Source organism: Triturus cristatus, chromosome 10, assembly GCF_964204655.1.
Source record: "Triturus cristatus chromosome 10, aTriCri1.1, whole genome shotgun sequence".
Lineage (NCBI taxonomy): Eukaryota > Metazoa > Chordata > Amphibia > Caudata > Salamandridae > Triturus > Triturus cristatus.
Window position 1 is genome coordinate 560867738 of NC_140593.1, and position 72089 is coordinate 560939826.

General features: G+C 44.9%; 1 protein-coding gene across 1 annotated transcript; it reads right to left on the minus strand.

The window, feature by feature from the left end:
• Nucleotides 1-16513: 16513 nt before the first annotated feature.
• Nucleotides 16514-38266, minus strand: CSRNP1 (cysteine and serine rich nuclear protein 1). Its single transcript, XM_085632063.1, has 5 exons — nt 37723-38266; nt 27150-27344; nt 23396-23655; nt 22661-22957; nt 16514-21961 (listed from the first exon to the last, which is right to left on the minus strand). Exons 1-5 carry the CDS (start codon nt 37742-37744, stop codon nt 20954-20956), a joined length of 1782 nt encoding a protein of 593 aa, XP_085488189.1. The 5' UTR covers nt 37745-38266; the 3' UTR covers nt 16514-20953.
• Nucleotides 38267-72089: the final 33823 nt, after the last annotated feature.

Genomic DNA, 72089 nt, shown 5'->3' on the forward strand with positions numbered 1-72089 from the left:
AGCAAACATGGCCTGGGTGACACCATGCCACCAAACAATACAGAGGGAAGATGTGGCCTACTGATGGGATGGGAACCAATAGGTGATAGAGGGCACATGCTTCTGAGCTGTTTAAAAAGCCAACTGCAACAGGCAAACATGCAGACACGGCAAGACGGGCAAACCTAAAACTCAGAAATCTCAGGTCCCACTTGCTGAAATAATAGTGCGATCCACCAAACAGCCCCTGAGCCGGACCTCATAGTAGAGTTACTTGTGAAAAATCACTGTGCAATCAATCACAAGACAAAGTGGACATGATCCTGGCTGCTATTAAGCCCACGAGGAAGGTGCTGGAGAACAAAATTAGCACACAGATTACCAGATTAGGCCTGCTGAGTGATGACCAGCAGTAATTTGATGAAATGGTCAAACGAAATGAAGGCATGATGGGGTATCTGCACCCAAAGTTGGAATGGCTACAACAGCAAGTGAAAAATACGGCGGAGCAGGTGTGTTTTCTGGAGGGCAGGGCCGAGGACCCAGAGGGTATATCTAGATGCAACAGGAGAGTTATGGGATTCCCAGAAAGATGGAGGGGCAGGACATGTTTGCTTACCTGAAGATGCTATTACAGTAGATAATGGCCATGGAGGGATTCTCTAGCTTCTTTGCTGTAGAGAAGGTGCATAGACTGCCGACATTGGATGCACCGCCGTGATCTGTGTTGGTTAGGTTACTGAACGATAAAGACATAGATGTGATCCTGCAGAGAGCTAGAAGAGATGGCCATTACATAGTGGGCAATGCCAAGGCCATGATCTCCTCAGATTTTATATTGGCAGTACAGCATCACTGTCCACCCGTTACTTCTGCCATCTAATACCATACACTAATTGGCAGTGCTAAGGAATAACTAATCTGGTGCCCCTTGCTAACAAGGACTTCATGAAATTTGTAACTGGGTCCTGTCTCCATCCACCCCAGAACACTGTCTAGATCTGCACCCTCCAGAAATGGAGGCAATATACTTCCACTTTCTGGGGAAGCTGTTCTCGCCCCATCTTATGCTAAACCAAGGACATTGAAATGGGTCCGACTTAGTTTTTCTAATTAAGACTGTGAGCTGAACTTTTAGGGTGAACATTAGAAGCAATGCTCAGTCTTTGCAGAATTTCCTTTTCAATGTTTGCATTAATTGTCCCGTAAATTCTCTTATGTTGCTATGATCAGAAGGGTACGGTTTCTTGGATAGTCATTACTTTACGCTTCCAAACCGGGACCTGATCAACTGTTCTTGCTGAAGTGGTGGTCTAGAGGTAGCTTACAGCAGACAGACTGTTCGTCTGGTTCTACAGCCAATCAAAAGTACCTTATGTAGCACTATCTCACATGCAAGTAATGGCTTTTGTTTCTACAGTTTTGCATCCTCAGAATGCAAGGTATTTCAAAAAGTCTTCTCTTTAATCCTAAAACCCTGCATGAACTCTGATTTTGAGTTAAAAATTCTAATTATTGCTTCTTTACTTTTTTCTTTAAAATGATCCTCTCCTTAATTCCCATCCTCTGTACGGGTCCTGTTTCTGAGCATCCTACTTCTATCAAACTCATATTTTCCTTAATCTATATTACTGTATTTCTGCAAATTGCCCACCCCTCATTTCAAAGCTCACAACCTATTCTTCGACGTAATTCTCCTGCAAACTAACAATACCCAATCCCCTCTTGCTCATCTGTGAATCCTATCATCTGCATCAACTCACCCCACCCCAAAGATCACACCTAACACCTATGAATCCAATCTCCCACAAAGATACTAGAGCAAATGGATGGTATGGTTTCCTTGGTTTCCTTGGGAGCACAAAACGAATTCCAATAGCCAACTATCACTGGACTAACCACTAACCTTGTTTTCAGAGGTAAGGTGCTCACTGGTGTAAAACGTTTCAATACCTTATCTTGTCAGAGGTAAAAAGCTCAATATAAATGCAACTACAATACAATGCTCAACATTGCTGGAGGGCAAATGAAGAATGCAAGACCTGGGGGTAAAAAAACATGTATTGCTGTTCCCAGCAATTCTTTACTCCCTACGGGCGTTTTATGCATATTATTTTTGCAAAATACACATGATGTCATTATTATTTCCACTTTTGCACTCAGGGAAATGCTATCATGAAATATATACAATGTAGCATCTCAGTCTGGAAAGGTGAACTCTTAAAGATGTGGTAAAATGATGTAAAATGCTGTTGCGATATATACTCAGTTTAGCAATTTGGGTCTGTAATGGCGACCTTTCTAATAAATGATATAGTAAAAATTAGGTGTTGTACATTTTTCTAAGGTGGCAATTATGATTTACTCAAGTACCCTTTACTTCTAGAAATCATTCACACTTGATGCAGTTGAAATAATTCTGTAAAAAGCTATGGAATACGTGCTTTGTAACTATTCGTACATAATGGTGACTTTTCTAAAGCATGGTACAAAAGCCATTTGTTGTGGTTAAGCCATTGTAAGATTTGACTGGGATTTTTTTACCTACATGGGGCGTCGTAATTTCGTGTACTTTTTCTAATACATTGAGAAGACATGCATGTAAGGAGTCAATGAGTTTAGGGGGATACATAAAAAAGATCAACAGAGGAGGCACATGTGGCTAAATATATGAAACAAAAGTGTGTTCATCATAATACATAGCTTTCTCTTTTTTCTGTTAGTTTTTTAGTTTATATATGACACCTAATGTATTAATACACACAATTTGAAAAACTATTACAGTTCTCAGCCGTCTTCAGAAACTCAATTAAGAAACTAAATGTATAAAAAGATTTTGAAAGTATATTTATAAACTAGAAAAATGTTCATCTGCCAATCTTTGGTTTTTTTCTCCTATTGGGTAACAGTTCTTATCTTTAGTCTAGTCAAATTTCAACGACTGGAACTTGTGCAACAATATTTGTTCTCCTCGAGTGTACAGTATTTGAATAATTATTATTGATTGATCGCATGAATGTAAATTACCTGATTCCTATCGTCATGCAGTAAGGATTGAACTTTGACTAATTATGTCAGTATTAAAATGTGTGTATGATGTACACAATGTTTACATATATGCAAACAATGTGTATGTACACTACTGTCTTGTACATGATTGTTTTATAATAACATTACGAAATAGAAAGGAATTGAGTGATACAAACATGACTGTTGCATGTCCCAAGATTTACAGCAGTATACTTTTAGCAACAAAAATTGGTGCCAGTTTGGTTTTTGATTGTTTGACGTTTATTGCAACATTATGCAATTTTTAATACACATGACTTTTTATGGTTTTAGTTATTATCTTTGTGTATTATATTTTGATCACAGCACTGAAGAAGTTTATATTAAAGAGGAACAAAAGGTGTTGGCTTAAAAAATGTGCATGAGAATATGAAAAAAAGATCTGAAGAATTGGTTGTGGGAATCTCGAAGATTATGAGATTTATTGTTATGGACTATCTCTTGTGTATTTTTAAGAGTTGCAATATTTGAATGGTGCACACCTACAGATCCAGTTTTTAATCGTCTACCGGAAACAGATCTCTTTTCTTTGACGTCTGTTGGTGGGTGCAGTGGAGCAGCTAATCCCTGAATAGGTTGCATATTCATTACAGACTGCTATGAAACGGCATTTGAATGTGGTACAAAAGTTTGCCTTATCTGCTATGCTTTAAATCATTGAGGGCACAGGGCGTGTACTAAGAGAGGTCCCACCCCTCTCTGCTTTCATTTGGTACGGTGAGAATGGCGAAGGCGCTATCGGAATGGTGGATCTTGATGAGCAGTCGCTTGGCGAGCAATGAAGTACTCCTTCGCACATGTACAGCATCTGCGAGTCCTACTGGATAGGATTTACTGCATCAAAGGGCTTCCGACATTAATGTCTCATGCTGAATAATTATGCAAGATCTAGTCAGATCACAAAACACTACTATATGTCTGACAATGGTGGTCAATACAGGACAGCTATCCCATCCAGGGGTCTCCAGCCCAAAGCACTGGAAGACCAAGCGCTTAAACAAATAATGGGGGGTGATGTACATCATTATTTCTGTAACAATACTAAAGCTATCATTGGCACTCCGCTCAATTGGGGTGCATTTGGAGTGGTTGTACGAGGGAATTGTATAAGGACTCAGTGTGGTTCTTACTGATTGATTCTCACAACCTTGAAGAATGCACACACGCCCTGGAACAAACTGTTCTGTCCACTGATGGAGACCCAACAGGAACTCGCTCTGCAGAGGGTGGCCAATAGGTGTTGGAGCAGCTACACTGCCTCGACTACCTAACATACATGTCCAAAAAACATTATGGAGGGTAAAAGGCTGGGATACTCTTAGCTTGCCTAATCAGACCCAATCTTCGGAGGAATCTCGTAACATAACTTCAGGATGATTCCGGAAATAAAGTATTTACACCGATAGGGATAAACCAAGCGTTTGGGCAGTACTAAACTGAACTCTTCGCTGAACAGGGAGCGATGGATATCCAATGGATATCTTTAGACAAGGTTTCTATAACACGTATGCAACCAGAACTAAGGGCCCCTAACAATACAAGAGATGAGAAAAGTTATAATTGAGCTGGCTGTGTGGGAAACATGTGGAGCGTGTGGCCTACCATTGGAATTTCTTAAGATGTATGCTGAATGTCTAGCTCCCGCCAAGACTGCTGGCCCTATACAATGCTGCCTCACACAAGGAAACGCTTTTCACCCTACTAGAAAAGCACTGATAATCGAACTCCCCTACCCAGTTGAACAACAGCGTTTCGGCTATTTCCAAGGTTGAACAATTATTATAAGGTCCTCAGGAAAGGGATGATGAATGGACTTCTCAGGCTGGTATATGATCTGATGCACTCAGGCAAAGCGTGGACTTGTACCAGGTAGAAGCGCATCTCCCAATGTAAGAGTTCTGTTTCATGTATTAGAACAGGTGCTTCCAGATTCCCTCAACCTAGTGATGTTGGCCGAAGACTTAAAAAATACGTTCAATACGGTCAACTTGGAGTATATGTTTGAAGTCTTGAGTGGGAATTGGCGGGGGAAAAAAGCTACGTTGGGTCCGACTGCTATACACCTTCCCCTCAGCTAAGGTATGAACAGATAAAATACTCTTAGAATCTTCTGACATACTAAGGAATATCTGAGTTCTCTCTTTCCTGGTTGATCTGTGCCCTGGTAATGGAGCCATGCATAATTCCTTGAAAGCAATGGGGAGGGAAATTAGTCTGGCGGTTTTAAGCATTGTTTATATGCAGAAAATGTACTGAACTGCCCATGAGAGGCTACCACCCGGCTTGAACTAGCAATGGACGCCCTAGAGAAGTTTGGCCACATCCTCCGGCTAAGCGTAAACTGTTCAAGCTCCTCTGTAATCCCGATGATGCCCATTGCCACTGCTCTATTGTACTCTGCCCCAGCAAACCACCCCAAATGGGAGCTACTGATGTTCCAATACATAGGAGTACAAATCTATCACGGGGACGTAGATGTCAGAGTAATGTGGGCAAGGTTCATTAGGGGAAATGTAATTTTCTGGAAAATGCTCCCTAACAGATGATGGTTAGGGTGGCATTATCGAAAATGGTGATTCTTCCCCGCCTCTTGAATCATTTTGCTGGAGGCATTGTTAATCATAATCATTTGTAGAGATGACCGACACAGAGTAGTATTGTGCACACTGGAACTTCCTAGATCGGAGGTTTATTTGGGAGTCCCCAACTAAAAACGTAATTATTGTTCAGCACAATCACAGTGGATCACTAAGTGGTTCGTGGACCCACCACCAAATGAGGTGAGCTCAGTGGTACGGAACCGGAGGCTTTCCAAGATCATGTTTATGATATTGGCCCCCAGACAGACACCATGGAGCTTCCTGCGATTAAGGTAGTCAAACAGTTTTGGATGAGACACCTACGCAAGAAACAGCTTGAGAATGCGTATGGCAAAGGGGTAACGATTAAGGCTTTAACTGCTAAGGGAACCAAAGATTCACCCAGATGGTACACAACTATGACATTTGGACGGTGGGAGACACATACAACACAGACATCCTGAAGATTTTTCCCACCATGACCCAGGACCAATGGATCCAAAAGGCCAGCTCCTGAACTATGGCTGGCTGATGGAGGACCTACATACTGCATGTGCAGTGGGAGTGAATGCATAACCACCCAATATTCCTTCAAGCTATATTCATATTGAGAGCAGGGTGGAGGATGACAATGCATCTTTGCACGGCACTGGTGGACAAATTCAAAACCGACCCCATGCTTTGAGAGGCAAATGGTCGTAAGATCACCTCAAACTTCCAGAAATGTAAGATTCAAAGTACATCAGTTCAACTTAGTGCACAAAACATGCCTGACCCAAAAAATATGAGCTAATATATACCCCTCAGTAATGTATAGTTACATCAAATACAGGCGGGGGAGGCAGATTTCTTCCATATGGTATGGGTATGCCCGGTGATTGCTGGTTACTGGGGTGAAAGTAGTGGGTACAATGGAACCAACAGTAGCCAAGGTAACAGCCTTGGAACTAAAGATTTTCCCCTTGGGTTAATCCTGAGGTCAAAGAAGAAATTGGAAAACAGGTTCCTATTTCAGGCACCCGTGATTGGAAAAAGGGTTATAGCACAGACCTCAAAGTCACCTAAAGACCCTGGCCTCGAGTAGGGAGTCGATAGGGTTACATATCGAGTGGATACTAAATGCAAGGTTCTTCCATCGGTGTACGGGGTGCTTGCATGGGAGGAGTTTTTGTTTAAGAATACAATAACAGATGGCAACCCACAATGGACAAAGTACAAACTTCTGTGAGCTGGAATGGAGCATTCATTGTAGCATAAATTCTGTGACTGGCCCAACCACTGCAAATAGCCCAACCACTTTACTGCAAAACCCAATAGCCCCTCGGGAAACCTCCCACACCCCGGGACCTAGCATGAGACAAAACACGTTCAATATGACGCCAAACAGATATGGGCCCCGAAACACTGATATGGTCCCACCAACTCACCTAGATTGAGATTGCTACAAATGTTAGTTAGAACTTTGATGTCTGAAAAATGGGCACTTGTATATGCAGATGTAGCAACACATAGAAAGTTGTACTCTATTAGTGGGTATACTTTGCCATGTCATTGAAGGGAGAAGCCAGAAATTCTGCATGGCTGTACCAAAACGGGGAAAATGTGGACAAAAAGGTCTGGACACCAGAGACAAACCAAGCCTGAAATTGAGACCTATTTTCTTTATGGTTCAAAGAATACCAGTGTAAGTATGAGGCAAGTTTTTAACAAGGACATTACACTGCTAGCATCACCACTAATCTGTAGGTCTTAACATGTAATGGATCTGCACGTACATGGGCAAGAGTACATTAATATACATCACTGCCAACTGGTGAACTTTTAATAAGTACATTGATGGGCCTAGTGAGTCATTTGCCTCAAGGTAGAGTGAAGGGTGTCTTTTCCTTGAACATGTTTGAAATAAATTAGTAAAAACTACAGTTTTCACTGCCCTTTACGACCATGGTTTTCCAGGTTGTGACAGTCAGTGAAAACAGACCTGTATGTCTGAATACCTAAATTAGGTGGGCGGACATAGAGGTCATTAGCAGATGGCCTTAACTCGGTCAGGACATGGGAAAGGCGCAACCATGCCAGAGATAGAGTAGTCTCCACAAAGTTACACCAATGGTCTGTCCACATATATATTGGGCAGCCAACCCATTATAAGGCTACTCTGCCGCCATTACGACAGAGTATCCTTACCGCTGTAAATCGAAATCTGGCACTAACTTTTTAAAAACAATCCACCACTTACACTGGTTGGCTTTAGCACATCCAGAAATGATAGCTTCAAACCACAAATACTTTTCAATGTATCTGAATGTTGAAACCAAGATTACTGACGGTGAGCCATAAAACCATGTCAAGACACAAACTGCTTTATGGTCTATTTGCACACCACACACAAGACTTCCATACCGCAGGTCACAAGCTGAATCCAACAGATCACTGCGCTCACATCAACATACAGCTGCCATTCAAGGGCCCATCGCATTCATACACCACAGGACGGAATCCTCAATCAAGACAACCTCTTAACCAGGCATCAACCAAATTGCACACAAACTCACCACAAGCAAACCTCTATAAACACAACACGTGTGCTTGTAAGGCGCATGTTTACCCGCAGGTATCTTGGCGCTGAATAACAGATGTTTTATTGTTACCCAACTCAATGGTACTCATTTTATCGACCTCAGGTGGATGAAAGGCTCAGTGGATGTGCCAGGATTTGAACCTGTGACCATGAGGTCGAACACCGGGCCCTGCAGTGGACGCATTAGTCCACTGAGCCACCAGACAATGGCGGACATCTGTCCAGACATATTGATAGTTGGTGCAAAAGCAACCTTCACCAACGACTCAAGTTTGACTACATTTTTACCGCCTGTCAAGTAACTGCCTCCATTCTGAACATTACAAACGCGTGCCTAGTGAATCTTTACTAATATCTCTCATGACTGACACATGAGGCTAAGGAAGATGTCTTACATGGGTCTTTAACACCCTTATTGTGCTAAATCCAACTCCTTTCAGGTTGTGGATGCAAGTCGGGGGTGTTTGAAAATGCCAAGGACTACATTGCTCAAACTGATTAAGAATATCTACCTTTGACACTAAGGCAAACATGCTGGGGAATACTGCAGAAGTTCCCTAAAGAGCATGTCATAAACTGTGAAGAATGTTAGTTTTTGACACATGGGGTAGTGAGAACGTAGCATATGTCGCATACACTTATGTGCAGCGGGGAGAAACAGCGGCTCTGCTCCTTTTCGACCTCTTAGTTGTGTTCAATACCATATCCCACCACACCCTCAGCAAGAGACACCACCACATTGGGATCCAGGGACATGCCGTCAAATGGATCACATCCTTCCTCACAGGACGAACCCAGAGAATCCTCCAAAGACCCTTCACTTCGGAATCCAAGAGCATCATCTGCGGCATCTCTAAAGGATCATACCTCAGCCCCACCCTATTCAACACTTACATGACTCCCCTGGCCAACATCGTCAGAATACATGGTCTCAACATCATACAGACAACACTCCGCTCATCCTCTCGCTATCAGAAGTCCCCTCCATGACTAGGAACAACTTCCACAACTGCATGACGAGTGCCACCAACTGGATGAAGACCAACTGATAAGACAGAAGTGCATATTTTTGGAACCAACATCTGGCAGCCCTCTGAACTCTGACCCACACCGACAGACCATGACGGCAACCTTGACATCATCTTGAACAGCAAACTCACCATGAAACGCCAGATCAATGCAGTCTCTTCCGCCTTCTTCCACGCCCTCTGCATGCTCCAAAAGCTCCTCAGGTGGCTCCCCATCAACACCAGAAAAACCGCCACTCAAGCCCTAGTCACCAGCGGGTTGGACTATGGCAACACGCTTTATGCAGGAATCGCTACTCAACCCCTGAAGAGACTCTAGAAGTTACAGAACTCAGTTGTCAAACTCATTCTCGACCTCCCCAAACGAACCCACATCACACCCCACCTCAGGAACCTTCACTGGCTCCCCATCCTTAAAAGATGCCATTTCAAGATGCTGAAAAACGCCTGTAAGGCACTCCACAACCAAGGACCAGCATACACCAACCATCACCTGAACTTCCACCAACCCTCCAGACACCTTCAACCCGCCTCACTCGTCCTCACAAACACTCCCAGCATCTGCAGACGTTGCAGTGGAGAAAGCTACTTTTCCTACCTTGTCGCCAAATCCTGGTATGGCCTTCACCTACCCTCTTCCCTGAATTTATAAAGGGACTGCAGATCTGGCTTTACGACTGATCATAGCAAGAACCTTGCGCCTGGATACTCTCACGGATGATTAGCCACACTATTAATACGAGTTGATTGATAGAGTGCCGTGAAAGTAATGCACTCGTCATACAGTAAACTATGCATATACTAAGTTTTGATGGAGGATGAACATGGCAAGGACAAAACTTTCATCTGTACGTGTAGCGTTGAGTGCAGAATTCTCTGTAATGTTATGATTTTTTTTGTAAAACATACTATCACCAGAGTCTAGCTTGTCGCAAGAGCAGTCAGAGCTGCTCTATGGATTAACCTAACTGAAGAGCCTAATGTTCAGCTTGGTGCGGGATGCACTAATTTTGGAGACGGCACATATGTGCAGAGGCAGGTTATTGCGCCCTTTTGAAGTAATGTCTCCTTGTTATGCTGCTGCGTATGCAATGAATGTGTACAGGTCTGGATGAGCAAAGGTGTCTGAAAAGTTTCTGACATCTGAAGCAGTATTGACGTATGCTGGACCAGTGCTGTGTAAGGCTTTGAATAGGTGTTCCAGAAGTTTAGTAAGATGTGTGAATCTAGAGTCAGTGAAGTTCAAAACTAAGGTCAATGATAGCCCTCGCCAAGGGACTGACTCCCTTTGAACATGGTTTGATCTGTTTTTTCCTCAGGAACTTGGCCTAGCCATACAATTGGGACCGCGTTTTTATTGGCACAAGTGAGATAATGCTATTTGAGGTTTGCAGAGCATTGTGGGTAAGATAACCTTATGGGATGCATGCAAGACATGCCACCCTGGACTATCATGGTTGTCTAGTTTTCCAAAATGTCTGTGGTTCGTAGATTTGCATGGGTGGCACAACAGCATAACTCCAAATACAGCAGTTATATGGACGGGATAGGGGGTAATATCTATAAAACGTCTTATGTTGCTCAGGTTTACCCTGGTGAAGAGACCTTGCTAGGGCATGGAAGGCACCAGCACCACCCTCGGTGTCTGCATGGAAGAGGGGTCTGGACTTCTGCATGGGTTTGGAGCTCCCCATTTTTACTGCGAGAGGGTGCCAGCACAAACATTTCAAGGTTTGGTAGCGATGGGCGGACTACCGCGGTTTGCAGCTGGAGCCAGTCTCTGCAACAGGGCCCCTCAATCCAGTCTAATTCTACCCTGCTGGTGCAAACTGTAGATTATTGTGTATGTGTATACTGCAGTGATATGTTGTGGTGCATATTTCATTGCTGTGCTGCTCCGGGGAGGCTGTCAGTGCGCCGGGGGGGGGGGGGTTTATATGTTTTCTCTTTATCTGTATTGCTTCATTTTTTCCTTGATTTATCACGAAAAAGTCAAAGTCATGATGCTATACGTTTATTGTGCAGACGCCTCTGGGTTAGAGCCCTGCTTTATATGTGCCTTTTGACGAATAAAATTTGTTTTAAAAACAAAAAACAGCAGTTACCTCTATTCCTTAGCTCTCAACATAGCACTTTAGGGTCTTTCTGTGTTGTCTCCTGGCCAACCCACACAAGTGGGGTACCCTTCGTATTGGGAGACGTGTGAGAACTCCGTGAGGTAGGAAATTTGTAGCTCCCCAAAGATTCACAGAAATGGGAGAAAAACGTGTTTCTTACCATACTTTGAGATTTGCTAGGGCTTCTGGGTAAAACTAACAGGTAAAAGCCACGCAAGCCACCCCACCTTCGATTCCCCCAGGTTTCTAGCAGCAGAAGATGTGAAAAATTGCTAGGTTTGCCTAGATAGTGGTCCACAATCTACAGCTACACTAACTGAGAAAACAAAAATCAGTTTTCAGTGCAAAAATGTGATGAGGCCATGTTGTGTTTTGGCCAGTTTCCTGTAGCGGGCACTAGGCCTACCCACACAAGTGAGGTAACTTTTCATCAGGAAACTTGAGGGAAATGCAGGGCGGAATAAAGTTTGTTGCTCCCCAGATTCCAGAACTTTCCATCATAGAAATGTGAGGAAAAAGTGATTTTCCATCAAATTCTGAGATTTGCAAGGTATTCTGGGCATATAAAAAAAAAAAAAAAAAAAAAACACCTTGTGAGAGTCAAGCAAGTTACCCCACACTGGATTCCCGCAGGTTTCTAGTTTTTAAAAATGTTCAAGTTTGCTAGGTTTCTCAAGGTGCCGGCTACGCTTGGGTGCAAAATCCACACCTATTAACTTTGCAAAAAAAAGGGTAAGCCTTAAGTGTAAATATTTGATGTATCCATGTTGCGTTTTGGGCCCTTTCCTGTTGTGGGCACTAGCCCTGCCCCCATGAGTGAGGTACCATTTTTACTTGAAGACTTGTGGGAGCATAGAATAGTAAAAATATTTTTATTACCTGTTGGATTTCGCAGCTTTTGTGCCTTCCAAATGTAAGACAGTGGATAAAAAAGAAGACTTTTTGAAAAATACACTTCAAATCACATGCTAGGATGGGTACCCACAAATTCTGAGATGTATAAATAACACTGCTCCTAAAGTCTGTATCTTGTGTCAATTTCAGAAATGCATAGGTTTCCTTCAAACCCATTTTTTCCTTCACATATTTAACCACACTAATTGGTCTATACTCCGTACACAATGAAAAACCCTAGTAAGGTGCAGCTCAGTTATTGGCTCTGGGTACCCTGGATTCTTAAGAGAACCTACAAACGCTATAAATCCCCTGCAACCACAAGGGACTAGTGGACATAATGGTACCCTGTTTTTGTAAAGTGGCCATCTGGACAAAAAGTTACAGATGAAAATGGCTGGGGTTTTTCCCTCCTAAATTTCCAATGTTTTTTTTTTTTTTTTTATACAACAGTTATTTTCCTTGGGAAAACCTTAAATGATCGACACATATGACCCCTTGATGAATTCAGAATTGTGTCTATTTTTCAGAAATCTATGGTTTTTCGGGATCACCCATGGGTTTTAAAATGGTTTCCATCACAAGCTGGAAGTAGGTTGACAGCACAAAAACCTAACAAAAAATGGGCTACCGCTTTGAAAAAGACAAAATTGTGGTACCAGATAAGGTTTTTTGATTCAGCCTTGCAGGTTTCTAAAAGCTGGAAAGATGGTGACTTTGCACAGCAAACCAACTGTTGATGCCAGTTTTAGAAGGAAAACAAGCATTTACAATGCAACGGTCTCGGCATTGTTAAAGTTAGAGCTATTGGCATTGCTCATGACAATGCAGTTTCTTTAAATGTTTTAAAAACAGAAACATAAACAAAAATAATGTCATGAGCAATGCCAATAGCTCTAACTTTACCAATGCCGAGATCATTGCATTGTAAATGCTTACAACTGCCACACGCCACCAGACTCGTGGATTACAAGAGAGGAGCTCCGTCATAGAACCGCGGCCAGTGTTGCCAGATGCCCCTGTGAAGCCTTTGCCCTGCTAATGTGCCAGACTTAGCACTTTATACGTAATGTTAGTAGCTCCGTATCTGCCCCGCTGCATGAGCACAAGGCCCCTTTCAAACCAGATAAAAGTATGGGGAGGGGGCTTAGAAATGGCGTGCCAGTCTCCCCGTGGCACAATACAGCGAACCCACCACTCTCTGTGATTACAGCAGATTATGGCCGGCGCACAGCAGTCAGTTAGGGCAGTTCACGCCTGTCGCAGCTCAGGGGCGAGAGGAGGGGCTATTTCCTTCCCTTTACGTGATTGAAGTGTGCATTCTGGCATTGCGTAATGTCAGCGGTATGTTTGGCGCTACAAAAACAGTCAATACATTCATACATGAACAGATGTTATCAACAAAAATAAACGAGGATTTGGTTTCTGTAGACTGTAGGGGGGGGGGGGCATGAGGAGACCAGGGGTTGAAAGTGAACACCTTTAACTGCCCCCTCCCCTCACCACTCACAAGCAGGAACAGAGAGCGTTCCCTGCGCGCAGCGCTGTAGCCGGGCCCTTACCTCCATGTACAGGAGCCATCGGTGCAGAGCGGGTTGTGCTTCATGGCAGGCGCAAGGAGAGGGGGTGCGTCGGTCTCCGCTGAGGCTGCAGCCCCGGTCTCCGGCCTCATCCACCACCACTGCCGTCCGCAATGCAGCCACCTCCGCTAGGACTTGGTGCAGCTTGCCCCCTTCTGGACTGTCCTCTGTTACTCTCTACCATTCACCCCCATTGCTTTCCCTGGCTGGCAATTTTTCATCTTCAAAGACATGTGTGCTTGAGCCCCCTCTCCCACATATCAAGCGCAAACTCCTCGAGGGGGATGGGGTGAGGCAGCGCCCGTCCAACTAAAACGTCCTGTGCGGGATCCCTCCCTGCAGATCCCGGAGAGACCAGCCAGTCCGAGAGGAAATCTGCCTGCTTGGTGTCAATTCATTTAGTAGTTTTTTTAGACAAGTGTGTAACAAAACGGTGTTAGTTAGATTTCTCTGAAAACTCTTCAACAAAGAACAGCGTTGGATTTATATACTCTGAACAGATACTCTCAGGCTTAGTGACAAAATACCTTGAATGACCCTACCTTAAGCCAAGGATCTTAGAGAAATAAATACAAGCAATTTATTTGTCAAGTATGACAGTTCATTATATGATTACTCGGTTCTATGAGCAGATTAATATGCCTAGTGTACATCACCTGTTAGGGGAGCCAAAGAGCCCGCTAGCTTCTGAGTTATCCTCCCGTTGCCTTTGTAATGCATTCCCGCTGCTGCAGACGCTCCAGGCAAGCACAGAACGTTATGCACTGCAATGTCAGTCAGCCTAACAGAGAAGACAGCTGCGCTAGGAACACAGCATCATGGGGATTGTAGTTTTATCTGCATAATAAGCATAGTAGTTACTGTTCCCCTTCATTATTATAATAGACGTTACTGCCAACACACCACAAAGTAGAGCGGGACTGGCTGGAACAAAGTATGACATAAAAGGCATTTTTATTAAGCTATATTTGGGTCAGTAGGTATGTTGCGCAGGATAATTTCTTTCTAGACTAAATCCATTTCTCTATAAATAGGTAGACTTGCCTTTTTGTGATATTATCGCGACGTGGGAGTCTGTATGTTTTTTGTGAAATAGACGTAGCATCACTGCTGCGTGACTGCAGTAAAATTGAAATGATGACCTTTACCGACCCCTCCTTCTAATTGCCGAGGGAGTGACGTTGCAGGCCTGGACTCTCTCAGGAGGCAGTCGGCCCGGCGCTGCGCAAAGTAAACACCCGTGACTCGCAGCCCCAAGTAAGTAAGCAATGCAGCGCGTGATCAGCTTCCTGCAGCCAGTGCCGGTCATGAAATTTTGCCCAGGGCATGGCTGTAGGCCCGAAGCTGCAGGCGAGCTATGACCAAGTGTGTGCTGCCTCACAGCCTGAGGCGGCCTTGCCCAAAATGCCGTCCTTTACTTGGGCTAAGGCAGCTCATCTCAGTGCAGCAGGCAGCTGCTGTCAGTGGCTGCGGGGCTGGGCAGGGTACAAACGGAGGAGGCCTTCCTCTTCTTGTGACTCATCTTTGTCCCGTATACAGTGCATAATGTATGCAGGTGGTTGGTAGTGAAGGGAATTAAGCCGGGAGGAGGAGGCGATTCTCCGAGAGATCAGCAATTAATTACACAGGCAAATTAAGAGCAGGTCAGAGATGCGGGAGAGGCAATCACACCACCGCCTTTCTCCGAGGCAGAGCAGAAATGCCTCGGAGAAACGCAGCGTCCTTTTCGGATTCGGGGGCGTGTTTTGCTGTCATCTCCTCCTTGAGACTTCTTGCAAAAAACACGCCCCCCGATCCGAAAAGGACGGGGCCTAATCGGAATGACTGACCTCTTCTCCAATGGCTGGCCAGCATTCAAGAGGCCAGCCAATGGAGAACAGGGGAGAAGAGGGGCTGGTTCAAGCCCCTCTTCTCCAAGTCATTAAATCTCCGACTTCCGGTTCTGCCTTTCGGCAGACCGGACGTCCTCGACCTAAAAACCAGACAGTTTAATCATTTTGTTCTCACAAAACTCGACATTTTCCTATATTTTGCCTATTTTCTCAGTCCCCAGGATGTTGCAAATAAAAAGGACACAATTTGGTGGGGATATCCAATATGGATAAAAAAAAAGTTATGGAGTACTAAGCACAACCTACCCAATATAGCCAAAAAAAGGCTCAGAATTGTAGTGGTTCATAATTTACGACCTACCTCATTAAAATGCATGAGGTAGGTCACATTCGTACTAAGATTTTAATTTTAAGAACCAACCTGTTAGTACATAGGTCGGTTCTTAAAAATCTTCACTGGTAGCAAATTGCAACCAGAATTTTCCGACCAGTAAATAGTACATCTGGGGAATTGTTCAGCTAGCATGTATACAAGAATAACAAGGAACAACAGCATTCTGAATTAATAAGTCTGCTGCAGAGCACTGAAGTTACTTGGAGCCTACATATCAAACTTCAATGGGATCAATTCACCCTTTTTAGCTGGGAGTCATAAGAAAAAAAGTAGAACACTGAGCCAAGTTATACTTGCAGCTGAAGATCGCTGTGTTTGGAAGATCCAAGAAACACAACAAATAAACAAAAAACAGAAAAGCTCCCAGAAGGCCTGGCAAATTCTCTACTGCTTCTTTAATGAAATAAGATAAAGTATTCAGACTTTGAATTTTTTCCACTACAAAATAATCTATCACACGTAATTTTCAAATATTTTTTATTGAAAGGGTAATGGAAATGTTCTTCATATTGCTTCCATGAAATGACAGACAGCTGCTGCAGACAATAATTTTGTATGTTTACAAATCAGAAGGCAGAAGGTAAAAATAAAGTTTTGTTTTCTTACTTTTACCCGTAAGCAAAATAAATCACAATATATACAGAAATGAAAAGCAAAAATAAAGCCATGTTGAAACACGTTTCCCGATCAATACATTAGATAATTACAGACTGTCAATAAATACCCATTATAAAATTGTTTTACAGGCAATTTTTACATGGATAATGGGAGCATATTTACAGGTCTGTGCCCATATAAGAGTACAATCTTTCTTCTTTTGGCACAAATGCAAATAAAATAATAAATTAGATCTGAAGGTGAAGAAAAAAAAAATATATCACGAAGGCAGGTGGATTTTTCTCTAATTCACTTAAAATTAAATATACAGTATAGAATGCAGAGAAATCTTGGAATGTTCTAAAAGTAATCTTGTGTTAGTGCCAATAAATAATACCAGTACCAGACATTTTGTCAGTGTTTACAAGAGTCTTAAGTAAAAATATCAAATAAATTATTCTGCAATAAATAACTCCACAATTGTACCCCCCTCCCCATTTGTAGTATGTAGCCATGGCTAGTGTGATTTTGTTGTCAGTCCAAAGTTACTTTGTCTGCCATTTAGAGATCAGAAAGCACGCGAGTGCTTGAAGACTCTTCAGTGCAGCACTTGATTTACAATCTAACTGGTCACAAAGGACTGTAGAACAACATGATGCAAGCCAAAAGGCCTCATACAAATATACAATGTTTCTGACATGGAAATTGGAGCTAAGGCAATTTGATTGAGCTAAGAAGGCATTTTTGAATGCAGGTGTTTTAGCTTCAGCAACAAGCAAAGCGAACACGCCAAATGGTCAGGCTCTAATACCACAGACCTTCAGCGAAAGATGTTCCTCTAAAATCTGTGCATATTAGTGAATATGACCTGCGGGAGGGCTGCTGAAAGAGCTGCATGGAAATTTTAAAACCGGTTGGCAAACTTTTGCTCACCGATTTTAAAAGCCTACCATGGCCAGCTACGACTGTTCTGCAACTACAAAAGGAAAGGAATTACATTTGCTGGGCACAGCTAAATCCTGCGGTCAGTGGTAACACAATATGGTGCAACACCATAAATGAAAGCCCAGAAGGAGAACTTTGGAACCCCACGCCTTCCACAAAAGAGATATGGAATAATTGAACTAATTATGGCATACAGCTCAACCAGATATGAAAAGAGATCACTCCAGCATGCTGGATAGAGGAGTGGCAGATACTAGTTGGGGCTACGCAAGCAACCAACAACGTTGAGGCTGTGGTAAATCAATAAATCACTCATTAAAGCACAAGTGCAATTTCTCTTCTGCTAGGGTATGTACATTTAGGAGGGCATCTGAACATACAAACTAGACCAACACAGTTGTGTTGGTGTAGGCACTTATGTGTATTAATACAATACAGAGCACATCCAATCTTAAATTTTTCTGAACAAACCTAAAGTAAAATTTGTGTTGGCCAATCTGGTTATTAGATACATTTGATGTGGGAAAATGGGAAAAATATGCTGGTCCAGAAATAAGCATGCTTCTGTGAGGGTTCGAAATAATCGAAACCCTCTATAACTTTGTCAACAGTAATGCACAAGTAATATTTGCACATACGTCACCATTCACCAAGATATTTTTACTTCGATTTATCAGTGGTGAAGAGCATACAATGGGTTTGAGCTTATGCACACAACAGTCAAGTAAAGGTCAATTAGATGGCACTTTGTTGACCTATTGGTTTTGCCAAAGCATTTTCAGAAAGAAAAAGTGGGATGTTGAGATTGTGTCATTCCACAGGCATGGGCATGCGCAGTGATGCAGGAGTCATCACGCATGCCTAAGCAATGCTGCGCGAGTCATATTTTTTCAGGTCACTTACAGATCTAAAAAGGCAAATGCCACTTGCCTCTAAAAATTCAATGTGGTGCAGCCAGGCAGCAAATGGCAGCTTCTGGGCCCTCAAAAAATGTCTAAGGTACGTGGAGGGTGGGAGTGAGAAGCACTGGCGAGGAAGGACGCTGGGACACCGGAGGCATGCAGAAGCCTTTTTTGCACTGCAAAGTGGCCCGGCAGCAGATGGCAGCTGCTGGTCACCCAAAAAGGAACATGAAAGCAGTTTTTAATTATTATTATTATTTTTTTTTATTTTTAATGGGCTGCTAGTGGTAAGGCGAAATCGCAGACCAGGTGAGGATGCGGGTGGAGAGCGACAGTGGGGAAAGGAAGCAGCAAAAGATAAAGAGCTAAAAAAAAAAAAAATGCATGTACTCTCATGGAGTGCTTAATGGAAAAGAAAAAAATTAGTAAGCAAAAAAATAATAATAATAATAAAGCAGTAGCCAGATACAAGTCAGTCAATCAAAAGGATGGCAAAGAGGTTACACTCTGGGGGGGGGGGGGGGGGGGGGGGTCGCAAACAATAGAGGAAAAGAGCGAGCCATTGAATAAGAAGCAAATCAAAGGCGAGAGACAATACCAATGGTAATTAATTTGGGGATGGGGCTCTAAGCCCACAACGTTTTTGGTATGGTTCACAAGAGACTTTTGCCTACAGACAGCTAAAAGCCATCCGATAGGCGAGACCGAATAAGAACTATTTACATAATGTTAGGCCAACAGTTATAAGCCAACTAACTGCAGAGTATCCAAGTCGGTATTAATTTGATAATGGTGGTTTGCACTTAAGATCTGTTTAATGCAGTTGCCTGTATTTTGGAACAATAGTTATTGTGCATGCAATAAACTGTGACAGGATAAGGTTAGTGTCTCTGAAGGGGGAAGAAAACAACAGATATCACAATGTACTCAGGAGAACAACTTTTGTAAAGACGCCTGTGTTTATGTTCTGGCTAAAGACCAATTTTTTCTATCATAACTCATTACACTTAAATTACATTTTAATATCTCAAACTTAAATACACATTTTCCCGCCACAATTGGCTAGTCTTCCATTTAAAATATTACAAGTGGATTTTTTATTACAAATAAAAAACAAATGCCAAATTGCCCATTGTTTACATATTTCCTTAAAAAGAGTATAAAAGCAATAAATGGCTCAATAACTTCATTTGAGATCACTTTACTCGTGTTAACTCTTGTTGCTTATAAAAACAGTATAAATAGTCTGGTTCATGCTGCTTTGACTGTTAAAATAAACCCTTTCGTTTTTGCAGTAAGGAACACTTCTTTTTTTTTTTAATTAGAGTGGGAAATTAATGTTGCTACAGCTTGCTTTGCTTTTAAAAACGGGAAACAAATATCCACAGATGAAAAAGGCCCAAAGCATGGCAACTTCTGCTACAAATGGCCACAAGACTTAGGCGGGCATTACTACACTGGATCCTGGAAGATCTCATGGCCAAATCCTTAAAAAATTAAATAAATTATAAAATAATTTATGAAAACCGGTCTTAAATAGTTATTACTGAATAGTTAATGGTTCACTTCACGTGGCTATCACTCCACTCTCTCATTATAAATTAAGGACCTTCGTTACCAAGATGTCTTGGTTGATAGAAAAAACTACTTTCTTAGGACTCTAAACCCATCCTTCTCCTGCCGCCCCATCTTCGAGAAATGCTAAAGAATCACAGAAAAGGTATTCACTAGTCCGGAGGAGAAACCTTTAACTTTGAACAGTGTGGTGTCTTTCTAGTCAGCGTAAAACACGGTATTGCACTTTCAGGTCCACTGTACAAAGACACAGTGCTTTTAGATCATGTAAAAGTGATTGTGCATCTAATACAGAAGAGGTATTCAAATAATATTCATGTGCACAGGGGCTTTTGGAGGCCGATTGCAAATGGAATCTCGGAATTTGTACCAAAAAAGAAACCCCAACTGCGCTGTACGGACTGGGGGTGTTGCTGTAAACTGTCGCCGGCAGAAAAAAACACATGAGTAGTGTATTGTAGCTCTTTAGCATTTCTTCACTTAAAAAAATAAATATGTAATGTTGTTCAAAAAGCTGGAGTTTTTGTATTATGCCAACAGCTGTTTCCATCATAAGGTTTTTTTTTTTAATTTAAACAGAAACACAAAAACTTCACGTGTACCTTTCTGTGCAAGTCACAGCTCAGTTATTTCTTTCTTGCGACCCCCCCCCCCCCAAATCCCCGAACAAACCCCATGAGGCTCATAAGAAATCTGTACACCAAATGGCTACAGTGTAGAAATAGTATTCCAAAATAGCTGTGTTTTAGAAAGGCCAGGATGAACAAACAATTCCATGTAAACCTCAGAGAAAGTTCTCAATGCATTTTTTTTTTCCTGCGGAGAGTGTGTTCAAGAATAATTTAAAGATTGGGTTTTATTGTTCGAGTCTGCCTCCACTTCTATACTGTCACAGTTTCTGTCAGCGAGGACTTGATTGCATCTTCCAGGAGCTGATTGTCTGTAAATGGGGCAGGGGTTTCTGGCACGGACTCGGATAGGCCAATTAAAGATTCCAGAAAACATGTACTCTGGTCGCCCGGTTGGGAAAAGCCAGGAAAGGATGGCAGCTGGAACTGTAAAGCAGAAAAGTTGTCCAGGTTCTCATATTCCTTTAAAGAGTTATACAGCGGTCCCAAGTTGTAGTCTGAATAGGACTGAAAAAAGTCAAAGGAGTCCGAGGATAAACTGAGGTCGGTGTAGCTCTTTGAGCAGTGTTCTGCTGGTGAAGATGGGAAAGGTGGCCCATCAGATAGAGCCGATGCTGTACCATCCAAAAAGAAGCTTGCATCCTGGTTAGCATTTTCATCTAAGCAGTTTGAAATGTTTGATAAATGGCTGAAGTAGTTCTCGCAGCCCAGATTCCCAACACTTGACCCACGCTGGTCATCTATATGGTCACTAAAGAAGTCATCCGTGTGAAAGTAGCTCAGGTTGTCTTGGCAATCACTGCTGGTTTCCTCATTCTCAGAGTCGTTGAAGTGAAGGATTCTCGCCAGGTTTTCGTCATCAACATCAGACTGGGACTTATCGGACATGACCGCTTCGTCCTGCTCCTCAGAATCCTCACTCTGGTTTGACGAGACGGACGAGTCGGTCATATCGCTGCTGCAGCTGTTCTCCCCCACAGCTCCTAGGTCGATGCTGAACTGAAATGAAGGAGCAAGAGGAACGTCCCTTTCTTCGTACACACTTTTTTCTGGGGGGCCGCCAAACGGGTGGAGTCGGTCGTGGAAGGACGGATCATGCTCCATAGGCCTCTCCTCGCTCTGCTGCTTCTGTTCCAGTTCCAGTTTCATGATGGTGTGGATATGGTGAGTCTGAACCCTGGCCTGGTTGAATTCGATCCTTCCTTCTCGGTTCCCACAGCCGTCCTTTGAACAACCACAAGGAAACGATGTGTGATCCATCTAAAACAGCAAAAAGAACAGAATGTCAATAAAGAATTATATTTTGAATTTCATCAAATACTTGCGGCAAAGAGTTGCAGTTTTTCGGTTGCCTAAACAAAGTCGACAAGAGAGCAAACATTTTCAACAGGTAGAGAATCCACGACCATACTGAAGAGAGGAGGACAGGGCACTGGATATGAAAACGAACAGAGAATCGGACGGCCTAGGATTCAGGAGAAACAAATAGTTAAGAAAGAGGAGTTAAAGAAAACCAGAATAGTAGTAGAGACAAAATACAAATGTCAAATTCAAAGTGCAGAAAGAAGAAAGATGGAAGACAGAAGAAGTAAAAGATGATTTGAGCGTCTGGAGCAGCTATAGTTTCAGGTCGGGGAAGGAGGACGGAGAGAACTGGACATCGGCTACATTGCAGCTCCTAATTCACACCCAAAGCAAGGTTCCCAATACCTGCAGACTTCCCTACAGGCTGCTGTTCTTACGAAGAGAAGATTATCCCTCAATTTACATTTGTGAAATTCAGCATAAAGTAAGGATTTGAAAACGGATTAATTTTTGCAATATAGATTTCACTCAAAAAACAGAAGAAATTGGGGGTTCTGTAGATGCACACAAGTACAAAGCCTTCAGCTGCTGTTGAAAGAGTTAAAAATTGTCAATTTGCACTGGTTTCAGATTCGTGCAAATGTCTACACGTACCTGACACTTGATTCCCGCTATGCTGCAGCTGCAGGTCTCTGGCTCGCAGAACTCTTGGCAGTCGCAGCCGCAGTCTTCACGCGACAGGCGAATGTTATGCAGCTCACGTTTTTCCTCTTTGTCGATCTTCTTCACACCAACTGCTTTCAACAGTGCACGCCGCTTCTTGGCAGGGAACGGCTGCAGGAAAAAACCTTCTTCTACTTCAATGTTATTCACATCAATGTCGTCATCCGAGATGTCATCCGTGGTGAGGCGATTGGCCTCATCAGACTCTTTAGTACCGTTCATGGTTAACTAAGTAAAGGAAAAAAGAGGCAATATGAATGTATGCTATGCATAGACTACTACACAATGCACCACTACTTTCCACTGATCAGCAAATTGGTTGTGCAACAGTTGCGCTCAAGTTAAGATCTAAATAGGACTTCAAGATTTAATATCAGCTGCTTAAAAAAGTCGTCTAAGACCTTCGCATGTGAAAATAAATGACTTAAGCCAGAACAAAAAAAAAACAAAAAAAGATGTTTTAGAGGTCTATGGACTTCTCAGCTGCTTGCCTCCACAAACCACCACTTTAGTTCTTTACCGCAAATCATTAAAGACTCAGAATATACCCACTGGGTTAGCTAAGTCACTAGTCCAAGCAACTATGGGCTCTTGCAGATGTAAACCAAAGTCGACATTTAGATTCACAGAGCTAAAACAAGACAAAAAGCACAGCCAGCTACATACCTTCCATTTGAGAGCCTGCAGTTTCTCCTCTTTTAAGCGCTCCTTGATTCTCTCCCGCCTGCAGCTCTCCTGCTCTTTCGAGAATTCGGCCAGAGTGAACTGCCTGCACGAGGCGTGCCTTCTCACCATGCCCAGGGTGCAGCCACCACGGCTGGGGACACTGGTGAACCCCTGGCAGCGGGGAAAGTAGAATACAGTGACCCGGTCGAAGTCCACATTGTTCCTCTTAATTCGTTTTGCCTTCTTGAGAATGGACGTAGCTTAAGAAAAGAAAAAAATAAGGGAAAAATAAGTACTTCAAAATAACTTTTCATCAAATGTATTTTCTATATACACAATCTAACACGAAAACAAAACAACAGGTTGTATAAATAGTTCTAGCATGAACAATAGCTCAAGGGGTTAATCAGATGCCCTGGATATTAAGAAGGCCAACAAATCATGCGAAGATACGGTCACAAATTCTGATCTGCTTACTGAAAATCAGGTTTAGAAAAGCTGCACCTAAAGAAACTGATCTTATTGGTAAGGACCCGTGCTTGAAATGGAAAAATAGAAGTGCTGGTACTCTGTACCAGAGTACCTGCTTGTTACTGAGAAGTGCTGGTACTCTCCAATTAAAAGTATTGCATCTCCCTTGAGGCGTGCCGGTACTCCATACAGGACAGTACCGGCCCATTTAAAACACTGGTTAGGACAGTGGAGTGTGGGGTGGAAAAAGCAAGCCCCCTTGGCCTAAAGCCTGCCCTGAAAGGCTAGCAATTCAATCTCCGAAGGAAGGATGTGATCTAGTGGCCAATTGGTCAACTAGATCAAAGTCCAGATTTCCTATGTTTTCTGATGCAACTCACACAGACAGTTACTTGAGAAAATTGGAAGCACAGAGAAAGCAAGTTAAACTTCCTAATATAATGCAATTTCCATAACCATGAGACACAGAAAACAGACAACACCAGTATGAAAAGCTACCGGAAGAGGAAACACTGAACATTCTATTCGGCATGAAAGTGCCAAGAGGCGATTCGCTTTGTAGTGCTGCAATGTACGTCCTCTCAATAAGAGAAGTGTGGCTCACTGGTTAGAGGAGGCAGACCTTGAAGCAGAGGTCAGCCCGGGACCAGGGTTCAATTCCCAGCTCGGCTGGGTCTTGAGTCCATAAATGTCCATGGACTCGATAATTCTCGCTCCAGTGCATACTCGATTCATGGGTTCACACTCTGCGACTCTGGGCAATAGCTTGCTTAATCTCCACATGGGCCCCTCGCGGCGGGATGCCTGGCTTTCACCTTGTGGATGCCCTGCCGGGTTATCTCACAGGGGGAATACCAGGATGGGTTCCCTAAGCAAGCGCTTAGAGACCGCTTGGTGATTTGCGCTATATAAATTCCTGCACATTTACATTTACATTACATTTACAAGAGAGCGACTCATACGGCGGGAAGCTAAGGAAAGGAACTTCCGTGAAAATCCTGATAAACAGATAATCCTGGTATCCCACCAGCCGCGATGCAGCACCGCCTGTGACTGCCCACTGGGAGAAAGCAGACATCCCCAGCTGCCTACCAAGAGACTGACAGGAAAAGAGCGTCTGTAAAGAGGAGGCGGGAACAGAAGCTGGTGCATTACTAGAGAGCAAAAGGCAGCCATTCAGAGCCCAGAGGACCGGGCCTAGACTACACCAGAAGGCCACCAGCCCCGCTGCGGAACTTTCTAAACATACAATAAAAAGGTGCTATCCACAGTGGGTAAAATACACGAACAATTCCCTTTACCCATGTTTGCACCACTAACATTCCCAAAAGAAGGAATTGCTGGATGTTCCTATGTCCGCTTTGGGACATCATTCGCTAGATGGCCCCTTAATGACCGAACAGCAGAAGGACCCAAAGTATACTTTACTCCCATTGCTTTTAATGGGGTATGAAAAAGTAAAAAGAGTTGGATTTTAATGTGAAGATTTGCTATCTGCGTGCAGGGAGTGGGGATTTTGCAACACCAGCTCAAGTTCAATCAAGGACAAAATAATAGTGCGGCCAACTGTGGAGGGCTGGCTCCTCCAGTGAGCTGTCGCGGCAAGTGCTTTATGGCTGCTAACAGCACTCGATAAGCTTTTTACATGCATCGCCTCTCGACCGCGCAGAGGATGCAGGCTTTTCTGTGTGTGTGGTTCATAAAAAAAAAACTCTCAAGTGGAAATTGATATTTGTATGTGCCACTAGATTTATGGTGGGCGTTTGGGGGAACCAGGCGTTAAAAACAAAGGCAGTGGAAAGCCGAAGAACACACCAGAAAAATCACAATTGGCACATTTGGAGTCTGGTGTAAGAACGGCTCCTGCCCTTGCCCTGACCTCCTGCCCACTCTTCTGCTGATGACCCCGGTCTGTTTACAAAGTGGAAGGCGAGAGACCGCCGGAACCATGGCGGGCAGCTCACATTAGTGCCCCCCTCCCAGCCCGCACAGGAAACGCACCGAGAGACCAGACGAGGTTGCCGGTCTGTTTATTCAAATGCTAATATCTCTCCGGACAAACACATGAACTGCAAACTGATTTTACAAGTGCAATTGCGACAATAAGGGGAGGGGGAATACTAGGTTGGAACTGTGGCGAAATATACCTTTGATCGTGCAAGTTGCCTTTTATTGTCAATGTGTTTATTAATTTAAACATACTCTCTTTAGGCTCTTTTGGTTCTGGGCTGGAGTGCGGTAAACCAGCTCTTACTCCACCGGTTGCATGTCGTGAAATGGCTTAAGGACATTTTATCCGGTGAGGTTTCCCAACAGACCTAGGACACCACGTCAGAGGTGGTCAATGAACACACCCCATGGAACACAGGAAGTCTGGAACCGACGTGCAATGTAAAACCTCTGCCTTCAACACTAACAGCTACACAATGCAAGCTGGAAGCACGTCAAGGTCGTGGCCTCAATGCCACAAACCTGTCACCTCGATGCTTGGACGAAGAGCAGCAGCATTCGATCACAACCACGAGCCCCACCCGGCCGTCTGACCAGCATACAGTCAAAAAAGAGTGAGGATTATGAACGTATATAACACCGGAGATGGAAAGACTTTCCACAATGAGCATCTTGGTTTTGACTAGCATTCACAGGGCTCACATCTGTGGCCTCCGACCAGTGGGGAGTTCGGTCGGGCTGGTACCCAGTGGTGAAGCTGTTTTTGATGCACTTTCCAACTATGAATGAGACCTGGGGCTGCGCCCGCCAAGAGGCGGATGCCAGATAAGAAGCATGCGATGCTAAAAAGGTTACACAAGTTCATCCCCTTCTCCACTCTGGTAGTCGCTATGAGAGAAAAAAAAGCCGCCAGCACACGCTGGCACCGTCGAGAGAGGCCTCCAGCGCCAACTGGCTGCTGGCTTTAGGCAAGCGGCAGGCAGAAATGATTAACTCCCAAAATGACAGCACGTGCAGTCATGCAAGACAACAAGGCCTAATACAATTAAAAGCCCTGCCATAAGGAAGTGAAACGTAACATGTATGATTCCAGGGTGACTCCTGCGACAAATGCTGGCAGGACGAGAAGGTCGGGCAGACTGCGCCGTGCATTCTATTGAGCGGCAGAAAAGGCCTCCGGGGTTCTTTAGCATCTCATAATGGCCACTCTGTGGCAAGTCAACAACCACTTCCCCTCGCCCCCCCTACCTCCCACCCATCCCCCACCACTAGAGTAGCCGCGTAGCTGGGCCAGTCCGCGCATGCGCACAAAGCAGCCCTGCTGGATACGTACGGGTGAAATCACGGACGGATAAGGCAGTGCTGGTCGTGGCGTCGGGGCTGGAGCTCTCCTCGTCAGAGTCCCAGCTGGAGGAGGCCACAGAGGAGGAGGAAGGGGAGGACGACGAGCTGTACGTGGCGTCATCCTCGAGCTCGGCGTACTTCCGTTTCAGGAGCCCACTCATGGTGCAGGTGGACTTCTCAAAGGCTACCTGTGGAGGGAAAAGAAGAGAGGGCTCAGTCGAGACGTCACAAAGAAGGCATGGAAAGGTTGTCAATACAGACAGCGAGCAAAATATGCATAAGGATGGTCGTGAAAGGCCAAAGACTCGCTGGCTTGTAGGGTCATCCCATCCCATCCCATCGGATCAACTCAGCCCTAGTCATACTAGCCTTTCACAGGAGTAAGTATGTTTTGGAGCGCTATTGGCAATATTCTGTACGTGAATGCTCAAACAAAAACATGGAGGTCATTTAGGGTTCGCAGCTGTGACCCCCTGGCTTGCCTCTTGAACTGCCTTTGAGACCCCTGGCCTCAGAGATGGGGAAAATTAGTGCCAAAAACACAGGGGGTGACTCCGCACTTTTTTTTTCTGCCCACTTTGCTTTATTAATGGTGGATAATATTGTGTTATTACTAATGTAATAAACAACATGGAGCACAAGGGAATGGGCCCTTTGGTGACAGCAAATGTAAGTAAAAATGCATGTAGTGTACATTCTTGTGTGTTTATGTGGTGGGTGTATGTGTGAGCAAGTGCGACGTGTGTGAGAGATTCAGTGACAGGTAGCGAGTGAGAATGTGTGAAGTTGTTTTATTATGTATGGAGTGAGTCACAACAGGTAACAATGAGTGACTGCAAGGAGTGAGTGCGAATAAGAATAAGTGAAAGGACGAGTTAAAAAGTGAGAAAGAATGAATGAGCGAGTGTGTTAGTGAATGTAATTAAGTGCGAGTGAAAATGTGGTGCTTTGCTTGCAAGCCTGTTGTTGGCCCTGGCCTACTGGAGGCAATTCTAGTCTCAGAGCGCCGCCCATGGTAAAACACCGGCGCTGGCATTCCTGAGCCACTTCTCAAGTGACAGACACCTGTAAGAAATGCTGGCACAGTGGAGGTACTTCTTGGCATAATGAACACATGGTAAAATACAGGTAAAGGCTTACTAGGGGTAAGACTTGGCAAAATGCACTATTTGACAATACTCTTAAATATTTCTTAAGGAGGAAAAGTCCCCTAGCAGTAGTTTTACTTTCTCACTTCCCCTTGCTCTCTGCAGTCCAGAGCAAGTGTTTCACAGAACTTTCAAAGCTCAAGTCAGCAGAGTGATGTAGACGGGATCTAAATCAGACCTGTGTGTGGGTGGCTATACATTCCTCACGTGGAGCTTCAGTAATGTCAATTACGGATTGTTACTATTGAACACCCATCGCTTTCTTCCAATCTGATTTGTATGCAGCAACAAGAGGGTAGGATGAGTACTGGAAAGGGAGCAGTCGCCGTTATGAAAGCAGTTGATTTGTGATGCGAGCGGTTAAAGTGTATTTTTTTGGGGAAAAACACTGTTTCTGACCACTGCTTTGCTGTTACTACAGACAATGTAGACGTGTTTGTGGTCAGTATATGGCAAGGGTGAGAGAGCAAGGATCACGTAGGAACTGACTGCGAATACAGCCTACTAACGCCAAGCGCAGACTTCTTCATCCGCCACGCTATAAATAAGGAACCACGGGTGAAGGGGGCAACTTAAAGGGGACGCGCAAAAGGACTGCAGCCCGCCCCTCCCGTGGCGATGCAGAGAGCTGCTCACATCACAGGGGTGCCACCATACCGCGTGCTATCACCGCACTCGCCAGACAGCACCACAGCGCGTGAATATTTGGCCTCCCAGAAGCCCCTGCGCGGTGTGGCACATGCCGCGTCACCTGCACAAACGTCAAGCTAGGACAGATGTTACTGCCGTGAAGGACTCCAATCTAATGTGGTTTTCTAACCACTGCATACTGTCTCGACCACTTTCCATTTAGTTAGCGGCCAATAGGCTGTCTAATAAGAAAGAAAAAAACCCACAAATATGCCCGTCAGCTGAGCGCAATCCCCAAACAGGATTTACAAGCAACATGCCCAGAGGGACGAGCGAGTCTGAGGCGCATATTAATTGAAGCCTTTCAGAGCAAACACTTAAAAATAGGTTACGCGTTTCCCATCGATCTTCCTCGCCTGACCAAAATTCCCAACAAATCCCACATTAGCCTTTATAGATTTGAAACCAATTTAAAAATAGATGACAGCATTTCGAGAATGTTACTTATAATGAGTGCAATGAAAGCCACTGTGCCATTTCATATAGAGACGCGCTCACTGCAGGAAAATGCTACTTCACGGAAGTGTTTGCACAAGTGAACTGAACGGTGAACCGCACATTTCCATGCTAAAAATGTTTGATACACTAGGCGCTCAACTGGCTGCAAAGGCCCAAAGGGTTTACCTTTGGACAAAATTGAACGTCTTCGCTTTCAAAAGATGCAACATTAATTTCCAATTCTATACATATATATTAAAACATGCCAGATGAACGCTTCCAGGTAGCTGTACTTTTGATTCCCAGATTCAAGAAAAAAATTCTAGCAGAATAAATACCTACTTTGCTAAATTTTTTAAAAAAAGAATCATTTCCATGTAGTCTTTGCTCAATCCAGCTCTCCGTTAACAAACAACCCACGTCTCATCTTCAAGAGTTAAACGCATTCGAGAAAAACAGCCGCTTTCTGTAAAAACATGAAGTTACTAGAAGAAGGCTGTAACTTTTCAGCAGGGGGGAAAAGCACCTCAACTATTACTGGAAGATGACGCGAGCGGCTGTGTGCGCGTGCCCAAGTGAAGCGAGAATCCATGACAGGCGCGGGGTAAATTTAGAAACTTCCTTTACGAGAGCGGTGGGCGGAAGTTCTTGGAATATCCCCACCAGAGCTGCGAGGGAGGCTGGAGGCGCTCTGCTGCGGCTTCAGTCATTCCTTGGCTGCCGTCTCCAAAAGGCTGCTTGCGGGGTTAACGTGGCATGGTTTGTGGGAGTACAGGAAGCAGCGTGCACGACTGTGGTGCTGGTAAACATAACATTTTAGGTGGATCATATTACCAAGCAATTGCGGGTATGACTGATGGCCAGCAAGGTATGTACAGGTTACAGCTTGCAGGAAAGCATCGGAGATCAGTGTGTTTTGTTGTGTGGGATTGCTGAGTGAGGGGGGGGGGGCTTAGAATGCTGGGCAGTAGATGCTACCCACCGCGCCACATCCGAGAGCCAATCATTATCTTTTATACATTCTAGAACCCTTACGTTTGCAAATGTAGATGCATTAGCCACTTCCATTTCAATATTCAGACTTCAAAAAATTAATTAAGAGAATCTGGATATTTTGACGACGGCTGCGGAGAACTAGTGAATTTCCGCTTTACGCACAGTATCTCGCTAAGCCATTCCAATTTCCGCTAGAGGGATACTGCCAGACACAAAAGGTAACAAAGGGCTGGAGTTTAACAAAACTTTAGCAAAAGGGCAGCAAAAACCGCAGAGCGCCACCTTGGAAAGCTCCCACAGATAGTCACAAAAAATGTATACACAACACAAGGCCTCCGAACACAGGTGCCATTACCCTTCCTTGGCAAAGACCCTTAACAGATGGGCTGTGCAGCCAACTCACCACCGGGCTCTACCGCGTACTTGATAAACACACGACACGCACCACCACTGGATTTTAAGAACATATTCCCCATACAGACTGAGATAAGCAGACACTCCTGTTGAACTAGCATACCAACAGCCAACATGATTTGTTACTTTGACTCTAAAACCATGTTCTCGGGCCTGTAAACGTTACAAATGCCCAGCTGATTACGCAGCAACGCCACGAGCCAATCCTGTACGCTCCACAAACCATTCGGACAGGTTTGTCTGCTCGCTTCCAGGGGAGTCCCTCGGATTGAAGAGACGGGTGACAGAGTGCCACCCATCGCATCCGCTCTGCCTCACACTGGCACGAGCGCAGCTTCCCTGTCAGAGACAACCTGGTGGGTTTCACAGCCCCCTCTGAACAGTTTGAAACTAGAGAGCACGCAGAGAACACAAGATACTTTAGGGAGGGGAGTGGGGCTATCTGGTTAAGAGTTTGACATTGCTAATCCTGTTCCTAAACCAAGCACCTCTAAACGCACCCACTGCCCTCGTTTTTCGGTATGCAAAACACGACAACTCTTCATTCTGAAACGTTCATTTCTTAAAACAGTCCTTGATAATTACCGCGTTTCCCCTTCTGTGAAATGCAGAGGTGGCTTCACAGCCAAGAAATCACCTCCGCAGAGGTGGCCCTGCTCCGCGAGAGGCGGGAATCACGGGCTCCGGCACCGCACCGCACGGCGTCAGATAAAGCAATCAGTACTCACTCCCCGCCGCCTGTCTGCTGACGGGCAGCTAATTTGCAAAGTGTCTGGAGACAGGCGCACATATGCCGTCTGACAGCTTGTTATGTCACAGCCATGTTGAATCTTAATGTGCGAGCGCACGGAACCCAGGAGAGCCCGACTCTGCGCCATTCCCAAGAAAGGGACCATTTTATAACCCTGCACAGGGGGCTCCAGGGTGTTTAATGGGAGGGGAGAAACAGGTGAGCCCCCGAGTACACACAAGCAGGGGCGGACGGTTCCAAGGCTAAGAAACATGGTCTCGCGCCAAATCCAAGAAACAGACTCTCAATAATGGAAGAACTGTGGAGATCAGAGGCCGCGCGAGCAGGCACTGACCCGACACAGGGACAACCTACGCCTTACTACAAATCCACGCCAAAAGACCACCCACTAAACCACATCCTGGTGCATCTTGTTATTGCAATAAGATCAGATGCATTAGGTCATACCTACTGGAGTAGGTCTGTAGTGGAGTCCAGTAGCAACCCATTTAATAGCCCATATCTACTCTTACCCACCAAATACATCTTCTTTCTTCCTCAATTTTATGTTCATCTTTCGCTTATCCAAATTATTGTGAATCACACACACACACACTTAATGGCTTCAAACGTACATAGCACATATGGCTACTTTCAGACTGCTGCTGTCCACCAATAAATGCAGCACCTACATGCTGCACGGATTGATTTACTGTTGTCCATCTCAAATATATCTGCATCTTGCTGCCTTGTCATTGCACCCACATAGCTATTATTTAAAGCGACCTTTGCTCTATAAAAATGAGTAAGTGTAAAAATAAATAAGCAGACGAAGGCGTCACACGTCAGGTACACTTTATTTCACACTGGGAGAAACAGTGTGCCCCAAGGGTGCAAATAGTCCAGCGTGCACATCTGATGAACACAGTTCAAAAACAAGTTCACCCCTTGCATGACCCACAGCAATGGAGAGCTCCGCATAATGGACTTAGAATGTTGCAAAGAACTTCAGTCAACCAAATACAAGACAGGAAGGCCACAGTGCAACAATTGTAGACGGCCAGTGCCAGTGTGTTCTATTACTACAGGCGTAGAGCCAACATGCTGCTGCAGGAGGTGAGGAAATGTACAGAACAGCAGAGTGGACAAAACAACTAACTGATGGCTGGTACACCACCAAGTAAGGAGACTTTCCAAAACCACAGACTAGATGACACCACAAGAGATCTTACAAGAAAATGGTAGAGATGAACTGTGATGGAGCAACACAGTTAGAATCAAACTCCGATTACAATTCAACTGCCTCTGTGGTGCCCACAAAGCCATTTATACAGAGAAACTAAACTACCTCTGCAGCAAGCCATTACTTCCTTGTGCACAACCAAATCCACCACTTCAAATTCAATAGAAACAGAACCTCACCCATACAGGAGCCCATTTGTACAGAATTGCGAGACACCCGCCTACTCACTGGAACCAAAACCAACCATCCTGTGTTTCGGTAAACTAGTCACTACAACTCTTCTGCCATCTATTTCACAAACGGATCGACTACAAACCACACCAACACATCTGCTCCACTTCCCTCACCACCCACCCACCCCAACTCAATTTCTCTCACCACTTACTGCCTGGGCCTTTCTTTGCCCCACCAAAACAATCTACCAGTTCTGTTGAGTCCACACCATGCCACACCAATGAACCATTCACCACCAGAGGCAGCTTCTTTTATTAACGTGCTAGTTTATTAACATGCTTTAAGTGTTAACAGTTCATTTCTCATACATAAATCTAGCACACCTCACCTACGCAAAAATGAACTGTTAAGGACTGATGCTGAGGACAGCATGGTGCCTGCCCCACATTTATTAGAACAGAGTGCACAACATACTACTTTCCCAAGATTACTTAACTTCACTTGGAGTTCTAAGGTCATGTAGGCCACTCAGTATCCATAAAGTTACAAAAACTCTCGATGGCTACTCATTTTCAACATTCTGGACACGTGTATCACTTCAACGCGTTCAGTTCCAGGTAACACCTCATTTACAGGTGCACTAGGTACAGATGCAGCGGGTACCAGGAAGCAAGGCATTCACTCGTTAATGTCGCTCTTAATTCACAATCACGGCAGTACCTTGCGCTGCGCAAAGATTACTGCAAGTTAGGAGTGAGGGTGAAGAAGTCCCGCAAGAACGCCTTTTTGTACCAAACTACACAGACATACTCCAAACAGAAGCCACACCCCCACCAGCGGCAAGTGCCATGCAGAGAAGTTGGAATGAGGCTGTCACACAGAGGTCACATAAGGACAGCGCTGCTGTGGCATCGGCCGATGGAGGTTTGCAGAGTTTACTGTACTCTATTCGCAAGCAAGGATCTTATCGATGAATGCCAATGTGCAGCCCGCTGACCAACATGTAAGATTGCAGTGCCCTGTTCAATATAGTTGGTTTAGGAGTCATTTTCAGCGTCCCTTCTTTTCACGAGCCATGCTTACATTCATTCATACACACACGAGTACCGTGTTATCAAACACACGGCCAATGAAGGTCGAGATGTTACGCACTTTTTTTTTTTTAAAGCTGTGAATCAAATAAGTCTACTGAAATGAAAAAAAATGGAGTTTCATTTTGCCAAAAATACACTTTTGGAAATACGAATATAATGAAATGTTCACAACTCGCAGGGTGTATATGTGTCTCTTCTTCAGGACTGAAACTTCGTGAGAAGACAAAGGTTGGAGCGAAAGGGGGGGGGGGGGGGCTGGCGGGAGCGATGGCCCTCCCTCCGCCGCTTCCTGCTCTCACCCCAGCACAAGGGAATGTCAGGAATTCATCGGTAATTGCCAGACTGCTCCCTTCACGTGACCGGCACACAGCAAGGCTCATTTAGGTCAAGCAAGGTGGGGAGCCTGGACACTCAAAGGGTTCAACAGCGGGATTTTCATCAAGGCGCGGACAGCTGAGCTCGGTCATGCTATGGACGACCGGCCTTACAGGAATAGATCATTGCGAGAAGTCAGACGTTGCGTCAAATGAAGCCGAACTATGTTTAGACTGGTTCACGCAGAGTGCCCCGACCTTTCAGTTGAGGTCATCAAAATAGAAGTACAATAAGAGGTTCAAGCTAAGTAGAACTAGGTCCCCGTGTTTAGGTGAAGGCTGAGCGATGGAAAATTAATATAAAGTTGATGAACATGAAAGAGAACGGAATTTCCTAAATTATGCATCCAACACAAAATGCACTTCATACTGAACGTGCGCACCCAATAAGGACGATGTGCGCAATTTCGAAACACAACTGGTCGCTTTAAGGAGGGGATGGGGGAATTCAAGGTGGTACTATATTTTACTGTAACCAATGAAAATAATACAAGTTCATCAAACTGTACAACTGCAGTAAAGGAAACTTGAGCTGTAATAATTTTATCATCAAACTAACACAATTAGTCATTCGCAGCTAATTTCCATGTCTCTTTCCACTAAGGAGGCTGAGGCGAGAGACTTCACACATTCCCTCCTCCCACGGCCTATTCATTATCTCTCGCTGACAGCTTGGAAATCAGCCAGACGGTTGCACAAGCACAACCCAGGCCGTCAGAAAGCGGAGGTACAGGTCCTCCCCAAACAGGAAACCGAAACGTACAAGCTGAAGAAAAAGAAGAGAGAAAAAAAAAAACACATCACAAACAAACACGGGTAGGCCCCGTGTATATATAAGCAGCAAGTACAGAAGTCTGTAAAACAGCCACACGACAACTGCTGGCATGCTCGTTGTGCAAACGGCTAGCGACTCTAGAACGAACTTTGCCCAAGAGCATTAGAACGCTCTACACGAGCACCAGATTGTGTAACACAATGTCAATTACTGTTTTTTTTAAGCTCGAGAAATGAAGTGTTTTGCCCAGAATCACAGAATGGTGCGGGGCGTCGAACCTGGTTTCTAAGTTCCACAGTGGGTAGCTTTGGCTGTTAGGCAATATACCCTCCCCGCTTTTCCGTTTTCTTTAAAGTTATAACAAACTCGCCACGGTTGTTTAAAAGTGAAGCAAAACACTTAAAGACCCCTCACTGTGTTTATAAACTGCTAACACTACAACAGAGTGGGTTAACTGGTTGTATGATGCATGCATCTCTCAGTGTTAGAGATGCAACGACTGCAATTCGTACTTTCACCGCCAAGCGACGCTATAACAATAGAAAACTGGATACTCTTGGAGGAAAAAAAATTGGAGGGACATTCAGCTTCTTCGCTCGGCGGTCCATTGACGTGAGAGTTTTGGTGGGAAAAGCGAAGATAACACATTACTTTTACAACAAACAAGAAAAAAATAAACAATGGACTCCACTCGAGTGCAGTGCAGCTGAAATCAGACCATCACTGAATTGCGAGTTCCACTTTGAATAAAAACTGCACATCAATTAAAGAAAGTTTTTGTTAATCACTATCCCGCCAGAAGCAGTACACGACGTAAAATGAACAAGGAAAAAAAAAATCCAAGCCTAAGCACTCTTAAGATATCAGAATAGTATTTACATAATAAGTTTATTAATTTAATGAAACTTGTTACAACTACTTTCTAATAGTTATGAGTAGCCAATTCACATTCCCAGCGGTTGCAGTGGAATTTACATTACTTATGTTCACATAAGAGGGTGTCAATTCCTTGAGAGGTACTGAGAGAATCAGACTTTATGGAAGTTGTTGAAACCCCTTAGGGGGGGGGTTCTCGGGCACCCTGCAAAAACACCATCTCTAAGAGAGATAAGGAAGGACCCTGGACGTCTTTGGAAAAGGGGACCAAGATAGCGTTGCCTTATAGGTAAGAACGAAATCAATATATATATTAAAAAAATCTCAATACCACCCAAATTCCACTTTCGGTGCGGTGCAAATAAAATCGAAAACATAATTTGGCCTGATTTGAAGGAAAGTGGGGGAGGGGAAGGTTTAAAACATTCTTGAAAGTCCGACCGCCAAGTCTGAGAGTCACTGCAGGGGGGTGGTACACTTCCCGCAAGAGAGCAGACAAACACTGCACGCGTTTGCACCAATGGTGTATAGTTAAACTGTGTACCCAGTGACTATCAAAGGTCATTCGTGTGAATTGAACAGCTCTGGATGAATGACCAAACATTTCAAAGAGAGCGCCCTATGATTGAACAAGGGTAATGACGGTTCATGAAAATAAAAACGCGATTCAAAATAAACCCAATATCACATAGATAAAACCACAAAGTACGTATAAAGTACAAAGCCACTCCGTGCCGAAGCATCTATAACATTGTTAAAAGAGCACCAAGAACAAATTCTCCCAATTTCGAATGTAGTTGCAAAAGTTGCCATCAAGAGGCATTTAAGAGCCTCAATGCGTTAAAGGGCGCCATCGACGCCACTCTACCGCGTCGGGGCGCTCGTGCATACAACCAACTCCAAGCAGCCACAACACCACAAAGCTACACACTTTTAATTACTTCGACTTCAGCTTCACCAGGACAGCACCCAGGACACCGAGAACAAGAAACTCATCACACCATCTGTGACCGCAGATAACAATGACACCGACCTCAAACCACCAAGGGGAGCACTTGCAGACAGGTAGAAGCCCACCCCCCTTCTGAAAGCCAGGTGTCATACATTTAGCACAGTAACAACACTCCCGGCCCAAAGCCCAATCAGCGAGAACTCGCCACTCACTGCCACCACCACTGGGGGCGTTATGCGCCGTCGGAAATACTGCCGCTCGCTGACAACGTCAGGGGGCGCTCGTGCACGCTGCCCACACCGATCATTTGCTGCTCGCCACTGCTACCTGAGGGCGTCCTAGCATACTGCTGGTGCAAAGCCGCCAGACATCCCTTCTGAGAAAAGACATCCCTTCTGAGAAGAACTCGAAAGCCCAACACTGCAAGGAGTGGCAGGAGAGCAGCCTGTGCACCAGCCAGCAAAGTGCATGTACTGTTCTCGCTAAATCGAACACTCACTTCTCACATTTGCAAACAGAGCCCCAGAGAAGGCTGCAATACTTGGACAATCACGCACCATACAAATTAAACCCCAGGGCATGTAGAGGCAATCCCGGTGACGAGAATGGAAGCGGGCTGTCACCCAGTGCCAATGTACCCGGGGCCGTTTGCAAGCACCTACCTGTTCCCTGGAGATCATCGCGGACTGCAGGTCTCGGATCTCCGGAGTCAGGCTCGGAAGACCTCCCAGTCCGTGGTCTCCCTCCGAGGCTATCCTATCTGCTCATGGCCGCCACGAAAGGCCAGAAAGGGCCTGCCGCCCTCCCGTCCTCCTCCTCCTCTGCTGGTTGCTGGAGCTAGTGCAAGGCTTCTAGTCTGCTGGCTCCGCCGGCAGCTGCGCGTGCTTGACGATCCTCCACGTCTCCTCCAATCCCTGCCCGAGATCGGGCGCGCGCACTTCACTGAAGTCCTATCCAAGGCCGTTCGAAGGTTCGATCCCCGCCTCCCTTCTATCAGGGGCACGCGCCGACTCCTCCTTGTCCAATCCGAGTAGCGGACAGCGTATCTCCTCCCTGCAGGTCCAGGGCTCGCGCTGTCTGCCTGCAGTTCCAACTCTTTCCAGTGCGGCGCGCGCGTTCTTCTAAGCAAGAGCTCCAAGCACGCGCAGCTCCTCCAGCGGTAGCTCGTTCCGCCTGCCTGGCTCCCTCTGTACTGAGGCTCTAGCTGAGCAGCGCTGCCTCTTTCCTCACATCGGAAAGATCCTCCCTCCACCCCCGCCTTCCTGGCTCTGACGTGGGCAGACAGTCCGCCTCCTGTCTGTGAGCGGAGGAGCTCCTTGTCCTCTGACGCCTGCCTGGGCAGCTCCCACCGCTCCTCCCCCAGCAGGAGCCGGAGCATAGTACAGTCTGTGCAGACTCTCACAGACTGGGGGAAGGGGGGTGGAACAAATGCTCATGCCTGGATGTTTCTACAGAGGAACGCGTAAAAGACAGTGCTTGCCCTCCTGAATGATGTAGGTTATTTGAGGGCCAAAAAAGTGGTTAATTCTGCCGCAGATAAGATATGCGCAGGTCTAAATTACACAACACTTCCACCGAGACCAGTGTCGCACATCTTCAGACTTTCCAATTTTGAAAGTTTTCCTCAGCATTCGCTGTAACTGTGCAAGATATGGGGTGGTGTATAACCTATTATTCGTGAACAGTCTGTGGCTAGGCAGAATAGAAAATAAAAGTTTGCGATGCAATGGGTCTCGCATTTTAGAAACTTTGACCTATTGGTATTGTAAATAACAATGCGTTTTATTATTGAAGGTTTTTTAAACACAAATAAAAGGCATTGTCAACTACAATGCCAATAGCTCCAAATCTCACAATAGCGAGACCTATTTGTATTGCAAATGCGTGTTTAAATATGAAAATGGAAATCATAAGTTTGTGAGCAGCAAGTAAAAGTTGCTGGTTTGAGTGCAGCCCAGATCGCTGCAGGGCACACAGCATAGCAATCTGGTACACTTCGGAGGAGGCGTGTCTCTCAAGGCACGAGAGGTGTAATCATGATCCTTGAGACATGATTTATAGACATATCAGTGACATGAACCCTAGCACTTGGAAACCACTGTAAAGTTGGGTTTGGTGATGCGTGCGGCCGCCATAAAAGTTAAGCGGCAAAAGTGCTACAAAAGTTAAAGCGCAGTATAGCGCTGGGAGGCCGTCGGTCATATGATGTTTTAGCGGCCCCTGCCTGTCGTAGGCGCGTGCTCCATGGTGGTGGTGTGGGGGGCGTTGAAGCAAGGAAAGGCACTCAGATCGGCCATAACGTGTCTGCAAATTTAAACACGATGCAGGACCGCCATGATTAAATGTAAGGGAAAAAAAACAATTTGGGTATCGGTGCGGCCCGTCCTGTGAGTGGTGCGCGTGGACCCATTAAGAAAATGAAAGCGCACATAGCGCGCTGCACATAGCAACAACAAGCCATGCACTTTGAGTGTGGGACATGTATGTGCTATAGTGTATGCGGAGGAGGGGAGTGAGCACTGACATGCTGAAGATAACGGGGTGCGTACTCACCGGTGAGGCACTCTGCGCTCCAGCCTCAGCCACTTCCTGTGTTGCACAGCTCCAGTGAGTGGCTCCCGGGCCTCAAAGCCCACAGAAAGGAAGGGGGTGGCTGGGACAGCTGAAGCAGGCATGTCGTGCCTGCAGTAAGAGAAACTCATTAAAGAAAATAGTGCTTGCAGACTAAATAACAGATAGTGTAACAACCAAAGTAAAAGGGCCAGTCCCCATGGGAGGTTACAAATTAAGACAAGGCTGTACTAAGGAGGGACTAACAAGCCTATTTACGAATCAGAAGCCAGCATTTACAAAGGAAAATGGCACAAGCCAATGACAAACAGGGGTGGAGAGTGGGCAGGGTTTCAAGTGTATACTCCAATACAGCATGCCTTGCAGAGCAGTGCATGTGCTGCCCAGGCTCGACCTAATACTTCATTTTCCAGACCTGCAGTCAAGACAAATGAAAAGTCCTTGTTAAGGCCTTGTAATCCTATACGGTGTACCACAGAGCCTGGCATACATGTCTCATCAAACTCCATTTCTTTCAGCAGATCACCCCAAAAGGAGCCATGTTGGCATAGGGACATCCTCCAATTGCCAACATCTTTCAATCGGGATTATATTCAGGAATAATTAAGGCATTATTCATTTTACCGAAGAGCACCCCTGCAAGCTAGCTAAGGCTCAAGTTCTGACTAATAGATATGACCATGCTTGTCAATCTATGTTTTATGAAGTATTGTTGTCTGAGATTGAAAAATGCACCTGATGAGACTCTATAAAAACTCTATGTGGAAGAACGAGCAGATTTCCCTAAAACTGAACCTAAAAAACGGTTCATGATACTTGGATAAAATCTCGAAGGACCTACAGCTGGAAGACCATTGGATGAATCTGGATGACCGCACTTGCTGCGTTGGCTGTTGAAGCAGCGCTGAATCATTATCGCATTTAATATGTTTCTGTTCGGTCTTACTGCCTTCTTAGAAGCAAGCGTTTGCACCCATGCTTCCTTTTATTGAAAAGTAAGTACAATCGAGGCTGAACTTGGCGAATGCTTGCATTGGGTGGACATGTAGCTCATGATAACATTATTGACATTTTAAAATCTAACAGTCACACAATTTTGGAAAATGAATGTAACGTTGCACACTCCTCAATACCTTATAATTAGGACTCCCAGTTTTATGGTATTTTTTTTTAACTTTTCCGTCTGTATTTATCCATATTTATTTTTGGGCCATTTTTATCTGTATTTATCCATATTTATTTAGTGTTTTGCGTATAAATATAGTTGTTAAACTGTACATTTTCATATTTATTTAAATGATAGACGCGCGCTCATACTTTGATGTCTGTCGTGTTTTAGCTATTTGAGTTGCCAAATATTACATAACAGTACATCCACTGGCAAATATTAGCATTATACCACAAATACATGTTGACAAATGCAGTTATTTAAAGAAATTTCATCCTGTTTTTTAATTTCCCATGCTGTCCATCTGCTCAGCTGTTGGGCTATAATTCATGAAAGACAGCTCGAAGAGTCCCTTAAAAGAAGCACATTTTCTGTATTTATCCATTTTTAAAAATAAATGCAGACAGAAAGCACATTGTTTTCTGTCTGTATTTATCTGTAAAAATCCATAAAAACGGATAACAGGGAGCCTTACTTATAATCAATCGAGCTCCAGATCAAAAAGTATTGGATTATCATCTCAGTTGAGCTTTTTAAGCACACTGCACTTAACAATGTTATTTACCAAAAGTTAATGCTCCCAGCAGACCAGGGCAGTGGTTGTTTTAAGATGTTCATATACAAAGACTCTGCCCTAGAATGCACTTTAACATTACTCCATCGAGCTTCCTGAGCACAAGACACTTTATGTACTTACTGATGACCGTGCTGATTTTTTACAGCTGCGTAGTGTTTTTAGCTAAATGTTTTTGTTTTAGCCAAGGAGGGCAAAACTTATGGTACTGTATTTTATGTATTTCTATTGTATTGGTTTTTATTAACCTTTTAATAAATACCATTCATTACAACCTGAAGCTGCAGCATTCCCCCTGGGCTTCAGCCACCAGATTCTACGAGACATCTGAGAGATCAAACGTGATCTCAAACGTTACTTCTTACCTGAAAGACATACCCACCCCTTCTAGCATTGTACAATAAAATGCTATCATTGGTTTACCGTCCTGCCTTGAGTTCCCCTTAGGTGATAAATGGAGGGCAGCGATGCCGGATCTGGAAATCCAACCTTCTTGTCGTACTCCGTCTGGATTCCCCTTCTCTAGCAATAGCTTGTTGCGGAACTGAGAAGGACTGAGAACTGTCCTACCTGTAGAAAGCCCTTCAGATCTGTTTTGTTCTTTTTTCTTGGGTATGTTGTGTCTTTTCTGGCACCACTTTTTTGCCTCGGTGATTTTACGCATATTGGTGTCTTTGTGCACAATAAAAAGTAAAATAATAAATAGTAATAATATGGCAGAAAACCTGACTCCATGTACTTTTGCTTAATAGTAAGATACCTGTTATGGATGCATTTCCAGGTGTTTGACAGTCAGTGGCAGAACTAATGGGATCCCTCAACCCTCCGATATTTGTAGGACTGGAACAAGGAAGAGTAGACAAATAGGTAATGCTGGTGGATGCAGTCATGACTAGTCTTTGGTGTATGCACACAGTTAAAGGACAATTGTCTATCTTAAACTGTACCAGTTCATCTTGCTGACAATTGTGCACGAAAAGTTCTAAATTTTTGATTGATATTTTGAGCTAGATTATGCGGAGTTTGTAATGAATTTTGCAGCAGATAAGGTAAGTAGTAATGAAATCATGTGGGTCCTGCACATGGCCATCCTCGCTGCCAAACCCATGAGAACTAGAGGCCAGGTCAAGATTATGTGCCTCACTTTTAATTGCATCAAAGTGTCCACCCCCAACAAATTCAAAGAAGGCCACTCTGCTGTGCAAACCATGAACATCTGATCACCTATCATCAAAACATATTGGAAACAGCAGCAGATGTTTTGGAGTGAAAGGGCCTTATCTCTTGAACAGCCTTCAAATACCCCACCATCATTGTCTTTAGGAAAAACACATAAACTCCCTCTTCCCACAATACTATTCCCCCAACTTTGTGAACCTAATGAATTTACGGGGCTGGCTGAAGCGGGTTACCTAGTGGTGCACAAGTGTAAATATTGCTCAATATCTAAATATTCTCAAGAATGAACCAGAATATGCCTGAAAACGAACAGACAATAGCGCAGACCTCACCAAAACTGTAATGATATTAAAAAAGAGTCTGAACATGACATGGGGTGGCCAACAAGGGTACGAGAATTCTAAATCCATGCCAGGTTTTGAGCATTAAACATAAGATTATTGTATGCCCTTTAAGCAGGACCAGTAGAATTATGCAGCAGGGGAAGACCAAATTGTGTGGCAGGGTTGACTAAATTATGCAGCAAAAAAAGGCAAATTATGCAGCATAATGCAGCACATTTTGTGTTTGCATTACTTAATTTCCCATAATTAGTACCACTTTGATACCCAAATACAGAAATGAGAAACAGAAAGTTGAAATTTGAGAGGGGCCTTCCACTGTGCAGCAACCTATGTTGACGCATTTTTAGTAACTTTGATCCATTTGAGCTAAAACCACATTTTTTGCTGAAATCTTCAGATTATGCAGGAGATGATTACGTGGCGGATGCAGCAGATCTATAACTATGCAGAAAACGGTGCAGCCGCAAAATCAAATAATTCCATTGGCCCTGACTATGCGTCTAAATGGAATTTCTTTATATAGTCAGTGGTTACCTAGAAAATCTGACATTAATCCGGCCTTCCTGAACTATGAATTAATTCAGCCTCCTTAGGCAGTGCGGTATGTAGGCCAGGTCCCACATAGTACAGTGTGTAGAACAGATTCTGGACAATGCCACAAATGGAACAGAACATATTCAGAGCCAGAAATCGGAAAGTGCCATAAGTAGAACAGAACATACACATAGCCTTACTTGGTCAGTGACCAAACTGGAACATAATCTAGACAATGCAGGGGTTGGAATAGGGCCTGGGTCAAATTAGGAATTCACTACGTTTGGGTATGAGTAGTAAAATGCTATCTCCATTTGCATTATTTGATGTAAAAAGTGTTCACAATTTGTCGATTTTCACTTCCGGCTTCATGGTTTCACTGTTTATTTAGTAGAAGATTCTTCAGCTGAAAAGTGATCAAGTGTAGACATGAATAGCCATATAACACAGTCATGACCTCATTTGAAGGTAGGAAGTCTCCATAAATGAAAGTGTCACAGATCTTTTTATTGATGGCTGGTAGCTTTCTTCTGATACACGCAGACCACACCAGGAGATAGACAGGGGCAGGTCTCCAGGATGTAAATCTGAAAAGCCAACCTGTTTGAAGCAAAGTCAAGTACTTCTCACGCCAGTTTGAATAATTTTATATGCAGGGCCGGCTTTAGGGCAGTGCGATTGGTGCAACCCCACTGGACGCTGACTTGTGAAGGGGGTGCTGACCTCAGGGGGCGGGGCACTGTTTTTAGCAATAACTTATGATTGGAGAGAATAGGGAAACTTTTGCCTGGTGCTAGTGAGAGAATCAGAGGAGGCGGTCATGGGGGTGGAGGTGCCAAAAATGATTGTCGCACCGGGCGCCACCAGCTCTAAAGCCGGCCCCATTTGTATGTCAAGTGATGACTGTCACGTGCCAAGTGGTCCCACGTCATGCGCAACACCTTCATCCAGCCCTGGCCTTTTTAACCCACAACATTTTGCTTGTTGCGTCCTTCAAGCACCTACTTACAACTTTAAAAGGAAAACCACATATCCCTTAATTAAAGTTGTTGCTGGCTAAAATTCCAGGAATATCTGAAGGTGTCACATATGATAAGGGGGCACTTGGCAGCAATGCATGGGTTTGCCTGGTATTTCAGAGGCACAGGCTTTTGGCAAAACCTGGTTATTACCAGACTCCCCAGTCGATGCTGATTTTGACGCGAGGCAGGAGGTGGATTCTAGAGTTTAATTTTTGCAACTATCTTGCTTGGCAAGTTCTCAATTGAGTATCAACTGCATGGCATTTCCTGGTTCTAATGTTACCCAATAAAAATACCGTACCCTTTAAAGTAGGCACTGATCTTTAGCTGTGTGTGTGTTAGAAAGCACTTTACACAGTAATTTATCCAAGCATAAAGTATTGTGTATTAATCACACATATCTTACTGTGGATAGTGACACTAAATTTAAACAGAAAAACACACAAGATGATGGACGGAATGTTGCACAATGGCAAAACATTCACCCCCAGTCACAGATCTGGGTTTAATCCATCGTTATTTTGCTCACCACGCCACCCCAGTTCAGACATGGCCAGATGCAAATCAGCCTTGACCCTGTGCCTCATGGGAACAGTCCAGCCCGAACTGCCAAGCCATGTCTTCCCTGGACCGGAATCAAGCATCCTAGGACCGGTTTCGGGGTTTCACCCCTCTTCAGCCAGGATAGCTTGACTCCAGTGGCGTAGTGAGCATGGGACCCACGTCTGGGCATACCCTTCCCACATAGGGCGAACAGCAAAACACACAAGATGATGGACGGAATGTTGCACATTGGCTAAACATTCACCCCCAGTCACAGATCTGGGTTTAATCCTTCGTTATTTTGCTCACCACGCCACCCCAGTTCAGACATGGCCATATGCAAATCAGTCTTGACCCTGTGTCTCATGGAAACAGTCCAGCTCGAACTGCCAAGCCATGTCTTCCCTGGACCGGAATCAAGCATCCTAGGACCGGTTTCGGGGTTTCACCCCTCTTCAGCCAGGATAGCTTGACTCCAGTGGCGTAGTGAGCACGGGACCCACGTCTGGGCATACCCTTCCCACATAGGGCGAACAGCAAAACACACAAGATGATGGACGGAATGTTGCACATTGGCTAAACATTCACCCCCAGTCACAGATCTGGGTTTAATCCATTGTTATTTTGCTCACCACGCCACCCCAGTTCAGACATGGCTAAATTTAAACAAGCATTGGCAAAGGCACTAGGTCTGGTGTTGGCTGCAGCCTTCTGGATTTGGCAATGCTTCTTTTCTTTCGTCATTTTCTTTGAAAAAATAAGCTGTTGGGCACTCACTAATGAAAATGAAACCCCTAAAGGAAAAATATTTTTTGGCCTAAACCCCTACCCACACACACGTTGTCATAGTAAGAGTCCCTGGCACGAAAGGTAACTACATAGGGTACGGATGTGCTCATTGTGAAAGAGCAAAATCCTGTCACTCACAGAGAAGTTAGCCAATGGCTGAAGTGGGCTGGCCCATGGCCCTATGCTTTATGCTGTGGTGAGTGGAAGATACATGTCAATGACACAGCAACAGACTAATGGATGAAGAAGGGTGGCTGAAAAGGGAAAGCCATTATAAGTAGGTATATTATAAATATAACTTTAGGCAAATCAAATGTTCTTGGCTAACACCAGGTCTAACATCATGGGGCAAGAAGGAGAAAATATAGTGGCACATGAATGGAAATGCATCGACAATTATCTTATGGACTAAAATATGCTTAGAGAAGAGATATGGTCTACTGGTTTAATAAACTATTTGCTACAGAACCGAGAGATCCAAGTGTTAATCCGATTTTACCTCACTGTGTGATCCTGGACAACCACTTCACCTCCGAATGACACGGTTCCTTTATCTATCAGAATAAGAAGCCCTGTGGAAATAACTGAACAACAGTATGAAACGCAATATAAAAAATGATGTACAAAAATCTTGGAGCATTGCCATACGTACACGCTTTTTTCCCCACGTGGCAAACATTTTTCAGTGTGGAGAAATCCCCAGCCTGCACGTCCTGAAAATATGGAGCCTTATGGCAACTTTCCCACCCACTCGAAAGATTTCTTGAATAATGTGCTTGCGTTTATAGTAGAGAACTGTCTTGAGAATGTCTGGAATGCTCACAGAGTTCCCGTGTTCCCATTGGCCACCCGACCATTCCCTTCCACGAGCAGCCCTCATTTTCCCACCTCTTACCTAATTTCAATACGGAGGGGTTCCTGTATTTTCCAGTCCCAGCTGGGAGTGTAAATGTCAACAATACCTGTTTCTGTGTATCAGGGTCTGTGACTTGCCATTGCTTAAAGCTAATTTTTCCACATGCAATTACAAATTAGGAGTCGAAAAAGTTCTGCGAATCGACCCAAGAGGTCTCAGCTGTAAGCACTGTGTATTAAGCTGAGTGTGAGAGAGAATGTATGTGTGTGTGTGTCAGTGTGTGTGCGTGTTTTTAAATTAAAATTCATGTTTTTGGCCACCTTTGGTTTTGTAGCCAAGGTCCAGGAAAATGACTATCTTTAGTGCAGCAAGAGTAGTGGCACTGGGGTGTGGGTTGTGAGGGGCCCTCAGCACCCCAATTAGAGGTGTGTTTTTCTACTAGCACGCCACGGTATCCATTTTCCTTGCAATGGCACCCTCGGAACGCCTGGTTAGGGCCTAGGCAGGGCTGGCCTTAGGGCAGTGTGACTGGTGCGGCTGCACAGGGTGCTGACCTATTAAGGGGGTGCCGACCTCAGGGAGGGGCGCTGTGTTTAGCAATAATTTATGATTGGAGAGATGAGGGGAACTTATGCCCGGTGGTAGTGAGATAATCCAAGGAGGCGTTCATAGGGTCCGGGGGCGCTAAAAATGACGGTCGCACCGGGCGCTACTAGTGCTAAAGCCGGCTCTGGGCCTAGGCACACGGAATCAGTTTCCTCAGACGTTCCCAGCATGGTTTTACCCCTACGGTTAGTATTTAGTCTTCATTTCTGTTTGCCTGTCTTCTTGTTTGCACAGGCTTCGGGAAGGGTCAGCAGCTCATGTGTGGCTGGGGCAGTCCGGCCATCGTGAAGTGCATTCCTGGCGAGAGTGCGCCGCTGTGCGAGGGTTTCCTCTGTCAGGCAGGGTGCTCTGCAGGCGCACGCGCACCGTTCTAAGGAGGAATTAAAAAACAACGCGACCTGTCTCTACAAACCGGATTACTGTTCATGTTGCAGCTGCTGGATGTCACATTTTGTTTGCTGATTCGTTTACAGGTCTTATTAGGCGATGTTGCACCAGAGCTGCTCCTGGCACGTTTGAGAAATTCTCCACTGAGACCGACAGATGCGCCACGAATAGACGCAGGGGTGTGAAAAGTACCAAACCTTCTGGTTTTTAGGACCCGTGTTACTAAAATTATATGGACAACGTGCATACTTCCTACAAGGCTTCCATCCAGCCCTCTTCCTCCATTGCTCTGTTATTGGGTTTCTCACATTTCTAGGTAAACGCCTATCAGACAGAGCAGTGTCTGGTTTGCTAATGACGTCTTAGGGACATTCTGAAAGCTTCCCTGGGAATGAATTCCGCACACTTGCGTAACGAAAATTGAGGGGGGGCCCCCTGCAGAGTACAAGGAGGGCCCCCCTCCGTACTCACTCAGGAGCTCTCAGGCCAGGATTATTTGCTGGAGGGGGTCCTGAAGTTTGGGGGCCCCCCACACTGCAGGGGCTGCAGGGGCCATTGTTAGCCCCTGATTCCGCACATTAATTACCACGGGGCATATGTATGAAGCAAATTCCCTTTCCCAAACGGGCCGATTCTCAGAATCGGCCCGTTTGCGAACAGGAAAAAGACTTTTAGGATGTATCATCCCAAAAGGCCATTGCAAAATAAGGAATCGCAAAATGTGCGATTCCCTATTTTGCGAATGCATTTAAGGAATCCTAAATTGCGATTCCTTAAATGCAATGTAGGAGGTCCCCAAGTTGTGCGATTTTGGCTTAAGGAATTGCAAATTACCACCAACTTCAGGTTGGTGGTAATTTGCGATTTCTTTGAAAAATGATTTATTTTTGCATTTTTCAAAGTGCCGTGTGGTGAACATACATGCCCTTAGGGCATGTATGTGCGCCACATGTGCACACATACATATTTCAGGGGTGCAACAGGGTGTCCTTTTGACACCCTGGCACACTTGAAATTGCATTGTCAATTTGCGATTCTCTAATTGCGAATCGCAAATTGAGAATGTCTTCCCATTCAGTCCTATGGGCCTCCTAGCCCATAGGAATGAATGGGAAGGGATTCCTTATTTGCGAATCTCAATTTGCGATTCGCAAATAAGGAATATGTAGGATTCGCTAAATTTTTAGCAAATCCTACATACATTGCATTTTGTGATTCTCTAATTGCGATTTGCTAAAAATCGCAACTTGAGATTCGCAAAAAGCATTTTTGATACATATGCCCCCATATGCTTTGCACTTTGTAACTCACAATTTGCTTGTTTTCTGTTTGCTGGCTTTATTTGATTTAGGCTGTCCAGATTGAACTCCTCCCACCTGTGGATCAGAACCTGTTTACAATGTTCTTCCATGAGTGCTCACTTTCTCTAAACAGGCCTTTAAATCTTTTTCTTATCTTGTCACTTTTGCTGTGAATTCAAAGACAGGTAAAATAGCAGGCTCTGTCTTCTTAGGGAGCTTGGTATTTACTTTTCTTTTCTGGCTTCAAAGTGAGAGTATTTTTGTGACAAACTTTGCTGTGAAAGCAAAGGTTTTTTTCTAGCACAAATCAAAATGGTAATGTTTGTAAATGAACTGTGCAGATATTTCAAAACATATCAGAATTAGGAAAGCACAAACAAAGCAAATTTATTTAGTAATTCTAAAGTGCGGTAGAAACAAATATTTGAATACGATCAAAACAAATCAATACACTAGGTGATGACATTTCCACACATTATCGTTTCTGCGCTATATACTTTTATCCGTGAAACTTATAACCCTGCAAATGTAATGGTCATTTCAATTGAAAATGTGTTGTCTGTAATGGCAGTGTGCTACCACACCATGCATACTCCACACTACGCCACTTCACTCTGCACTATTACACTCTACAACACTCTACTCCACTCTATGCCCCTCCACCCTGCGCCACTGTACAAAACTCTACTACACGCCACTCCATTCTACCACACTCCACTCCATGACACTCCACTCTATGCCACTCCACGACACTCCACTCTATGCCACTCCACGTCACTCCACTCTATGCAACTCCACTCTAGGCAGCTCTACAACATGCCACCCCACTGTACAACACACCACTCCACTCTTATCTATGACATGCCACTCCACTCTATGCCCCTCCACTCTACGCCCCTCTACTCTAAGACACTGTACAACATGCCACTCCACTCTACTCTACACCATGCCACTCCACTCTATGCCATTACATTCCTAGTCCACTCTATGCCACTCTACGATATGCCCCTCCCCTCTATGCACTTTTACTCTATTCACCTCTTTGACACCTCGTCAGGGGTAGTAAGCGCTATACAAATGCAATTACAATTACAATTACTCTTTGGTCTTCCACTCTATGCCCCTTTACTCTATTAACCACTACTCTATGCCCCTCCACTCTACGCCCCTCGACTCTGTACCCCCCTCTACTCCACTCCACTCTACTCCACTTCACTCTCCTCCACTCTATTCCACTCTTTCCACTCTATGACACTCCACTCTACTCCACTCTAAAACACTTTACATTCATCCCCTGTACTCCACTCTATTCCACTCTATGATACTTTACCCCACTCTATGCCAATCTCTCTACACTACTCCATGACACTTTACTCCACTCTACTCTACGCTGTGAGTGGACTGCGCGGCTCTCAGGGCCGGAACTTCGACTCCGTGGAGGCCCAGGGGAGGAGACGCTCAAGCCAACGGCTCACACTAGTTGCGGCGGAGTTTTGTGCCGAAGATTTTACCATGTTGGAACCATGGCATTGGCTCCAAAATGGCTGACGCCCCCAATCGCAGCATCTGGAGGTTCATCTGCTTTCTTCACCGAGCACCCGATTCCTGTGGATGGAGACCGTTTGTGCCCCTCAGCTCAAGGTACCCTCAGGTCCTAGCTGTATCTGCGGTGTATTCGCCCTTCACGGTGATAGCTCCAGTGATACTGCCTGTACCTGCCTGACTTTGTAATGGCGGCCGCCATGTCCCTCGATGCCCGTCCACACTCATCTCACCGCAATTGTTTGCTTCCTGAGCGTCTGCTCCCCTAAAGGATGCCACCTCAACGACTCTCAGGCATATTTCTATTCCAGGTTATTTCCTACCTTAATAGCCCAATATGATCTGTGGTGCGATCAATCCCTCAACGCTGCCTGACCCTAAAACGGTGACAGCACTCGCAGCGCTCGCACATTACCAGTTCTCTTTTTTAATTGTGCACACGTCTAGGTGAGTTAATGCTGCGCCTCACTCGTGCCAAATCCATAACTCATCGCTTGCCATCTGCCCATTTGTTGTTTGGGTTTTATAATGATCCTAACTGACCTCATCATTATTGGCTCTCTTCTCCCTGCAAATAAGATGGCGCTCGCATAGTGGAAGCCTGACATTCAACATCATTTGTGATTTTACACACTGCAGCCTTGCACTTCATACCAGATAGTGCAGAAGCCTGCCAAACATCTTTCCACCGCTTTGATGGATCACTCTGGAGTACAGGAACTACCGAGGGAGGCATGGAACGCAATGCTGCACGGTACCCCCACATTACCGAGATGACCTAATGCGGTGACTGAATTTGGCACTGGACTTAATGACTATTTTACCACATCTGGGCTATGGGCCCCCTTACTTTAACTTCTTGGGCCACCACGTGGTACTTCCCTACCACTGCCGATCTGCCAGAACTGATCCGTTCTCCAGCCCCCTGTTTCCACACCCCTCCCCCATTCCTCTAATCCTCTTTTATGGACTTGTTTCTTCTGTATCTGACTATGCAACTGTAATCTAAAGTTAGCATGAAAAAAATGTTTTTCTTGTTATTCCGAACCGCTGAGACCTGAGCAACATGACTGATGCCCGGTGGAGCTGCCAGACTGCTATAGAGAAGACCAGCCCGGGTATGTTTTACTATGCTCTGGCAACGGATGTAATTTGTAACTTGTAACGCAACGATCCTTATGTAAAGCTCTCTGATACCTACGGGTCTAGCCAGCGCCATATAAAAATCATCAAATAAATAAATAAAAAAATACTCTATGACTCACTACTCAACTTTACTCCACTACACCACTCAACTCTACGTCACTTTATGTCACTCCACTCTACTCCACTTTATGCCACTCCACTTTACGACACTCTAATCCACTCCACTCTACAACCCTTTACTCCAATGTATGCCTCTCCACTCTACTCCAACACTCCACTCTACGATGTTCCACTCTGCGACACTTCACTCCACTTTATGTCACATGACTCTGCAACACTCTGTTGCACTCTACTCCACTCAAGGGCCCTCTGCACCACTCCACAACAGTCTATGTCACTCAATTCTATGATACTCCACTCTATGCCACTCCACTCTATGGCAGTCCACTATACTCTACGCCACAACACTTTACTCCACTGTACGCAACTCCATCTATGCCCCTCCACTCCACTTTACTCCACTCTGTGCCAGTCCACTCTACCCTACGACACTATACCCTACTCCACTCTATGAAACTCTCTGCTACTCTACTCCAGTCTCCGACACTCTTCTCCACTCCACTGTACGACACTCTACTCCACTCTATGTCCCTCTGGTCTATACCCTTCACCCTAATCCCACTCTACCCCTTTCAGGCACTCAACAACACTCTATGCCACTCTACACCTCTTCACTCTATTCTGTTCTATGTCTCTCCGTGCCACTCACCTCCACTCAATGCTAGTTCACATCACTCTAAGCCACTCTACTCTATAACACTCTATGCCACTCCACTCCATGTCACTCCATGACACTCCACGACGCTCCTCTCCATGCCACTCTACTCCACACCACTCTCCTCTACGCCACTAACTTCTAGCCATGCTGAACAGCAGCCCTGCTGGTCTACAACCTGGATAAAAAAAACACTGGCAAAACCAAAGGTTTTGAATAGGCGAGACTTATTGGCTCTGCCAATGCTTGGTGTTCTTCCTACTACTGGATACAGCATGGAGAAAATGGTCAGCCCACTTCAGCCATTAGATAACTTCACTGTGAGTGATGGCAGTCATCCCTTTCACAAGGAGCACATCCACACACCAAGTAGTTCCTTTATGTGCCAGACACTACTATGCCAATACTTGCTTTTTGAAACAAAAAAAGAATTTCACTTTTAGCCATTTTTTTTCTTTTTCAATCAATGAGAGCCAAGCAGGTTCCCCAACAAAAAAAACATAACAAAACAAAAGAAGCACTGACAAAGCAAAAAGGTTTGGGCCAATGCTAGATCTATTGACCTTGCCAATGCTTGTTTATTATTGCAGCCTTCGCAAAGGTCTGTTAAAAGTTTGCAATTGCATGGAGTTAGCTAATTGTTTTTTTCTTTGCCACTTTATGAAAGTTGTGATTTCTGTAGTAATATATGCTACACAGATCCATATTTAACATGACGTAAATGGTTCTGTGTTACAGAGACATTGCAGAAAAGAGCCCAGGGTCCTTTCTAACTCCAGCAGAAACATGGATATTAATTGTGCACTTGGTAGGTATTAATGCTACATGGTGTGCTATTTAATGGATGCACCATTTTAAGCTTCGTGCCTCAGATTAGGGTATAATGTGCTAATAGATTGAGGTTTCCCCTGTTCCAAGGTATGCAACCTCAGACTGTGCAAAATTTCCTCGAACAATTTGTACCACTTTTCGCCTGGTGCAAATCGGGAGTTTGCACATTACCCAGGATTTGCATGTGGGTTGGAATTACTTCTTTAATGGTCTGCTCCTGGCAAATGCAATGGTTTAATAGAAAAGCTTATCAAACCGTAAACCCCCGGAGAGAAATTCTGCATACATTTTCAAGTTTTATTGGATTTGATTCGAATTAAAATGATCTCGCTATGCAAGGAGGCAAAACTTGAGATCTTCATAACATGTCACTGGTTAAAAAATCAAACTTTTGAAACCACTAAATTGGAGTGCCCAGTAGTATGGCAAACTGCATCAATTTTAGGGCTAGCTTGACAGCTCAGCTGTCTACAAGACCTGCTATTATCAAATCTCTTAAATAATCATAGAATGGTAATTAGCTCCATCCAAAGGAGTATTTCTTTTTCATTTTATGCGATTGGCTGTTTTTGTAATATTTCACCTCCTATAGAGGGCTTGCATTGCAAAGCTTTAAGGACTAGTTTATATAGGACGATTACACTAGATCATTTCACATATAGAGCCAAATGTACCACCATTCCATTTTGTGAGTCGCAAATTGCGATGTTTTGCGACTCGCAATTTGAGACTCGCAAAATGGAATGTTCAACAGTATCTGAGACACTGCAATCCCCAAATGGGTTGCGAGGGACCTGCCTCATTAATATTCATGAGGCACGTCACAATTTGCGACCCATTGGGAATGGCCAGCACTTACAGGGATGGTGGGCCGCTGTTGTGGGCATACCAACGTGTCTGTGACAGCTCTTTAAATAAAGCTTTTTCTTTTCTTCGAAATGCATCCTGTTTTCCTCAAAGGAAAACGGGATGCATTTAAAAAAAAAAAAAAAGTTTTTTGTTTAATTTTTCAAGAGTAGGCAGTGGTCTGTGGGACCACTACCTACTTTAAAAAAATATTTTCGCTGCCCAACACAAAGGGGAAGGGGTCCCCCGGGACCCCTTCCTGTTTGAGAGTGGCTTACCACCTACTTGAAGTAGGTGGTAAAGTGCGAAAACAATTGTACATTCTAGTGCAACTCGCTATTATGAAGAGATGCCCTTGGAACGCTCCTTCCTAATAGCGACTTGCAAAACCTATTTTGTGTGTCGGTAATAGGTTACAGGTTTGTACATACCACACACCTTCTTAGCGGTCACAAACGGGACAATTTCCCTTGTTGCAACCACTAAAATGGGTCATACATCTGGCCCAAAATTGTTTAATTTACAGATGCATTGTCTACAGAAAATGATCTTCTTTGTTTTCTTTTTCTTAATCTTTCAGGCTGTTTTCTACACACATTGTCAAAGTCAAGAGGTCTGGCGTGTATACTCCACTCAACTCTACACGCAAGACCTTTTGAATTTGAAAAACTGTGTTTAACTCTCCCATAACCTAGTAAACGGTCTTGACACTTTCATGGGTCTTCTCTGTTTGAACTCTCTGATTCAGCATTTTTCACAAGTTTAATGAATATCTTTAAGAGCTTTTAAAGATTGGCATGAATTGGCCTGAGCAGATATACCTGCAAGGTCCCACCTGTTGTCAAATTCTGTTTGAGGGGACTAGCTATCCATATCCAAATCTTCCATGGCCTCGTCCATTAGCATGGAAACTGGACTTCAGTCATGGGTTTCCATTTTATTGGTACATTCCCAGGGCCAGCTTTAGCGCTGGTGGTGCCCGGTGCGACAATCATTTATGGCACTCCCACGCCCCATGACCGCCTCCTCGGATTCTCTCACTACCACCAGGCAAAAGTACCCCTCATCTCTCCAATCATAAGTTATTGCTAAACATAAAGCCCCACCCCTGAGGTCAGCACCCAGTGCGGCCGCACCGGTCACACTGCCCTAAAACTGGCCCTGTATGTTCCCACACTAAAATCTCAATGCTCTTCAAGGAAGAAATTATTCAAGTGAGCTCGGACGGACAAGAGGGCCAAGATGTGGTTATGCCAAATGGCACCACTCTGAAAATAACAAACCTCGATGTGGCTCTACCACTTCTCTACTCATGGGAAAGGGATTTGTGTTATTTACGGGCAAAGCTCTTCTCAACTTTGAAATTATGTGAATCCTGGAAATTCAATGCTGCCTTTTCGTATTTTCACGAACTTATGAACTCTCAATTGCTTACAGTAATTTTTTTTATCTCAAATCTTTATTCATTTTTTTAAATTAAACAAACAATTCTCATTAATCAAGTATCTTCATATAAGCCTCCACCCGTTTACGCTCATCCTTTAGGGATATCTTGCTTTAAGAAGACGGGTGGGTTATGTGGATGCAAATTACAGAGGCGTTGCATACGAATACAAGTCTTGTTAGAGTCCCTTTATTTTCTGACAGTCCGCCGGCAATTTATAAAAAAAAAATCTTTTAAAGTATAACATATCGACCAAAATGACAGCTAACAATTTTTTATTGCATATGAAATCCCTGGATGTAACCTGTGCGCTGGCGAAGTTTTTAAAGATTTTAAACAGTTTTGTAACTTGAAATCTATATTTATGGTTCACTAGTTTTATGGTGTTAAAATATACTGTATTGCCAGATAGGATGTTGCTCGTGTTTTGTATTGCCTATGGCTTGGGTTTTTTTATTGCTGTAAAATGTCTATTTATTGTCTTATCATTGCATTAATTCAAATTGTTTGTTTTATTGCTTTACAAGCTGGTTTGGCTCCAATAAACATACATTTTTGACTGACTGACTGACTCGGGGAAATGATAGAAACAGGTGAACTGGGGCACTGAGGGATATGATGATTTGCCCAGGATCACACTGTTTGTGCAAGTATGAAAGGCAGAATTCTTTGTTTTTCCCTCTCCTTAAGCTTGTCTGCATTTCTTGTGCCCTTCCACTGCTCAATTTCCAGGCGCTACTTCTTTCTATTTGTTTGAGCTCTCAATGAGAGTGCATGTGTTAGCCAGCTGTTTCCCCAAGTGTGCTTCTCTCCCGCCTTCCACGCTCCATGTTCAGCTTTCTCTCTTGCTTTCTCTCTTGCCTGTATGCTTTTATTCTGCCCGCTCCCGTTGTTCTCTCAATCGTGTACTTTTATTCCTCCGTATTCCACGTTGCCCTCTCTTCGCGTTAGATTGCTTCTCTGCTCATCTGTGCATCCCGTGTTGTTTCCACCCCACCTCTGTGTTGATTCCACGGCCGGACTGGCCACAGCGGGCACCGGGCATTTCCCCGGTGGGCCGCTAGGGCCGGTTTTGGGCCCCTGGGGGGCCGATTTTGTTATAGGGCCGTTTTTTGCAGCATAGCTTCAATATCGGCCGCTGTAACGAAATCAGCTGAAACCGGCCCTGGCAAACTGCTCGACCGCACCCCCAACCCCCTGGGGGGCCGGCTGAGCACTTTGCCAGGGCTGGTTTTGGTTCCCATTCCGGCCCTGGTTGCTTCTCCCACCCTCCTGTTGCTCCCCCTCCTGCCCCGTTCTCCGTGAGTCTGATGCTCCCCATATTGCTTCTGCCTTCCCGCACACAGCCTGGGTGTCTCACCCATATTCCTCCCTTTGCGCTTGACTCTCAGAGAAGATGAGGTTCTTTGGATCTTCTTTGCCAGGGAATTAATCACCTGCAAGACATAAGGATCAACTTCACCGGGGACCAAATACTGCAGTTCCACTGCTATAGGGGGTGCAGTGAAGCAAGATCCCCATACCCTGAGGTGTCACAGTGGAGCAGGTCAGGCCCTTGGCATACTTTCACTGACATACACAACTGCCCAGTCTGTGAGTAGCGCCACCTGTGCTCCTGCCCTCCCGGAGACGCGCACAGGGATGGCCGTAGAGGGGAAAGTGGTTACTCCTTCTTTCTGCTCTACAACTTTTAGATTTTAATGCAAGGACTAAACAGTTTTACATCATAATTTTTAAGTCTCATCTATGAGATGGCTTTTAGCTGCCTGTAAGCAAAAGTCTGTATTAGACCACAGTCCTGTGGGAGAGCTGAAAAGTGGGGTGTGGCGTCTCTTAAAGGGGTGTGGCGTCTCTTAAAGGGGTGTGGCGTCTCTTAAAGGGGTGTGGCCTAAGTAGATAAGGATGCGGCTTAAACACGTTGACTTTACACAGCATACTGTCTGACAAGCATTTAGGTACCTCTGTCTGAGTTTTCTGCTTTTGGATGTAGAGATTTCACACATCAACAAACATGTCTAAAACAAACCAGAACTCTTGGCTTGGTGAGTGCTTGTTAGCATTTTGATATAAACAAGTAACAAATATGTATTTAAATAATTAGAATTGGGAATTACAAATGGTACATATGTGCAGGGCAAAAGTCCTAAAAAAGAAAGTGGGGGACTAACCAGGTTAGGCAGTATGCAAGTGACATCATGGCACATGACATCACAGCATGTGATATCATAGCATGTGACATTACATGTAGCATCACAGGAGGTGGCATCACAAGAAGTGACATTAGATCTTAAGGCCCCGCAGATATGTTGAGCTGGTCTGTCATGAGTACATTTAAGTGCATTACAATGTTTAACAAATTAGATTTTGTATTGGGGTTGTGCTAAAAAATGACGCAACCCTGATGCAAAATCTGAGCCTATACTTGTACATTTCTTTTTTTAAACTCTGCCACACAGAAATTGACAACAAGGAGAAACATGGATGTAAATCTGTTCAGCTTAATTGGTTGAAAATTCTGTATTTTAAAATATCTTAATCAGTTAAGGTACCTACTGCAGAGATCTCAGTGTGTCTAGTAAATCCCAGGGAATAATAATAACAGTAAGTTAACTCTGGCGGTTAACATATTTGCTGGAGAGATCTGTGTTTTGTCTGGTCTCAGTTTTGAATCAAAGTAGCAAAGAGGATTAATATGTCTCCTGCAAAGCACTTTATAACACGCAGACAACAGATCTTTATTTTATATAGATGTGGGTTACTGCTTTTAACACATAAATCCTTTTGTTATTTACAGTTCATAAATTGTAACCCTTCTAATATAGCACAGTGATCTGTGAAGGACATGTGACCTCTACACCTTGTAACCATCACTGTCTTATGTATTACACCCTGTACATTAATTTACACACATATGATTTATTGGCAATGTATAATGTGTACTGTGATGTAAATAATAACAAAGCCTCTTTGTCTGCACGTTGCTGCTTGGAAAGAATGCAGACAACGTGCAGGCGCTGCTGAATGTGCCCAGTGTCTGAAGATTACACCGGGACAAGACCGGCATATTTCTGTGGGGCCCTTCTTCTTTGCATAGTAGACGATGTCCACCCTGTGAAAAGAGTGGGTAAACGCTACAGCGTCGGATTGGTAACGCGGTCACTCGGGCAATGCCCGAGGGGCCAGTATCCAACTTCCAGCTGTGGGCTGCCTTTTTGAGCATCCTGGGGTGCTGAATTGGGCGGTTTCTGCATTGTTCGATGCTGCCAGCGGCCCAGTGGGTGCCTGAGTGTCCTTTCTGGAGGTAGATGGGCATCCATTACCTCCCTCTTATCAACGGCAGAGTTGTCACTCCCGTTCTCTCGTTGGGCCGGCCCATTAATATATGCATATTGAGTGGGAGCAGGGGGCCTGAGCAGGTGTGGCCTCACTTGTTTTCAGGTGTGTTTCACCAGTGTTAACGAATCCGTACATTTTTTTCAACCCCCCCTTTTTTATAAAACTTTGCCGAAGCAGTGTTTTGTCGAGCGGCAATATGCAAATGTGGGCCACTTTTTATTAGCTTGCCTGGACGATTTTTAATCCCCATCCAACCCTGCATGTCTACCCACATGTACCCTCAACTTGTGCCCTTCACATGTGACAATCAAAATGCTTTTGCTGGTGAGAGGCCAAGGATTGGATGAGCATGTAATCTGAACACTATTATGGTCCACTGACTCAAACTCCCTTCAGCCTCAGCAACAGAGATCTCAATCGTGCCCCATTATGAACACCCTCCCACAACCACACTCACTCGGACACCTAAATGTAACTCAGCTCACATGTAGCATACAAGCATTGGACAACCCAGTAGCTCAGCCTTTTAGAGATGAGACCACTTGGCTTTGTCAGTACTTAATAAATTAAATTCCAATTACAATACCAAATTACACTAAAGCAAAGAAAGTTTACAAATTCTAACAAATTCAAAGTATTTACGTATGTAAAATGGGCATATACAGTAAAATATTGCTAGAACCATTTAACTAATAGGTCAAAAGGCAAGACCTTTTTGCTTTGCCAATGCTTCTTTATCCACAGTCTGCAGCTTAAACCACTAGAATCCCCCTCCCAACTAACGCTTAAATCATATGACATCCTGTTCTGACTCCTGCAAAACACTCCCTCCTCTTCCTATGGTAGTGAATGAATGCCCTGCGATTTATTGAACCATCCATCACCTGTAGATGGAATATAGTTTAGTATAAGCATATGTACAGTCTAAGTCACTCAGTATACAGCCAGCCTCCACTTGTAATCAGATGCGGCCATTTCTTGCACTCTTGTTTTTCTGTCAGACACAGCGCCTGCGCAGAAGGTGATTGACCCCTTCAAGAAATGATGGAGCTTCCCTTCCGCTCTGAAGGCCCGGGGGGATTCATTGACGTGACGCGTCGTTTTGCAACGGATGGCACAATAGCTTTGCAAATGTCAGCAGGATTGCCACACCGCGGTTATCTGCATTCCATTGTATGGCCTGCATACAAACATGTCTGCCTACACGAGCGGCTCTCGTCGCTGGTTTTGTTGCACCTTTAAAGTTCAGCCACAAACACGAATCGAACGTGAAACAGGGGGAGGGGAAGGGGGGGGGGGGGGGGGGGTCAGTGACACTGTGGGCCTTCCAATGTAGCATAATTTGGGCTGAAGAGTACAAGTTTTCAATATTTCATCCTGGTAAGAAAGTAAGCCTTAAGTCAGCAGCCTACAGTAGCCATGCTGCCTTTTTAGGTTACATTGTGGTTTGGCACAATTATCAGACCTAGGAACCTTCCTGTATGCATAGCTGACTGGGTACCTTAGATCCAGTGCTGATTTATTTTTAACATAAGCACAGGGGTCCGAAGTTTTTCTTATGAACTTGCTTCTGGCATTACCAAAGGCTGGGGTTGCAGAATGCCATGGCTGATTAGTCTAGGGTCACCATGCGTTTCAGAAACGCCGGGACGATCCTGGTTTTTCATCACATGTGCAGGCAAAATTCACTAAATATTGCACATGTCCCGGTCTTCATAGAGGGTCGAGTGGGCCCAGAGAGAGGAATGTTATCAGGTCGAGCCTAGCGGCAGCGCGCATGCACTGCTTGCACTGCGAGGCATGCAGTAGTCGAGTATGCTGTGGAAGCCTCGCCTTCTCTCCGCCCAAATTTTTGATTGGCTGGTGTCATTGTTCATGGTAAATGCGGGCTTCCGATTTATAATGAGGCTTGTTAGTCCCTCCTTGTTACCGCCCTGTCGCCATTTGTTACCTCCCATGAGGACTGGATCTTTTACATTACACGGTCTTCTTCATAAGTCGGAAATCAAATTTTTTTTTTTTTGCAGCGTGGTCCACTTTCACTTTAGCGGCCGCGCTTGTTTATTTAATTAATTTGATGCGCAGGCCAAAAGGGAGCGTTTCTTCTCACTAATCTAACACGCATTTGCAATGCAATAGGTCTCTCATTTACGCGAGTTTGAGCTATTGACTTTGCAAAAACAATGCCTTCTGTTTTTGTTTTCGTGTTTAAAACATAAATAAAAGGCATTGTCATTTACAATGCCAATAGCTTAAACTTGCGTAAATGTGAGACGTAGTGCATTGCAAATGCTTGTTATGTCTTGCAGTGTCTTGCAGTGCAGAATAGGTTAGCCACATTGTTTGTTTTGTTGAGCGCAGTGAAGTTGCTTTATGCCTCTCCTATTCTCTATATTTGTCTGATGTCCCTGTTTTTTGAGTTTTGAAATTGTGTCGTCGCCCCCCCCCAAGCCTACTCTTGACTCCATCTCTTGACCAGGGTCAAATTGGTTGGATTAAAAAAAGTCCTGATCCCCAATATGAGTGCTGGTGCTCACCGCCTGCAACCACCAGTGCAAATTAACCACTCCTTACATTACTGGAATCAAAATTAAATAGTAAACCCAATCATCCCCCTTTCTGTGTCATTCTGGGAGACCTAGACTACCGTCCATCACGCCAAGAGCCTTACTCTGACTTGAAGGCCACCTTCTGAATGAAGATCGTCTTTGGAGATCATTGTTAAGTTTTCACGGTCTACCCAACATAGTGGCACTTCTTTCCGGGGCTTAGAGTTATCATTTGATGGAATTCTTTGATGAGGGCTCCCTTCTTTTCAGGAATTATATGGGTATTATTACCACAGAGCCCTCCGAATGGGAGAGACCAACTCCAAAACAATTTAATCTTCGGCCTACTGCACTGGCAATCCAACATTGGGAAGATACAAGGAGAAGATCAACTTGGAAGGCCAGCAACTGAACCTGGAGTATCTACGGGGGCTCACACACGCTGCCTCTCTCGATCCCCTGCACGCCTGCAGCCCGCTGGAGCTGGGGATAGAGAGAACGAGGCAGCCATGTAGCCTTGAGGCAAGCCCATCACTGCCCCTGCCTGTCATCAGCCTCCCTAGGTTCCCATAGATGGCCGCTAGCCCAACTAGCTGCAGGGGCATATATTTAAGCAAGCGACTTTCTGGACCTGGGGTCTGGGTGACTGTGGCGCCATGTATCAGGGAATGCAAGGAGAAGGTGCAAATGCAAGCGGTGAGCCTGCTGCTGCCCCTTGCTCTCAACCTCCCGCGGCTCGCTTGATCGTCCCCAGATGCTGAGCGTACCTGCTGGCATGCGAGGCACTGTCCCCTATGCCTGTTGATTGCCATCTGTGATACATCCATTTCTCTCCCTGAGCCCGCCGCTGCCCTCCCGCTCTAAGCTGCTCGGTGGTCCACCCCGCTTGATTGGCTCCTGCCTGACTGACATCACACCATCTGAAGCCCGCAGGTACATTGTGGCTGTATTGGTCATCACACCATCTGAAGCCCGCTGGGCCCTACTTTCAACAGCTCCTCACTGGCTTGGAGCCCCTGACCCAGCCGGCAGGACTCCCCCCAAGGTATCTGCTGCCCCACAGTCCGGCGCTGCTGACTTGCTTGCGGTGGTTTTTCACAGCAAACCCCTGCCTCCTACCTCTGCTAACAGCTACCTCCTACCTCTGCTAACATGCCTGTGACAGTTATCATCTTTTCCCACTGTGATCTACCTCAAGCAGATCCTCACTGCCCCGGAGCCCCTGATACAACTGGCACCGCTCGTCAAGCCTACTGTCGCCCCATGAACCGCCTCTGCTAATCAACCTACAATGGAAAAAACTGCGACTCCACCTCCCCTACTCCTGGGGCGCTGTACCAAATCTACCTCTGAACTATTTCGTCCACATTCTCCTTGTGTCTATGGTCATTTTTTATATATCGTCACCATGTATTTTGTATTTCTCTCCTGTTTACCACATTTCCACCTCGTGCAACGGCCACTGTGCTACCATTCTACCTCACTACGTATTTTGCACAAATCCTTGCACCTATTGTAATTCCTTTTTATATATCGACACAATGTATTTTGTAGTTCTTTTTCTTTTGTTTCCCTACATATCCCATATGCCCCTTATGTAACTGTTGCTATGCTTCCATAGCTACCTCACTACGTACTGTGTATTTTTCTGTACGTCATGTGCACCTCGTGTAATAACTACTGTGCTAACCCTGTAAAGCGCTCTGATACCCTCGGGTCAAGTTCACGCTATACAAAACTCAATAAATAAATAAAATAAATAAACCACGGCACTGTCCTACTAACACCAATAATGTTGTGATAAATGTGCTTCAGCATAAAATACCAGCCAAATAAATATGAGGTAATTGTAGTCTAGCTTTCTGAAGAGGTCAGAAGATGGATGTAGGCACTATCCCAAACATCATTCATAAATAAATCAATAATCGGGTGTGAGTGCCCTGAAATGGCAACAACAGAGTGCAACTATACCACAAGCCGTAAAGTCCCAGAATCCAAAGCGTAAGGGTATCTGCTGGTATTAGCGAGTTTGGGCTGGAGCTGTCTGCATTATAGAGATTAAATGGCTGGCTTTGAAGAACAAACAAACACCCCTGGTTGGGTCAACAGCTCCCCTGGATGAGGGTAGCGAGGGATCAGGGGTAAACAAATGAAAGGCCAAACAACCAACTAGCAGGTATTATTTATTTTACTGACATGCCACGTCTTGTGTATGTTGGGCAGTAAAATATAATCTTAGAAAATCTATTCAAAACACTTTTTTTTTTTTTTAAGTTGCATTGGAAAGTGATTGTACATTTTGGATATGTCTAAATGCTCCCAACACGATGCCAAAGCACAAGTCCTTAGAATTTTCGTTTTATGCATGAACACGCAGGAGACCCCGAGTTGTGCAAAAAGACAGTTGTTGGGCTCTGGGACTAGTCTGAACTTTAGAGAAATTGTCATTTGTTGGTCTGTTAAGTGGCTCTGTTTTGGTGTAGCACAGTCTCCACACTTTTCTTCTGCCACTTGGTGCTGCTTGAAGACAATCATCCCGATGGAAGGTAGGGCCGCGCTGTTCTGTGATCTAGTTAAACGTGGTCTCTGATCCTGAAAGGGTTTCCCCCTGTTTGATGCCCATTATTTGCTATTTTTTAGATAATTGTGGTGGTTGTTGTTTTTGGTTTTGGTTTCTGTGAGGTGGGCTTACTTTTAACCACAATAGACTTTATCACTGGGATGTGTGCATGTCACAGTGCTTGGATTCCTCAGCCGTAGCATCACTAATGCTGTGTAGTGATGTTGCGAGTGTGGCGCTTTTAGTCCATAATTTGTGCGAGTGGTTGCAGGAGGAGGACAAAAGCACTCGTTTTTGGGGACAGAGACTTATTTTTCATTGCTAGACTTTTGACGTAGATCAAGAAAAGGAAAAAAGGCAGATAAGGGATAAAAAAAGAGAAAAATGGTGACAAAGGGAGAGAGCACGGACAAAAGCAAACCAATGAGAGCAATATAAAGAGACAGGAAGTGTCGAGTGGTGGAAGAAAAAGGCAGGAGGTAAAATCAAGGTTTGGCATCAAAGGTTGCAAAGGTAGGGCCGGAAGAGTTTGAAGGATCTTCCTTGGAAGGCTGTCCGGGTGCAGATAGTCAAAAGGTTTCATGTGCTGGTAGAAAGCGATGTCCAGACTTCAGTGGCTGGGGTTGGGGTGAGGGTGGCTAGATGAGCCACTGGCATTTATTTATTTATATCATGTTTTTATGTAGCGTGGTAGTAGGCCCTAGAACATCAGAGCGCTCTACATAATATAGCAACTCAACATCATGAAAGGAAAAGACGCAGAGCGAGAGCACATATGACAAGTATACACCGCAGAGTCTCTAGCAAGACAAGTCTCATGAATTGAGAGCCTTTCATGGCATCCTACATATGAACAGGCACGCTTGGGAGGTGAAAAAGGAAAGGGCAAAAAGACAATAGTGAAAATTGATTATATACAAGCAAATCATGACTTAAGCATAGTGAGTTGGTGGAGGACAGACCTTCAACCGTTCATGACTCCCGTGTGTGCACGGTCGAGTGTCACTCCAAGCACGTGGCGCTCTCCAGGTGTGGGTGAAGCTAGAATATAGGCATGGGCCCTCACCCCCCCGCCCCACCACCCCACAGTGCTGGGGTATGGTCAGGAGCGTAGCTTGGTTAGTAAGATTTGGGGTGGGGTGGGGTGAGCTTCAGATTTTCCAACTACCAGACTGGCATATAATGTTTCAATACATTATACGACAAGTGGGGTCCAAGGGGCAATGGAAAGAGAGAGGAATGCTGATTGGTAGGAATGCTAAGAGAGAAAACACAATATTTTGTAAAATAACCAATATTTTGAGGACTTTTAAGACAGAGGTGGGGGAAGAGTGTGTGTGCATTTTGTCTGTGGCAGTAGTGGCTGGTGGTGAGAGTGCTGCGGGGCGGTGAGGCGGGGCGGGGGTGGAGCAGGGTGGGGGGTAGTAATCTAGGGAATACGGCCCAACTGATGTAAGTAAACAAATAAATAAATAAAACAAATTTCGTTGTGCGCGCTGCATCGCATTTGGCAATGCAGCGCACGCAATTAAATTTGTTTTATTTATTTGTTTGTTTACTTACCTCCGTTGGGCCGTATTCCATAGTTTACTACCCCCCACCCTGCTCCATCCCCGCCCCGCCTCACCACTCTGCAGCACTCCCACCACCGGCCGCTACTGTGGGTATGTAAAAATCCCAAGTGAAATCCGACTGACATCTCTCAATACATGACTCAAAGCACCGGTACCCAACTATTTATCAGAAAATACATTTATTCGGGTGCTGTTCCACCCCAAACACGCACTCTGGAGATGCGCCCCTGGGTATGGTGTGCTAGGAACCTAAGGAGGAGCAGGGCTTTAGCTGTGTTTTAAACTGTAGTAGGGAGGGTGCATCAGAATTTCCCGAAGAATCGAATTCCAGATTTTAGAAGCACATCCAGAAATGGACCGATTCAAGATTCTTTTTTTGGGTTGACGGTTGGGATTTCAAATCGCAGTGAGTTCGGGCTTCACAAACGGCACGAGCGTCCACGCGCGTCAGTTTCTTAGCAAGGTGAAGCAACTGATCAGAGGGAAAGGGAGACAAGCTCGGGGTGAAGCTGTCAAATCCGTGCGCCCCTGAGGCCAGGGGAGCAGAGGCGTGAGGCCAGGCTTTCATCAGAGCCATGAGGCACCCTGGGCGCACCATGCACACACTCAATTTGTTTTCATTTAATGTTGTTATATATTTGATTTTCTTCCTGAAATGTGGCATTCCACTTCAGTAATTGCCCGAAACCACCGTCAAGGTCGCCAACAGGGATGAAAGTCCACGCTTCTTGTTCGAGGATGTATCTCGAAGTGACTCACACGTCTTAACCTGGAGGTCACAGAGGTCAATAAATGTTACGGCTAAAATATCTGCTCTGGTCTGTGCCCTAGTAAATGCGGAAACAGCTGCGACCAGGGCACACCTGCACAGGAAAATACCGGATATGCTGTGAAAAATCCTACCTCAGAACACGACACTTTGCACTTTCACCAGGAAGTGTGATACCCCTAGTCGTTTTCTGTCAATGTCGAAGGCCGAAAGCAACGTTTATTTATGACGGTCATTTAGGTAGGGTTTGCTGCTGTAATTGGACAAGATAAAAGCTAGGCCTGCTAAAAATAAATGCACTCTTGCTGAGGGCCCGGGGGTCAGAGGAAGGAGGTGAGCTAGGCGGATATGCGCGGGAGGGTGCATTTTACGAACAGGGCGCATTAAGTTGTCGTCTGCTATTAGAAATGTGTATCACGCGTTGGACCAGTCGTGATACACTTCGGAAGTAAATTGAGAAAAACCGACAGACAGGCAATTGGGAATTAGGAGGCAAAAGTCACGCGCAGTTCACAAGTTTTCAGAAGTTTTCGCAGCCTGTTAGCAAAGCAAAGGGCAGGGCTTGAGGGGAAGACGGCGCGTGACGCACGGGGGTACTCAGTGCATGGTTTGAGACTAGACCCTGACACCACGCCTTTAAACAACCCCATCAGGTGTCGAAATCACGTATTTTGTATTTCCACGTGTAAACTCAAGGGGCTTATTTACAAGCCCCTTGCGCCGCCGGTGCGTCACTTTTAATATGGGAACAAGTGACGCACTGGCGGCGCAAGGCACTTGTAAATAAGCCCCAAACAATTTAGAACTGAAGAAAACTCTCAGCAGTGGGAAAGGCGACAACCAGAACCCCAGTAAATATATCCCCGTCTTTTTCTGTTGTTGTTTTATATAGCGCGAGCTTGGGTCAAGGGCATTTAGAGCGCTTTACACCAGTACCAGAACATTACACAAGGTCGGATTAATTTTTTTAAGGTAGCGGAGAGCTCTGGCCGTTAGTAGACATCTCCTCCCATGACTGCGCACATCACATGAAGGCGAGGGGGCGACAGTTCCTTCAGGGGCTGCAGGGATGTATGCCCTAACAGTGCTGTAGGCTGGAGACGGTGTTTGTCAACAAGCACAATGCAATGTATCAAGGGATGGGATCGGCCATTGTGCATCAAAGTAACAATGTGACCGCGGTACCCTGCTGTGAAGGCTCGTCTCCTCTGCTATCCCCAGCCTACTCTCTCCCCTTTGATGTAGACATTGTTTGTCAGTCAGAGATCACCAGCCAGGCCTTCGGGACAGGTAGCAGGCAGCAGGGGTCTGACGACGTCACTGAACTTCATATTGTTCTCAGTTCAACCAAAGATGACCCCGGGCCAGGTCACGCTCGTGGCAGGCAGGTGCGGCTTGAGCAGTCAGTATCCAACAGGTCTCGGGGTGTCCCAGCACCAATCAGGGGGCATTTCTGAAATTACTTGAATATTATGTTTTCATTAGTATCCCCTCCCTCCTGCATTGCTGAAGGCCAATAGCGTCGAACTTGGACAAAAAAATAGTCCTGGACGCCAACATAAAAGTGGTCCACATTAGCAAATTAGATTGCTAAAAAAGTGCCCCGCATTTACAAAACAGGACAATTTTGAAGTTCTAAGGACAGACGATGTAGTTCGTTTGGCAACATCTGTGCTTTAAATGGGCTGGTACTGAGTACCGAACACTTTTTTATTTTGAGAGGGAGAGTACCGGCACTTCTCAAGAGTGACGTAATACGTTTGATTGGAGAGTACCGGCACTTCTCAGAATCTAGCAGGTACTCTGGTACAGAGTACCTGCACTTCTATTTTTCCATTTTAAGCATCGGGCAACATATGGGTGACTGAACGCATTTGTGCTTGCTGCAGGCAATGTTTGTGGTAATACCAGAGAAATCAAACGGCCAGCCTGAGCCAGACCATAAAACAGGTACACAAGCAGCCAAAAAACTGGCCCAGAAGCGGACCTGTCGGACCAGCCCTTCCGGTACTGCCAGATTGCCCTGTAGGCCAGTCCAGCCCTGAAGGCCAGAGGAAAGCAGGTGGGAATGCCTCCAAGGAAAGATTCCTCACAAATTCACCCATGAACTAGTGTGCAAACTCGCCTGACCCTCAGACGCGGCCCGTGCAGGAAAGAGCGGTGGGGCGGTGGGACCCCTTTTCGACTGACGATGACAAGGGAAAATTAATTATTTATTTAATTTTCACTCTGCATCGCCCGTCAAAATCCTCCCCCACCCGGCCCCACCACCCCACCGCTCTTACCTGCACGGGCCGCGGCTGCTAACCCTCTCTTCAAAACCAGGAAATGCTTTTATTTTAATGAAAAGTGTCCGGCTGCCAGGACAGACCCAGAAAAAACAGAAGTGTCCAGACAAATCCAGGACGTCTGGTTATCTTATCTTATGGAGTTTGTGTTCAAATACTTGTTTGGGGGAGGCCGAGTGAGATGGGGTGCATAGCTGACTGCACAGTCTGTCGCTTGAATTTGGTGCGGATCTTCAATATGGCTGATAGCGTTTGTACAAACTTTTTAACAAGCTGAAATCTGGCTACTTTAGGAATTCTCTAGTTCAACGTTTACCAGTGAGGTTTGGCTGGGAACCTTCACTGAAATAATATTCTTCCCTTGTGGCGAAGCTAACCACAACTACCAATTTGTATTACTAAAATCTTCAGTGCTGCAGTCCCCAGGTATACTGTGGCTTAAGAGTTATTTAATTTTTACTTCCAGTAAAATGACAACATCACACTTCTAATGTTACATGTTAGCAATGTTCTAATTTACCAGAAAATCCAATAACTTCCTCTTTTCCTTGTGGTGCACGTTTATTATAAAAATGCATTTTAAATATACATAAATTGCCATTTGATATTTATAAAAAAACACAACATAGGCACATAAAATAATAAATGCCTTAAAACAGACCCAGCTGTTACAACACTGTCTAAGATATAAATTGTGTACCCTGTATGCTACAACCAATAAGATCCTTATTGTAAACGTGGGCCTAAAAATATTGTCAGTATCACGTTTCAGTGGTCCAGCAGTTTATTCTTACTTCCTAAGGACAAAAAACATATGCCTAAACACTTGAAAATGTTTTCCAAGATCTTTATCCTTTATAAACAATAAACCAACATCAACATATAAATATAAAAACACAACACTGTCAGTTCTGATCGCTGAAATACTGTTGTGACTGTAACTATACATTTTATTGGGTATTTTCTTTTTCAAGGGCTTCCTTTCTGGAGCCTAGGCAAACCAGCCCTGACGCTCATCCACATTTATTTTCAGGTGATTGTGAACATATGATCATGCAAAATGCTGCCATTCACAGTGCAAGACAGCAAATGGTTAAAACAGGCTAACCCACTGCCCCATGCTCTATGCTGTGGTGGGAGGGAGCTAAATGTGAATGACACTTGAGCATGAACATTGAATGAAGAGGACTGACCTGAAGTCCCTGTATGTATGCATGCATATGTTTTTATTATCACGTTTTTGGAACACATGAGACAGGTGAGAAAGCTAAAGCTGTCTGTAGGTCAGACCTTTTATAAATGGAGCTACATGCACAATACGATCCATTCTGCTTTGCCCCCGCTTATCCTGCTCTCGCTACTGTGGAATGTAGCAGACTGTGGGCCTAGTTACAACTTCGGCGGTGTGGGAGCGGGCCGCCATGCCAGCACCCAGCTCCCTCACTGCCAAAGCTGTACTAACACTGCCCGCCAGATTACAAGTTTCCTTGTTTCTGGTGGGCGGTGCTTTGGCGGTCGTACGGAGGTGCCCATTAAAAATGCACCACAATGGCCATGCCAAAGGCTGCCTCCTGCACGACATGGACTGGGTAGTCCATGCCGTGCAGGAAAGGAGGTGAATGCACACGGGGGCACAACATGTGCTCCCCTGCATGCACCCAGTAGGGCCCCCTTTGTTTCCTCACTGCCACAGTTTTCATGGCAGCCTCACCGCCATGAAAACGTGGCAGTGAGGAAACTCTTAATAGGCACAGCCAGCATATTAGGGCCTCTCACTGCCACGCCACCGCATCCATGATCCCCGGAGGTTTTGGCGGGCTTGTGCAGTCCCACTGCCGTAACCGTAACACGGCAGGTGGACCAGGGACCCCCACCACGGTTACGGCGGTCCATCGTAATCAGCCCCTTTGCGTGGCAGTGGTTTTGAATGCTGTGACACAGACAGGAGCTGCAGCAATTGTGCGCCATCCTCCATTCCCAATAGCATTCGGCCCCTGTGCGAGCCAAGCCACCTCCTCCTTCAGGTGTCAGGGACCTTAGATGAGACAGCTGCCTCCTTGAGGTTTTAAGGAGCCAGAGGCATGCTGTCTCCTTGAGATCTAAGGGGCAAAGGTCAAGGCTGCCTCGCCCCTCAGGTGTCATAACTACATCCCTCCCTCATTCAGGCCTTAAGAGCTTAGGGCAAGACTGCTCAGTTCAACCAAAGCCTTCCTTTCTGGGGCGCCTCAAACTCAAACCAAGCCAACACAAGCAGAAGAATGACGTTTTTTTAGACCTGTAAAATATGTTTATGGCTCCCATATTTATGGTACTTATTTATTAACGTTTTTGTGTGTATGTTTCCATATTGATTTTTTGCTAACTTTATCTCTATTCATCCATACTTATTTTGTGTTTTGTGAAAAAAGAAGCTGCATCCAATATGTTTCCAGCTTTAATTAATAGCTGAGGGTGCACTCATAAAGGATGCCCTATGGGTTTTAGGGCCATATGAAGACATATACGATGCATCACTCATATGCAATACGCTCATACGGAAATACTGACTATCTAGAATATAAACATGCACACCTGCAGTTATTTAAATATTCATTAGAAAACCTTGTCCCCTTTTGAATCCCCTTGCCTGTCTGTCTGCACAGCCATTGGCCTTACAGTCATGGCTGACAATATTGAGTATAACTCAGAAGAAGACTTTCTGTCTATTTACACATTTAAAAATAAATACAAAATAGGAAGTTTTATGCTTGTATTTATCTGTAAACATCAGTACAAATAGAAACTGGGAGTCATACGTGAGGTAATTGATACCTGATCTGCCAAGTTGGAAACATTTTTCTCCATGTGAGAGAGGAGGCGGGGCATTGGAGGCGATAGGGCCTGGCGATGGTGGCAGGGCCTTGGACCATCAAAGCCTGACCTGCCATGGAGGGACACTGGGGAAGTGGGGCCTAGAGAGAAGATGTGACCACTCCAACCCTGGCCAAAAGCGCAGAACGTTTCCGAAGCCACCTGCCCTGTGTGACCCGGGAAGGTTGTGAAATCCACAATGGATTTCAAAGGTGTGCAGCCTCCACACATCAGATAAAAATACCCTCTGAGCATTGGTTTCCTGTTCACCTGGTGCTCACCGTCTGATATCAACTCCTCACTGGGTGACTCTGTGAAGAGTGATGATATTGTGCGAAATACGAGTAGGGCGGGACTTGTCGTAGCTGGCACTGGGCATTTCCCCGACGGGCTGGAGGGTTGGGGGCGGTTTTGTGCCCGTGGGGGCCGGTTTTGTCGCTGGGGGGTGGTTTTGCAGCAGTATCGCCCCCCTGCAACGGATCGTTGCTTCTTGCTAGCACCCTCTTCTCCCCGCCGAGCTGCAAACTGCCGGGGTTGGTTGCTGTTCCCAGTCCAGCCCAGAATACGATGGCACCTTGTGAGCTTACTGGCCTGTGATACTTCTCTTAGATCTCCAGCACCATTTCAATTCATGCTAAAGG

What these genes read in the sequence shown, in the direction of transcription:
- CSRNP1 (XM_085632063.1), bottom strand. Translation starts at nt 37,744, where the DNA reads ATGATCTCCAGGGAACAGGTAG. An exon ending in GATCTCCAGGGAACAGGTAG is followed by an intron (nt 27,345 to 37,722) that starts GTGCTTGCAAAC and finishes CTCCACAGGTAG; the next exon opens with CCTTTGAGAAGTCCACCTGC. An exon ending in TGCAGGCTCTCAAATGGAAG is followed by an intron (nt 22,958 to 23,395) that starts GTATGTAGCTGG and finishes TCCTTTACTTAG; the next exon opens with TTAACCATGAACGGTACTAA.